This window comes from Oryza brachyantha, chromosome 4 (genome assembly GCF_000231095.2).
Source record: "Oryza brachyantha chromosome 4, ObraRS2, whole genome shotgun sequence".
Lineage (NCBI taxonomy): Eukaryota > Viridiplantae > Streptophyta > Magnoliopsida > Poales > Poaceae > Oryza > Oryza brachyantha.
In genome coordinates, this window is record NC_023166.2 from 6,666,113 (window position 1) to 6,735,949 (window position 69,837).

The window sequence follows — 69,837 nt, forward strand, 5'->3', positions numbered from 1 at the left end:
TTGAAATGTACCTCCGTCGGAAACAATAGAGCAATCACTGTACACAATCTGAGTTCAGTTATATCTTTGAAATGTATCAATCTCCTAGCAATAATGGCTCCAACAAGTTGACCGTGTATGATTGTGATTGGCATGTGTGCTTGCAAATGTGATGTGCATGTGTGATTCTAAAAATAAAAATGTTGCTTGCTATAGTATAGCAATAGTTAGAAAAACTATTGTGTGGTTTATAATTAATTAATTAATAACATCATGAAATAAATAACATATTAGTATTTACAACATGTACGCTAGGGTTATTGTCGATAGTACGGATGTGTTGTTGACATAAGCAAATTTCGAATAGTGAATATATAATTTTGTGTCCAAAGTAGCATAGTGAATTTTCTCTTTCTTTAGTTGTCTTGGTCGGTTGTTCTTATTTCGTGTGATGACTTGTTGATATGGCAGTCTCCTTGGTAGAAAGTGGTGGCTTCCCCGAGACTATCAGCATAAACCAATCCATCTTGTTGGCTTGGAGCTTAACGATTTCATTTTAATGTCACATCATTGTTGAAAAACAACGGCTTGGAAAATTAATGGTGTATCGTTGTTATATAACAATAGCTAGGTTAAACACGATATCATGATCACTTTGATCCGATGAGATACTTGGTGGCGTAGGTTAGCTTCGATGTAGTCGGCACGAACCGTCCATAAATTCCTGTGGTCCATAAATTTAAAATGATTTCTTTCATGGTAGTAATATCTTGGATCCATATGGATTATCTTGGACAGAGTTGATGAATATATTGATGTTCATCATTCTAATTTTGAGAAGGCTGAATGTTTACTTGGGTCATAACTCCTAATCCAAAGTTCTCGTAACATACCTTCATGAAAAATATCTCTCGATGACTTCTCGAAGAAAATCTTCAGAAACACTAGGGCTGCGTTCGCAAAGGCCTCACCAGCTAATGTCTATCTTAATTTCCGTGTGCACGTATTTCAAAATATTAAACAATACATAGTCAGCTAAAAAGTTTATATGAAAATTGTTTAAAAAAATTAGATTAATCATTTATAATAGTTAATACTTAATTAATTATATGCTAACCATATTTCTCGTTTCTGCGTGTGCGATTTGGCACCAATCCTACCATCGTCCTAGGTCCTTACCTGAGGAGCCAAATGGCGAGTATGGTGTTTAGAGGACGTAGGTTCGTTTGGAATCGCAGATATTCGATAAGAAAGAACTAACGACACAGAGAATATAATGAAATTTCAAAAACAGGCTGTGTTACGCCCTTATGCTGCGTGGAATGGCGGCTGGCGGTGGAGCAACGGCGGCGGGGGTGGCCGGCGCGCCTGCGCTGAGACCGACGGCCGCAGCAGCAAGAATGGCGTATCCTCGTGCGCCGGGCCTCCACATCCTCGTCCCCTACCCGGCGTCAAACCCCAGTCCCCACCCCGGCAAGAACCCTAGGTATAGCCAAAACCCCTCTCATTATTGGGCGCCGCCGCCGGCCGGCGGCCGTGAGATCCACCAACAGGTGCGCCTCCAGCCTCTCCTCTTTTACTACCTTACGAATTACGATGTTCTAGGGCATACCAAAGGAATCACCGAAAAAAATCCAACATATTTATTGATCAGAAAGTAGTAATTCTTCCGATGCATGATGAAATATATATATATACCAAAGAACAAATACGATAGATTGTAATTACAGATAGCAAAGTGCATGCGAAGGTGGATTTTCTTGTGCTCATTAGCCACCCAGTTTATCTTGGACCAGATAGTATCGATGGAGGAGGTGGAGCTGAATATGCGGGTGGGTTGTCCTGATCCTGACCAGACATTACTGAATTTGCATTGAAAAAGCTGTAATCTAGGCAATTCTCCACGCTCATTGCACCCTCCAATACCTTGACGACCATTGACATCGAAGGCCTTCGGCTGCTGTCGTTTTGCAAGCACCACATCGCGAGCTTCATCATCTGAATCACTTCCTCCTCATGGTGTGAGACCATGTCATCACTATGCTTATCGATTATATCTGTCAACTTATTATTTTGAGCCTTTTCTCGCAGTAAATTGATGAGCTGGACACTTTCCTCAGGCTGTGAGATATCGATGTTTTTCCTCCCACTTGTTATTTCCATGACAACAATTCCAAAGCTGTAGATATCGACCTTTTCAGTGATCTGTGATGTTAGCCATTCAGGTGCCAGATATCCCGGTGTGCCTCTCATCACAGTCACCACCTTGCTTTGATCCCTATCAATTAGCTTGGAAAGTCCAAAATCAGCCAATTTGGCATTGAAGTTCTCGTCTAAGAGAATATTTTGGGGTTTGATATCCAAATGAGCTATTTTTCTCCTGCATTCCTCATGGAGATAACATAAGCCCTTGGCAATATCCAGAATGATCCTACACCTGGTGTGCCAATCAAGAGGGGCATTGTTATGGTGGTAATAGATCCACCTATCAAGTGACCCTCTTGGCATATATTCATATACGAGAAGCCTGTTTGACTTCTCTGCGCAAAATCCAATCAGCCTGACTAGATTGATGTGCTCAATGCTGCCAATGGTCTCGACCTCTGCCAGGAATTCCTTCTTTCCTTGTTTTGCACTTTCCAGACGTTTAACTGCAACTCTCTCTTCGCCTATTTTCCCTTCAAAAACTGATCCAAATCCTCCTTCGCCGAGCTTTTTACTGAAATCTTTGGTGCATTCTCTCAACTTTTCAAATGAAAACCTCACTGGCATTCCAGGCAATAGCTCAAAATCTAATTCTTCATCTACCTCTTGATACTTCCTCCTTCGTACACAATATGCAGTGACAACTGTGACAACCAGTAAAAGAATAAGAATTGCAGAAATTGTTGCACCTAAAATTGTCTTCGTTTTGTTCTCCGTAGAAGCAGAAGCAGAGGGGCTAAGCTGCACCTTGATGTAAGCAGTGGAGTTGAAATGAAGAGCTTCAGGTTGTATCGTTTGCAATGAGAATACCTCCGACACTGAGAAACATGTGCCATCAGAATCGTTCTGGCCATACCTGAACATAACAGCCCTGCAGGAGCAATTCTTCAAGCAGGACTGCTTACAGTCATCTCTGTTTGTTGCATTCAAAACGGTGTGGCTGACATCAAAGTAAGAAACATCAGCAAAGAGCAAGAGCCGATGGCTTTGCATTTCTTGACAAGAGATTGGTGTCAATGGTGCACAACCCAGATTTGCCTTTCGCTCATCCACTGGTTTGAAGTAGCTTAAACTAGAATTGCCCTGAAGAGGGCAGCTGCACTGCCCACCAGTGCATATCCCGTACTTCCCGCACACCATCGGGAAAGCACAGTCATCAGGGACTACCTTGATTACATCAGACACCATGGTCCACTTTCCTTCTGAATTAGACCATTCATACAGCCTCAAGTGCCCATCAAACTCTAACCTCATATACTGAGCAGACTTGGCTAGTGGTAATGATATATTGCTTGGCTGTGTTGACTGCCCAAATATGCTGAGGCTCCCATTGGTGAAGGTAACCTTGGTTGGATCTTTTCTGCTCTTGTTCATGCTCACTGGATGAGAATAGTAGAGTTGTGGTGGTGTGGACTCAACATAAGCAAACAATCCATCTGGTCGAACTGTCATGTACACCTGATTCTCAGTCGAGTTTGTCAGAGAGCTGTTTGCTCTGAGCGCCATGCCATCCATCAGTGACTGCCCAGGAAGGAGTGTGTCAGTTGGATGATCAAATGACTGCCAAACTGTTGCATTCCTCTGATCAAACAGAACAAGATTACCAAGATCATTGATCTCCATGCCAGCTACAGATTGGCCGGAGCTGCTGCTTGACCAGACTAGGGTACCATCAGCATCACGGAGGACCAAGTTGCCATTGAATGTGAGCTCAAGGGTGGCATTCTCCCTGACAGGGAGATCCCGGTTGGCAGCCCAGACCACCTGTGCCATCCCGTTCTCTGTTAAGGTGATCCCGGCGCCACTGTTGGTCTGGACAATGAATACAGCAAAGAGGAACACTCGGCAGGGTGGAGCGCAGAAGAACCCTGCAGCGAAGGAGGGGCCATAGAAGGTTTCCGGCGAACGGAGGACGATGGCACGCACCGCTGACCCATCGGAGTAGCTGACGCTGTGCTGGAGCGTGGCAGCATTGTTCACCCACCGCGTCGAGAGGTTGGCAGTGGGATAGTCGAATCTCTCTGCAGAGATTGGCAATGCTATGGTTGCGAGTGCAATGAAAACGACGACGACGAAGAAGAAGAGGTTGGCCGGAAGCATGGTGGTGCTTGGATGTGAACTGGGATTGTAATGAAGAACCAGTTCAGCAAGAAACTGGGAGCATTATTTATGCTAAAGAAGATGTGATCACTTCTCACCTGATGGTATGGGGTTGATGGAGCTGATTTGATAACCAGGAAAAAAATGGCTTCACCATGGCTGGCACTTGGGAGTCTGCAGTGGTCACCTACTCGTCTTCTCCTGATCTCTCAGAAGTTCACACCAAGCCAGGCTTGATTATGGCTTTTGGTTTTTCTGTGCAGACAGATTGGCTTGACCAGTTCCCTTAGGGGGTCAATAATTAAGCCGTGCCGACAAATGATGGTTATTCTATGAACCAATTGCTGATATCACCAACATTAAAAATTCATTTCAGGGATTGTCCCTTTCAATAAAAACAACTCAGGGATTGTCCTTGCATTAGAAAAAAAATAAGGCAAATCAAGAATTGCCGGAGCAGGTATTGGTATGGTAATCAGAAAGCTTCGTAATTAGGCATTTCACTGTTTTCCATACTGCCATTTTGGTTCTTGGGGAGCATAGCAACGGCCAGAATAATCAGGTAAGTTTGGTAAGAAAACATGAGACTTTTATTGTTTTATTTCAAATTCATGCGGTCCAGATCTTCTGCATTCTTTATTAAAAAACGGTTTCAGAAGTATAACTTTAGTATACATAAGTATTAAGTAATCGTTAATGGTAGATTTGTTTTGAAAAAAATACAATTTAGCTCAACTGTTAAACTTGCTCTCTTGCTCAAGGAAATAATTTGCTGCATCTACAATGAAATAATTTGTCATACTATGATCACAAGGTTTACAAATCGTTTGAGGGTTGAAATGTGAGTCTAGTGAATTAACAAAATTCAAAATGTCAGAGCAGTATGCTGCAGAAATGGCAAAAATGTGTAAATCGAAAATTAAATCCGGGAGGTCAGTTTGAGCAAACTAAAAACGAATTTCAATAGTTTGACGTGTTTTCCTCTTGAGTAGACTTATCTTTTTCGTTTTTGTTTATGCTTATAAGAAAAAATTGAATTTTTAGCTTAAATTGGAGTTGTTTTTAGGTTTTTTTTAAACTTAGTTTATTTTTCAGCCTTATATTTTATTTTAGATCGATAAGAACACGCACATACAAGTTTTACTTGTAATTATTTTTGGGACTGTCTATGTGACTGCCTGCTGAAATTTTTTAAAATATCAGCCATTTTTTGTCCATAGGATACAACACTACCCCTATCAATGAAAGAACTCAGTTGTTGTGGTGGCAATAAATCTTGTTGCGGTGACTATGGCTGGCTGGTCTCTCTGCATTCTCAGGGGGCCACATGCTTGCCTTGGTGGCCGGTGCGATACCGGAGCTGCTAAGGAGTCATTCCCTCCAAAAATAGGTGACCAAAAAAGTACTGCATCAGCATTTTCCTACAAAACACAAAAAGAAAGTAAGTAATGTTTTAGTAGACAACGAAAATAACAGAACTAGATATGGTTAATGCCCAACAAAACTAAGTAATGATTATTAACTGACATAATTAGGCAAGAAGACAAACCTAACTAATGTTAGTGCACAACAAAACCAACAAAAGAATCTTGTCAAATTAATCTCAAGTCTTCAAGTATATGCGTACAGCAGACAAAACTACCAGCAACAGTTTCAAGTTTACACAACAGATGCTCCATGTGCGCAAACTTTGATGAAGAATGAAGATACCATGTCGACAAAAAAATTTTGTTACAAAACAAGCTCATCACTAGCATCCTTAATCATACCTTGCTGTAATAAAACAGCAACCTTAATCGCAAAAATAAAATGGACAAACCTACCACTTTACTTTGCACATTAATTGGCTAGCCAGATCTGGCATAGGCATCAGTCCTCAATCAACAAGAAGCAGGATCGTATAGGTTTCTACTGCAGAAAGCAAACTAGGTCACCCTGTGGATCAAATGGCATCCGTGTTTCTTGCCGGTTGAAGATTAGACAGTGAAGTATTGGCCGCGAGCCACACCCACTGGCATGCGAAGAGCCATGGTTCCATTGCCTCCAACCAGGGTGGATCACTTGCTGATAACCGTCGTAATCCACCCACCGGAGAAGACACCGCCGACGAGCACCGCTTATTCAAAACCCCACCCTTCTCTCTCTTCTCTGCATGAGGCGCCAGCACACGTACGTAGCGTGTGGGTTCTACTTCTATCTATTGGATATTTGGATTCAGATTTTATATAACAAAACTTGCTTCATCCCTGCTTCGCGGGGGCCGATGATATTGCACAAATCTTGATAAAGATCCGACGAGGGCTGCTAAAAACATTTTTTTCCAGCCGGCTGATATATAGCAAATCCCTTATTTTTTTATTTATAAATATATCGTTTTACCTTCTTTTTTTCTTTTCTAATTCACCCAAACGATCACCCTTGAGGTCTCACAAACCTGTTCAAGCATACGGAGTTCATCTTCCTCTTCCCTCTTGTGCCCATTTCCGTGTCGTCTTCAATGGCTTGTCATCGGTGACAAGGGAGAGGGCTCGGGCCATATCGTTCCTTGTAGATCTAATTGTGGCCTTTTCTCAAGTCTTTTCATGTTCTCCAAGTAGCTGCTAGAGCCAGCTTGGTCTCGTCCTAGCACATGCACGGTGTTGTTGTCGGTGGTTTCACCAGCATCGGCTCGTCATGTCTCTCCAATCCAAATTCTCTTACCTGATTAAGAAAAGTCACGAAAACCTGCAGTAAAAATAAAGTATTGCGCTACAGTATTCTGACTTAAACACCGTAGCTATAGTAAAATGTTTGGTGCATGTACTGTACATCGGTATTGTAACGATTAATCTAGGATGTTGCTTGTGGATCAAACGACTAAAAATACATTCAAAGTTATAGCACTGATCATCTCTAACTTTTCAGTAGGAAGTTAGAGAATCTCTTTGATGTCTCTCGGCTCTTCGTCATCATCATAAACTAGGTTATGGCTAGATCCGATCAAGTCTTGGTAGCACAAGAATGCAAGATCCATCGATGGTGGTGTGGTCTTATTCATCTTCTCCGGCGATGCTTATTTACCAAGCAACTAAGTTGGAATACCACGTTGATGAAGCTTGAACCTCTACCTTTTGGAGGCCCTATCTATGGTTCGGCTCTTGAGCTAATCCTAATATACTTCTCGGTTTCTATCGCAGTTTTTTGTGTTTTCTCTGACGATAAAGTATGATAACTTTTAGCCCATTCATACTTCTTTTCTTTAAAAAAAGAATTAATTTAATTAAAGTTCCAAAAATGACATAAATTTACCATTTTTTAAATACTATCTGAATGTCTGTGTTTTGCAAAGGATAAAAACATATTATGTTTTTCCTAGAATAAAAAGAAAAATATCCATATCAATTTGATTTTATGTGGATATCATTTTAAGTATTACGAAGTTAAGGGGGTTAATATATAAAAATGCAAAGGGAGCAGGTGATAGAGGCTTTTATAGTAGTATAGATAAGTCTGATACCACCTATATTACCATAATTATTTATAGACATATTTCGTAATTTTTAACTTAGGCTTGGAAAATTTCAATTTCTCCGATGCAACGTCGCTTTTGCTAACACTAATGTTGAAACAATAAGGAATACCAGGATTTAAAGGAGTTTTGCAAAAGTTCTACAGAGAACAGAAAATATCAGTTATTCAAAATTGGCGTCGACATTGCTTTTAGGATGATTTATATGGGAAACCGTACAAATGAGGAAATTACATAGATTTGAGAAGTTTTTTTTATTAGAAATGCACTTTGCACCGAATTTAGTACATACTACTGTGATGGACTGCAATATTTTAGCACTAGATTGTGTCATAAAATAGGAGAAAAACCTCATAGAATATGTGAAACTTGTAAAACTTTTTAAATTTAGACTATGTTTCATAAAGCTTCATTCAGGTGGTGTGAGATTCCATAGAATTTATATAGGTTTGATGATGTACACCGGTGTAAATCCGAGTAAAGTAAAATAGGTATGCTTTATACACTTTCGTTTTTTTAGCCATTGACTTTTAAATATATGATCTCTTATTCCATTTTTTTTACAAAATATTCGAAGTCACGCTTAAAATATCTTTAGTAATAAATTAAACCAAAATAAAAGACTATGTATTTTTTTTAATAACACGGATGTTTAAAAGTATAAAAAAAAGAGAGTAGAATTTCACAATTAAACACACATGGGCTGAGTGAGGGCTACGTGGAACACTTGGGCCCATCCTTCCCCCATCCGCTTCATCCCATTCTCCGCGGCGGCGCAACACCGGCGACCGGAGCCACCGCCGCCGCCACGATGATGGCCGCAGCAGCGAGAATGGCGTTCGCCTCCTGCGGCCGCCTCCAGGCTCTGTCAGTCCCCGCCCTGCCAAGAACCCGACGCACGGTCGCCAAGCCCATCCATTTCCTGGCGGCGAGATCCGCCTCCGTCCTCTGCTACTGCTCCTCCTCCTCCTCCTCCGACGCCGCCACCGCTGCGCCGCAGGCGGTGGGCGAGGAGGAGGAGGAGAAGAAGCTGGCGGCGTCGGAGGTCCCGGTGGAGGAGCTGGCGGCGCTGCTGGACATCCGGGTGGGGCGGGTGGTGAAGGCGTGGCGGCACCCGGAGGCGGACACGCTCTTCGTGGAGGAGGTCGACGTCGGCGAGGAGCAGCCGCGCACCATCTGCAGCGGCCTCGTCAACTACCTCCCCCTCGAGCAACTCCAAGTATAAAACCCTATCCATCCAAGATCTCTCTTTTTTTTTCCCAATTATGTTATTGCAGAAAATTCAGTTAAAAGAGTAAGCACGATTACATAACCATGTTTTAGCATTTGCATGGATCACATAATTGTGCATTTCAGAACAGCAATACTCATGGCTGCCTTTTATGTGATCATATATCTATGATATGACCAAGATTATATGCTGCAAAAGAAGTAGTAATATGCATTACAGAGCGAGGCTGCGAGAGCAAGATAATTGGTTGTACTTGCCCCTGAATTTATCAGGCAATGCTTGGATTAGACTAACCTGAGACAAACACTGGATCCCTCCATGCTTTAATTTACAGAATTTCATTATGTTCTGGTTAGTTGATACTAATTCTGACCATGCGGTCACGGCCCGTTCTTAACGGAGTTAAGAGGACTGGATACTCGGCTATTCCTATGATGCGTATATCCTTTCGGCTCTTTCTTTCTGTGGTATTGATGGCAACTGCTGTTGTTTGACATTTGCAGGACAGCAATGTGATTGTTCTTGCAAACCTCAAACCAAGGAACATGCGGGGGATAAAGTCAAATGGCATGCTCATGGCTGCATCTGATGCTTCTCATGAAAATGTCGAGTTGCTTACCCCTCCTGAAGGTTCTGTTCCAGGTGAAAGGATATGGTTTGGTGCCGAAGATGACAAGGATCGCCAATCAGAAGCCGCATCCCCAAATCAGGTGATGCTGTGGGTGGCTTAGAGCCTTAGACTTAGATTAACACAACTTTCTAACTTCTGCACTGTTTATTAACAATTGCATGAACACTGATTAAAATCAAGAAAGTTATCATAGTTTATGGTCCTTGCTGTCTCTTTTATCTATAGTGTTAAACTGTGCGATAGTTTTGCACCATATAGATCATGCCATAAATAGAGTATTTCTCAGCACTGCAGCTAATGGATATTGTGTGTTCTCAGGTCCAAAAGAAGAAGATCTGGGAATCTGTTCAGCCCCATCTTAGGACATCAGAAAACTGCACAGCATTTCTTGGCGAGCACCCGATGCGTACCTCTGCTGGTGTGGTTTTCTGCAGAACGCTGCAGGGGGCAAGAGTGTCATAACTCCTCGTTAAAGAGATGATTCTTTTCTTTGATATCCCATGTCATGCACCTCACTGAAAATAATCATAAGTTAGGAGTAAAAAATCTTGCAGCAAGATGGTTTTGAGGCTAATATTATCGAGGTCATTCACGGCTTTGTATTTTTGTGCTGTAAACACTGGGAAATCAAATACTATCCATATGATTTTCTTTTTCAATAGATGGAGATGCCCTTGCCAAATTACAAAAATTACTTTGTGCTGACCATGGTGGAAATAGTTTGAGCTGATAATTTGTGTAATAACGAAGTTATTATGTGCTGGATATTTTGGTCTGTTCATTCCATTGGCTATGCCCAAACTGAACCGAGCGGAACCAACTGGGTGGATATTTTTGGCTCGCCTTTGGTTAGTTCTTTCCAATGTTTACTACATTCTCGGTTGGCTAGCAAATTTCAAGCCCCATCGAGGGATCACTTTTCATAAATTCCAAATGAAATCTGATGGATTTTAAACGAAACTGTTCATTTCAAGCCACTCAAGATTGTTAACCGCGCTTCTTTCCACCAGTTATTTTGCATAAATTGTGCCACTTCTGAACATCTTTTGAGCATCTCTCAACATTACAGAAACTTACCATAACCAAACTGGCCAATTTATGATGATGAGAGTAGTCACAAATGGCCGTATAAACTGTTCGAAAGTTTAACACTATTCAATTCTGTCAGTTCGCTTCAAATAAATGCGACTTTATAGACAGTCATCACGTCAACATTTAGGCTTTGTACTCGGTTTTGACACGTCCTCCGTTTTTAAACCAGGTACATCGGTTGCCACTAATTATACACAAGATTCATCATAAATTATCATCGGTTGCCAGTAATTATACATAAGATTCATCATAAATTATCAGTTGGCCAGAAGTATCCAACAATCAAAAGATGTTTTTTTCGGTAAGGATGACATCACAATGATAATTCTTTTGTAAGGATGACATCACAAACACATGATCTGACTTGTTTCCAGCAAATGCACTAACCGTGGGCATATGGTGAATTGAGGATGCCCACGTCTACTCTACCAACATAGCTGCTACTTTGATTGCCGCGATTTGAATATGTTTTCCTTGTAGTATTGTAGCTCCTTAATACTTTCTCTAATGTCATCCATCGCCCTGTGGTTTTTCTCCTTCCTTGGAACTTGCTTTCTTTCTGTGAACAGTCAAACAAAACCATGCAAAGTTATGCTTTCTGGAGATTTTGCAACCTTTTTGGTGTGCAGGTAAAGGAAATGATAACTGCTATGGAGAAGGAAGGTTGGTTTTTGCCAAACAGTACCGCATAAGCACACGAGGTATATGGATTGATTATACATCAAATGTAGTCTTTTCCTCCACAAAATGCAATGTAGTTCCATAATAATGTATGGGCATTAGCTAGTTGTTAAAGAAAAGGTCAGCCTCCAGCTCGGGAAATTTTTTTATTTTAAATCTTTTTAAGAAATAATTTTATTACTAAACCTCCGGAAAAAATATTTCCAAATCTGAATCTTTTGGTCACACCACCAACATTGGCTTGGCAAGACAACGCTGCCACACAGCCTTTTCGGCGTCGCGTAGCGTGGCAGTCTTGTCACGCCACTGTCAGTGGTGCGGCAAAACAATGTTGCCACGCTACCGACAATGGCGTGACAAGCCGTTTGGCCACGCCAACATCGGTGGTGTGGATAAAAGGTTCATGTGGTGGAAATATTTTCTCCAAAGGTTTAGTAATAAAATTATTTCTTAAAAAGGTTTAAAAATTGTATAACAGTGCAATTGTATAACAATTTGGTAATTCTTGGAGGAAGAAACCACAAATCACATCACACCCAAAGTGTAGGGGTCAGATATTAATCTGCTGAAGCAAAAGGGTAAAACTGCAGCATAGACTGGAAACAAGAATTCTGTAGCACTGTATTTAAAATTTTGAGTAGGCTTTCAACCATTGTTGACTTTTAACTCTAGGGGGTTATTTGAACTGGTTTGAATAATTTAGTGGGAATACCCGGTTTCATACTTTAGGGGCTTAAGTGGACCAACCCCAATATTTCAGGGGGTTAAGCAGACATATTTTTTATAAATATCAGAGGGTAACTTTACCTTTTGGGAACCAGCGGTTGCACAAAGCTGATATACTGCTTACATCAACTATCACATGAGAAAATATTGCTGCAAGATGTGGCATATACTTCTATAAAACAAAACACAGAAAATTGTCAAGCAAAAGTGTTTCAAAAGTGAATTCATCATGCTAACTATCCTATGAACAAGAATATTGGAAGTATATATAATGCTAGCTATCCTATTCTCACATGGATATTTGAATACTGTTCACAATATTTCTTCTATTGGAGGGTACATAATTTATTTAAGAAATGCTGAAGGGCGAAATCATGTGGTTCCTATAAGGATGCCAGTTGGATAGGTGACATTTGCTTGCTACATACTAATCCTCAATTGAACACTTCTTAAATGATAAATTTTTTTATATAAATGTACACAAACTCAGATACAATTAATGATGGAAGGGAAATCGAATATTATATAAAAATACAATTCCAAATATACCAAAAGGAAAAACAAAGTTGCATATAGAAATTGACTTCAGGAATGTCCGCAACTTTTATTTGAAGAATAAAATTAGGAAATTGGTATTCAGAGCTGATAATATATATCCATTGCATGTAATGTGTGCTCCGCATAAGTAAGACCGCAGTGTAATTGGTATGCAGGTAAGTTTAAGTCCTAAGTGTACCATTAACTTGAGTTCTGCAATATTAAAGAAAAAATATGTTTCCAACTTTACATCACACATTGTTATATTCTGATCTTCTCGTTCCTTACCAAAAAAATATAATTCATTAAAACTACACACTGGCCTGCCTCACTCCAGATTTGCGAGTTCCAATAAGGCCCCATAAGGACAATAAAATATAACGGACAGGCACCCCACAAATTACAGCCTGCCCATTGCCTGAATCATATTGAACCATTTCAGTTTAAACAGAACGTTAAGGGTATTCTTTCTCTTGCTAACCTTCAAAAATAGTAAATCCATATAGACAGAATTCCCAGCTATCAGAGGAGTCGCCGAGCCTATATACTTCCTAATAAAATTTAGCACCTGAAAATAATTAACACAAGAAACCTACGTTAGGAAATTCTACATTGGAAAGAGACATTCAGAATATGAAAAATACATTGAACATATATCAGAAATGTACTATTTTGACTAAAAAAGAAATAGAAAAGAGGCTCGTAGCAGTAGTAACACCACACACACACGAAGGTAATTATTCACACAACTCGATAAGGTTTCCATAAAAAATGCAATCTAGCAGGAAAAAAAGGTAAAAACAGAGATGGCAAATGATGAAGGAATTACAGATAACAGAGTAACTATTATTGTTTTCAAGTAAAAAAATCACAACCAATGTCATAAATGTCCTTCACATACATATGCCGGTAAATACATTAACTATTAAAAGAGACCTATTTTACATTTAGAGCATCATAATACAATACAGCATGATTTATCTAAATATATCATAATGAAATATACACATGTACGCTGCATGTATACAGTATCCTTGCACCAAATTTGCAAAACATATGATTGTATGCCCAACAACAAAACAAAGTTCCACCTGGTCATCTTTATCAAAAATATGCGGTGAATAACATCAATGAACACTGCACTCTGGAGCAGGTGTCCAATACAACACATTGGCTAGTAGACACCTCTTTCTACCAGCTAATTTTCTTCTTAATTATATATATCACCTATGTATCCACATAACTAAGGTGCTACCACACCACACACAACAATCCACTAAAACTGAAGTTTATTAAATATTTTCAACAAAGCCGCCCTTGGATTTAGGACAGACATGACAAGCATATCACAATAATACTATTGAAACATCATCCATGAACAACTTCTAGGAAATAACCAAACAATAATGATAGATCAAATATGAGGTAAACTATTCTATTGTTATAACACTAAATTTAGTTTAAACATGTGCATAAGTGTGGATGTAAAGGGTGCTACTACCCACCCATGAATGACGATATCACTTGGTACCTAAAAATCAAATAAAGCACAAAACTGAAAAAATACGCAAGTATAATATGGAACTAGAAAACATACACACAACAATTATCAATAACAAGCGAAAATGATTTTTTTCATTGCCTTCCTTTGAAAATAAACACCAGACATCATGAGATCATGAAAAAGTAGTTTCCACCTTTTACATACATGAAATATCCTTTTAGCATTCCCGGCGTTGGGCATGCTACTTGGTTACTAGTAATGCTAAAAGGATATTTCATGTATGTAAAAGGTGGAAACTACTTTTTCATGATCTCATGATGTCTGGTGTTTCTTTTCAAAGAAAGGCAATGAAAAAAATCATTTTCGCTTGTTATTGCTACTTGGTTACTAGTAATGCTAAAAGGATATTTCATGTATGTAAAAGGTGGAAACTACTTTTTCATGATCTCATGATGTCTGGTGTTTCTTTTCAAAGGAAGGCAATGAAAAAAATCATTTTCGCTTGTTATTGATAATTGTTGTGTGTACTTTTTTAGTTTCATATTGTACTTGTTGAGTATTTTTAAACTCACCCTTGTGCTTTATTTAGTTTCTAGGTACCAAGTGACTTTGACATGCACGGGCATGTAGCAACTTTTACATCCACATTTATGCACACATTAGTATTATTGTTACTTGTTTATTGTGGATGCCATAAATCCAAGGGAGCCTTTGTCGAAATTTTCAATAAATTTCAGTTTCTCAGATTGCGTATAATGTGGTAGTACTCTAGGTATGTAGATACATGGGGAATTACTTTCCAATAAATTTCAGTTTATCGAAATTTCAACAAATCCAAGCTAGGCTTTGTCAAAACTTTCAATAATTTCATATCTACTAAAAGAGGAAGAGCATACCTGTTTCTCTGCGTCATTCTCAGAAATGTCACTCTGCAGTACTTTTTCCTTCAGCCCTGAATTGATTTCATGAGTAATATATTTGTGTTTATAAGTACATCATTTTGAGCATAAGATGTTTACCACTGGCGGTGTGATGAATTTGGCACCATTCATTCATGTCGTTTAAACATTCCTTGCTCTGTCTTATAACCAAGTCAGGACCCTGCAAAAGAAAGTAAGGTAATCAGATTGACTATGCCAGTGGTAGTAAAATTGCAGTACTGATGAAACGATCATGGATTAAAAACTTGGATTACAAGGGCATGAAAAATATGATTATCCAGGATTATATAAGGGGATTAATAGAATTGTGAAAATAAGATACCAACTAAACCCCAACTTATTGGAATCTTATATAGTTATATGTGCTTGTATATTCCCAATATCCTAGTCTTTGTAACAAAACAATATCTAGATTCAGAATATATTTGGTTTTTTTTTCTTCTTAGAGTTATATTGAAGGCATATCAAGCTAATTAGTCTAAAAACAAATTAATTCGGCATTATGATAGTCCTGATGGGAACTATAACCTAATTTAGAAGTTTTTAGCTTCTTTGTAGACCATGTGCTTGGATACACTAGTTTCAGTATATGCTTATAAGTAAACATTGCCTGGTGATTAAGAATCACAGATTGCACACTCATATAAACATAACCGTAAAAGGAGCAGATTAAGTACCATTGAAACATAATATTATAAGAAACTGTTCACTTTTAGAACTCAAAAGTCAAGAATGGTGCACTGCAAGGAATTTTTTAGCAAATAAAACTATTATATATAGCAACCAGACCAGAATTGCAGAATACTTAGTTTCAATAGCCACCTCTATTCGTTTGGTAAGTTTACCGTCTGTTATGATACATGCGATCTCCAGTATGCGATCCTTGCTGATATCCAAGCCTAAACAATTAAAAACCAGCACCCGTTAATGTGTAAAACTGATAGTTTTTCTTGAACATATCTACAGAAATCGCAGTTAAGAATGCAACACATGAATAAACATTGTTTAACAACAAGTTTTGCTTGGATGTATCTACAGAAACCGCAGTTAAGAATGCAACACTTGAATACTCATTGTTCACCAACAGTAGATAGCATAAGCAACAGTGAACATAATATCATGGTGTGCGTAACACCAGAATCCAGATCAATTTCAGAAACATATTGGTAGATGTGTCTTTACAAAAAGTGAAATATTGTAGAATAAAATCATCTCCTAGAGTCCCTAAACACAAAGGTGGTCCAGGTTCGATCATTGAGTCCCGTCGCACTTTTACCCAGTTAGGCAAGCTCCCAGAAATTTTGATCATCTCCCTCCCTACCTCCCTCTCTAGGGCCTCAATACAGTATAAGGGCAAACACTTAGTTGATGAGATGTCTAGATGCTTGTCAGGCACTGTAATCAGCTAGTCCTCTGATACTGACAATCATGGGATGAACAATGAGTTGATTCCAACTTAGAATTTGATGTTATATCCTTTCCTGTTCGGGGGCACAACGCAGTTACATTGGTAACCTACAAGAGCTAGACAGACTAATGAAGAAGAGATACATGACAGAACTTTATGCAAACATCAACTCGAGAACTTCGCAGATCACTCTTAAGACCATGTTGTTAGACTAAGAGTTGATACTACTCTAGCAATTGCTGTCAGGATGTGAGCACATTGCTCTCTACAATACTACAGATATCTACATCGTACAAAAGCTGCATCATGGAGCCACAAGAATATGAAATTTAATCCTGAATGTTTATTTGAATTTCAACTGTGCATATTTGTTTATTTCATCTGCACGCATAGAATGGTTCCTGAATGGCCCACCAGTAGTAAATGATGATCATAATTTATGGATAGAAATATAGAATAGGATGATATTTCATTGCAAACTCATAGGCTTAGTGACCAATTTGATCAATACTGTGTAGAAAACTGGAGATAAGACAGTTCATATCAAACAATGGAAATATAGCTCTCACAGTTGAGGAATAAATTGCACTAAGCATATTATAAGAGGACTCACCAGTCATTTCCAAGTCGATCCACACTAATGGCTTATTATAATCACTTGATGATGAAGCAAGGTTTTCCCCATCATAGTTTACAATCATCGTGCGGTTCAGCCTGCTTTTACCTGTGAAGTGAAATTAATTCTTAAATATCATCCTCAGGAAACAGCGATTAATGACTGGTGCTATGCCTACACAATAAAATAACTAAAAGAAAATATTTACCTTTTAAGTTTTAATCACTGCAGAAATCAAGATAACATGTTAACGCATTGATTTATTGTTAGAGGCAAGATTTGTATGGACTTCCATGATTCTATAACTAGCCAGGAGATTAAATTGAAATCTCCTAATACGATGTGTTGTTGCTTTCTGATACAGTTTACTCAAAAGAACTGGTTGTTCCTAAAGATTTAGCACTTTAGCCTATCCGAGAAGACATTCATTAAGGTTCCCACCACACAGAGAATAAAGCTGCAGGACTTTATTACAAACTTAGAAAATCAGCGAATTACAATAAGCCTCTGATTTTGTGCTTCAACGAATAATATTTCAGAATTTAGGACTATTAATCTATGACAGCTGAGATATTCATGGTACATTTTTTTCTCAATCCAATTTAAACATTTTCAGTATAAGACTGTTTCTTATTATTATGGTTCAGTATTATGAGAACCAGTATTGTATAAACATTCCTAATACAGATTATTATACTACAAAACATCCTGACTTCAGCATGAAGACAGCAGAAGTAAGCATAAATTCAGATGCACCAAGCGCAGGATCAACATTGGTGTTTGGTACAAACGCAGATACATAGAGCAGCAATTCAACAATGCAGAAAGTGCAACAATGACATGGCTCCATCCAGAAAGGAACAAAAAAAAGAGCAATCTTACCTGTCTCTGTGTTCGCAGCAGCTTCTGTCTTGCTGCTGGATGTTGGTTCCTCTACTTCCTCTCTATCGTCATCAGCATCCAGATCAAGAACAGCGAACATATTAGCGAGTTTACTCATCTTCTCCCCCGAATCGCCCCACGCAGTCAGACAAAGAACCTCCCAAAACCTGCGCCACCAATTTTGGCTGTTGGGTAAACTCGCAGCAAAACAGAAGCTGCTGCGACCACAGAGACCAGCAAGATCGCTCTTTTTTTATTTTCTCAGGATGGAACCGTGTCATCCACCCACTCACCCCATTCGTTTTTCAATACTAATGTAAACCATGGTCTGAAATATTGTGATCACGTATAGTGAACGGAGGCTAGCAATACTCACATATATGCTTAAAGAAATAAACAATAAACATGGAAACTCTGTTGAAGTGAAATGGACTTAACTCGTACGCTGTATGGATAACATCTCAAAGATTAGCTTATTTGAACTACATTCAAATATATTCTAGTGAAGCAAATTTCCATCGCTCGATCTACACACATAACTAATGGGCGGTAAAAGAGAAGAAACAATAAAAAAGTGTGCTCATACTAATCCAGATCTGAAATTGATTTTAGGGTTTGGGAGGCTAGGGCAGTACCCCGTGGATCTGACCGCCGCCCTGCAGCCGCCTGGCCGCTGCCCTCCCGCCGCCGCCCTGCGCACCGTCGGGCCGTCGCCCCACAGACGCCCGGCCGCCGCACGCGCGCCGCCCTCCCGCCGCGCCGCCTGTGAGGTGTGTGAGAGAGGGAGAGGGAAGTTCTGTGGCAGTTTCGCACTTTCGCTTTGGTGGAAGTTTCAGAAGTTTGATATGAACACCATATATTCATGCGTATTATATAAATTAAAATAAATTCTAAAAATAAGTTTAAGTATAAATTGTACGTCGAGTCATATATAATAAATTGTAGAGGTATACGTCGTATCGAAAATCTTATAATTAATAATTATGCTCAATATCTTAAACAAATAAAATAAGATAAGTTGTCATTAGACCCACGAAGGACCAAAACATGTTAAACCATGTTATGGCATTTTTAACCAAATTCTATAACTCTTACTTCCTTTGATTTTTTTAATAGCAAATATTCAATTTTAATGTGCAGTGACAGCGAACGGACCGTTTTAATCTTTACCCATCGAGTATGACCAGGTGTAGGTTTCCTGCTATCCAACCCAGTTTACCCATTGGTTCAAAATACACGTGTTGCTGTTTCCTATAGCTTAGTAATGCCTTAATGGGTTTTACACTATTTTAATTGTCATGTTATAATTATTGATTTTGTCATGTGGCTGCATTGCTTGTGTTGATTTTACCATGTGACTAAATGTGTGGCTAGGTGGTTTTATCTTGTAGCCTTATCTGTTTTCAAATCCTAAATTTTTAAATTCTAATCTATGGATTTTACTACAGTGTATACCTTATTGTTGTGCACAATTATAATGTATGAAACGGATATTGGTACCAACGGTACCCATCACCCGTGCGGGATGTGGGTATAGGAAAATTTTGTACCTGCGAGCAGGTATTGGTATTTTAGTAGGTGAATTTAGTTTCAACAGGTGTGAGTATGGGTGTAAAAACCCGTTAGGTACGTACCTATTGTCATCTCTGTTCGAAAGGCTTCTGGCATTCACAAGTTGTGTGGAAGGGTCAAAATTTCACGAAAAAAATCAAAGAGAAGAGAAGAGAAGAGGAAGAGATGATGCTTCTCATCTCTCGACTTGGCCTACTAACTAGTTGAGCCGTCAAGCCATGGGTGACTGTGTGAGGAGGAAACAATCACTTCAAAATAACATCACCTCAAGGGTAGGTGCAATAAGGGCATAAGGCTATACGTGTCTGCTATTAATCCGTCCATATCATCCAAAATCTACGTTGAAGAGAAAAGGTAAGAGAGAGAATGAAACTGACATCTATTTTAAGCGTAAGTTGTGCACATACGCCTAGGTGAATGCAATCTATCTAGCCAATGCATATTCACGTGATTGAAATAAAGACATTAGTTGTTTGGTGCTACGTAAATATTACTTGGTATCCTATTATTGTATCCCAAGTCTCTAAAGTTGATCACTAAATCAACCGGCTCAATCAGTAAACTTGCCCTAATAATAGCGAAATTGCTATACACACGAAAAAAACATACGATTCCCATACGACCCCAACATTCGTCGTCTACGACAACGTAACTCGTTGTGGGCTATAGCGTAGACTTCTAGTGTATAGCAGTGTTCTAATCTAAAACTATCCACGCCAACAATTTGCACTAATTTCCATTCTCACTGCAAACAAAACCCCATTTCTCGAGTGCTTGGAGGGCGTACACGGTGCAGCCTTCAGCCTATTTCATTGCACGGGTAGGTAGGTGACATACTGGAGGTTTCGCTTTCACTGAGAAATAGTATGCACTCGATTCAGATTTCAACGACCACTCAATTGGCTGGCTCCATGATGCAGATATACCCAACAAAAATCCTGCTATTTTAACATGCAACAATCTGTACACATATCTTGAATGAAAGTGTATGCTGCTTAATTGCTCATACCTATCTTTGATTCTTTTCGAAGGAAAAATACCAAAAAAGAAAAAGGCAGCCCGTATGCATGCACCACTAGCATCTCTAAGCTACATCATTTGGCGACACCAAGAGGAATAAAGAAGGATCATTCGCCCGGAAATCCGAGAAACTTGTTGATCAGTGTGACGACTGGCTTGGCATCCCCTGGCACATAAGGTTGGAGAGTAGTTAGATCCATTGCCTGGATTGTTTCTTGCAGTGTCTGTGGACGGGCACAGAAGAGGTGCTTCCTCTCTGCCAGTTCCTCTGCTAACTCGCTCTGGTGATTGTCCATAAGATCCTCGTTCACAACAACAATGAGAGGCTTGCTGAGTCTCAGCGTCTCAAATATACTTCCAGAACCTGTCAGCGATAAATCGTGTTAAACCTTTGGCCACAGACTATAGCTAGCTTGATCTGGTAAGACTAGCAAAGGGTGAATGGATGAATGAATGAATATAGCCAGACATTAGGTTAAAGTTACAGAATATCCACAAGGAAAATACATTAACACATAAAGTTTGTCAAGATGGGGCTGTGGCAGGTTATAAGACACCAAAAAAGATACAAATACAACAACAAAAAAAAGCTACTGTCGTTTTAGTTCAAACATTCATTGTCCCTTCCCAGCAATCTAGGCTAATTTCTGGCTATGCTTTAACAAATGATATCACACAACAGCATGTTTGGTTTTTTGACAAAAACAGACACCATCAAGCCTTACAAAAACTTGCCATCTTCTAAATTCTGGCCATCAATTTGCTTACTATTAGTAGCCAAATTTTGATAAGAAAATGAACATGCAGACACGTTGGCATTCCTGTGCATCAAACCAAACACCTTCCAGGCCCTTAGTCCATGCTTTTCCATTTAAGTCTTGCGTCATCCACCATAAATGTAAACTTCCCAAGTTTCTATTTAGAAACAAATAAGTCTCTTTCCTATGAAAATAAATAAGCATAATATTCTAGATTTAAAGCAGCCATGAAATGGGTACTGCAAAGGAAATAACATAACCATACAATGAGGGTATTTTCAGACAGGTCCTACATCATATACATCTATATAATTGATGTTTCAAAAATGCAACTACACATTGTTTCCATGTTTTTCTTGCTGCAAAACACAACATGTTCTCCAGCACCGAGAATCCAAAGGACATCATACAGGTGTGGATATTATACACAATTTTACCCTGAAAAGACTAGCAAGACAACTATTTTATGCAGATTATGTATTCACCATCAACAATGTATTCACCTGCATGACTGATGACCAAGGATGCTTCTCTGATGTAATCAGCAATGCTTGGTGAAAAAGTAAAGTAATCAACTTGAAGAGTTGAATTTCCTGTGACCTGTGCTCCAGAAGGATAAACAAAATTCATTGCATATTCCCGCAGTTATCTCTGAAAAATTAATTTAATGTCCCTCTTACATCAAGAAAACTGCATGAATACTTACGTCTTTCAACCTACGTGCATATGGATGGTACAAGCCTAGACGTGTCAAAAAAAAATATAAATGTATGCATTGTTCCAACATAAGATTACGAAAGGAAAAACAAATCTACAAGCTCATTTGGCCATTCTGCTAAAATAAAATGACAATTCAAGTTTAAGGGAAATGAGCATCATATAGACAATCATGCCCATTTAATAGCTAAACATGAATGCAACATAGTCACCATTCAGACAATGGGGGTAAAGGAATGGGTTGTGGGGACAACCTACCAAAAGAGTGGGACTATGCTAATTATACATCTTCAGAATGTTAATTCTGATTCAGGGTGTATCCCGTGAACCAAGCAACTTTGGATCAATGACTGAAGGTAATCCCATTGATTTTGGGTTGATAATCCTGGAACAAAGCTAAAGGTCATTAACCCATGGTACTTAGGTCCATTCATGGTGCATCTTTTATGTAAGTACAGAAATAACACCTATTTTGTAACTTATCACAATATGCAAAACAAACTAAGATATTGAAAGATTTGATTATTAAGTTCTACTATAAAATACTAAAATTCTAGTTACCGGAATAATGAAGTCCTCAAAGGCAGCATGAACCATAAGGTAGTGTTATATTCACTTCCTATTCTTGTTGACATACAATATACATATACATGATTAATAGAGTTTAGTTCTGAATTCAGTATGGAGATAGATAGATAGATAATAACATTCATCTTTTCAATTTCTCCAACCTCTGGACTTCCACTGATCATTACTGTGAGTTGGATAGAGATCTAGGTAACACCTCACTGCAGGTATTAAGATTCAAGCTCGAAGAGTTGTGCCAGAAGCACTTGGACCGATGCTCAAGAAGCATCACAAGCCAAAAGATCATCAAGGAAAGTGAGAGCTACCAAAAAACATAAGCGAATGATTGTATCTATTTCTATTGTTCTGCTATCTAAGAAGTGAACTTTGTCTTTATACTAGAACCGAATGAGAAATCATTTACATGTATGTCGTGTGCTTATAGGAGCATGATAGTACAAAGCCGAATGATTGTGGATCATGCTGCCCTCAAGGACTTAGTTGTTTATATTACAACTTAAAAGCAAGCATTGGTGCATGTTATTATAAACTTGCATGCAAAAATATAGCTGGGAACATAAGTTATCAAGTCACTTTCAATAGTTTGGGTTGATATACTTCTAGTTTTCTATATTTGTGGCAAAATAGAAACTTTTCTAGCTCATCTTCAGTATTTCTTTGTCTTTACTACTCCCTCCGTCGCACAATAAGTGCATTTTTGCATTGTTTATGTTCAATGCTTGATCGTTCATCTTATTTATAAAAATTATGATTAGTATTTTTATTGTTATTAGATGATAACACGTGGATATTACTTTATGTGTGACTATTTTAAAAAAATTTATAAAATTTTTAAATAAGACGAACGGTCAAACATTAGACATGGAAATCCACAAATACAGTTATATTGGGTCGGAGGTAGTATTTTATATTCCACGTGTTATAAGACTTTCTGGTCTTGCCTATATTCATATATGTCCTAATGAATTTAGATACATATACAAACATATACATTAATACATGGATGAATCTAGATAAATCTAAAAAGTTTTATAATATGAAACGGAGGGAATAGATGGAGAATACACTCTAAATGGGTTGTTGACCCAGGTAGCATGAACTATCTTTTCAAGTGAAGAATCTATAACACCTCCAAAAGTTGCCTATCATTTTTCAGTTCTTGGCAAAACGCCGTATTTCAAGTTACCCTATAAACAGTAAACACTCCCCCAACGATGAACTACATTATTTTCCCATGGTTTTTACTAGCTTTCTTTCTTCTAAAAACATATAAGCAGTAACTATTTGAGCGACTACTTAAGATGTGATCTATAATTGAGTAATCTCTACGCAGCATCTATAGACGCTAGTTGCTAGGCTGCTAGCTGACCAAATACCATGTCCATCTCAGAATTGACGAACATTATTTGCAAATCCAGTGCCCCACGGAGAAATATAACATGAGTGCACGATGGGTTGTGATTTTCGTGAGGGAATAGTGGAATAAAAGAAGCGATATTTAACTATTTGCCACTATTGTATTTGGCAACTCTCCAAATGCCACTCTTACAAATATGTTTACATATATACCATTGCTGAGAGAGGATGAACTAATAGTTTACCACTTTTGCACACTTGGAGCAACAACTCAGCATGCCAACATGGACCAATGACGCAAAATTACCAAACTACCCCTTTTTATTCTGATTAGGACAGATAGCAATATAGCACAGCACAACACATTTGTAATTATGGAAAAATGGTATAACACAGCACATTATCCAAATAAATAATAAGCACATAACAGTACATACTATCTCATTGGCAACACAAATATTTTTTAGCATTTGGCCTTTATAGTAGACCACATACTGCAATAAAAGTTCCCCCATTGAGGCCGATCCGGATGGGGCTGGCTGGATCTGGCTATTTTTGTTTTTTGACACAGGGGTAGTTCGGTAATTTCGTGTCATTTGTCCACGTCAGCATGCTGAGATGGCGCTCCATATGTGCAAAAGTGACAAATTATTAGTTCATCCTCTCTCAGCAATAGCATATATGTAACCACATTTGTAAGAGTGGCATTTAGAGAGTTGCCAAATGCAATAGTGGCAAATAGTTAAATATCCCATAAAAGAAAAGATATGAAACATAGATAATAATTAACACTATGTGAAAACAAAACAGAGATAGTGCTACCTTGGAAGGCGCATATGTCCCTCGGCCCATCTGAATCAAAAGATGAGTGTAACCCTTCTGCAGCAATGCTTCCTTCACTCGTTCAGAATCCACTGCCTGCACGAGCGCATCGAAGCATGTGGTTCCTACCGTCACAAACACCGTGCGTTTCTCTCCATCACCCATCGCCTCTCCTGAATTAGGCGTATACAAATATATCAGTTTAGCAGCAAGCAACAAAAGGACATCGATATAGCGTGTGCTTGGTTAGGTTAGCCCCATCAGGAAATCGAATTCAGGTGGAAGGTGACTTCCGGAGGTGGGAGGACTGGATTGGAGGAGTACCAGATCGAGGAGGAGCAGTAGGCGCCGGGGCGCCGTACCGATCCCGAGGGCCTGACGGCGGCGGCGCGGGGGGCGGGATCACGGGAGGGCGGTGAGGCGAATCACCCGGCGCCCCGGCGGTGGCGGCGTTGTGTCGCGTCGCGTGGTGCGGCAGCCGGCGGTAGGAGAAGACTCGAAGAGAGAGAGAGAGAGACGGCAGCTCTTCCCCTTTTTCTCCTCTTTTGATTCCAATACACCTAGGAGTACAATTTTAACTAATCTCTTTTGTATACCTCAATTTTGCTTACTTATATATATGCTTTTAAAATTTGATTTTGATTCCTTTCATATCCCTACCAATCAGTTGACCATCTAATTTCAATTAAAATGACCATTTTACCCTTTAGTTAAACATAAAAAATTATGAATTACATTATTGAAAATGTAAAAGTTTATCGCATGAGACTATTAATAGTGATGATATTGTCGTGCGATACATTATTTTATGATAAAATTTATCTTTAGATAATGAAATAAAAACATGTAGTTATTTTGTTTTGTAAAAAGTAAAATGAGAAGTATTCATATAATGATAGGACTACCAATGCTCATGATATTTTTTAAAAAAAATTCTCATGATAAAAAAATCTATTGTCCTATTAAATTTCAAATAAAAATTAATTTTTTATATTTTTTATTTAAAATTTATGTTAAAATTTTTCACACTAATTATTTAGTATCATTAATCACATAAAATGCACTACAAACAAAATTTTCAATCGTTTTTTAAGCTTATATTCAAACCTAAATCATTAAAGGCATTAAAGACATTTGACATGAACTTAACAGTGAAATGAAACAAAATGTAACCGCATGGGCATGAAGGGATCAAGTTAAAATCATCCCCCCCCCCCCAAAAAAATAAAGGATTAAGGCTGGAAGATTTGGGCTAATTTCTCCCCTTTTAGATTTTTTTGAATCTTTTTTAAATTTTAAACTAAACTCTGTAAAATTTAATTTTAGATCCGAACATTTTAGCCACCCTAATTACTCATAGTGTGACAGTAATATTATTTGCCACGCTACGGTCTAAAGGATGTGGATCCTCTCTGATATAATAGTCGCTGTCACGTGGATCTCATACTTCTACGGGGCCATGTTAGTGGTTCTACTATCAATGTCATAATGACAGAGGATTCGAATCCATAACTAAAATAGTTTAGATACAAAAATAAGTTTTTAAAGAATTTATTTTTAGAATTAAAAACCAAAAAAATGCTAAAATAGTAATTCCCCTGTTCGTAGGTAAAACGCATATGATGCCTGCTGTTAATTTCATTTTGGCCATGGTTTTCAGTTACTAGGATAATTTTGAAAAAAGAATAGAAGTTAATTTTTGAAATAATGACAGGCAGATATTTTAATGTGCTTACGCTGTCGTTCTAATTATATTTATACTCCTTTGCTTCATATTATATAAAAGTCCTTTTGGATTTGTTCTAAATTAAACCTCTTAGATTTTAAGTTTATATAAAAATGTACTAACATCTATAAACGTCAAAGTAGTTTCATTAAATCCACAATCGAATGTTGCTTCTGTTCTATATATGTAAGATATTTTAACTATGCTTAAATTTATCTATTAGTCAATATATAATATTTATATATGTCTAAATTCATTAGCATCCATATGTATAAACAATAGCAGAAAGTTTTATATTGTAAAACAGATGTAGTGGATATTTTTATAGTATAATTATTTTGTGTTAAAAATTGTGTTATATTTTTTCAACTTGGCCAAACTTAATGACGTTTGAATTATGATAAATCTAAATGAACTTATAATATAAAACAGAGGGTTGTACATGTATCGTGAGGGACACAGAAAACCAGAAGATTCAAAGTTTCTTCGACGCTATCACGTGGTTCTTTAACATTAATGGAATATTAGAAGGAAATATTTGATATGAATGGATAAATACACTTGTCTGATTTAGTTAGGGTGTGATAGCGTGCAACTTTTTCCCCTAGCAGACACGATCTAAATGCAGAAAACTTATTGCTTTTTAAAATATGACAAACTTATTTCTTATAAAGTAAAGATGATGACCCTTTGTAGCAGAAAACTAGCTAGTCTATTAAAGCCATGTGTGGTTTAAATTATGTAGTGACATATCTACTTTCATTTTATGGATAAATTGAATATTTTAATAAATCAACTTAAGAAATAACTTAACTAGATCAACAATGGCATTTTGGTCCATTCACGTCAAATTTTTTCTTCTCTATTCCCATGTTAGCATGAATGTACTTAAAAAAAAAAGAGGCGGTGTCCTACGGCTAATTTTTAACTTTAAGTAGCGTCTTCCTCACAACTTGATTGTTGCGATGTCCCCAGCTAGTTTCGCAAGGTCAAAATGTCCTATAGCTAAATCTCTCCTTTCTTGATCACTTAGCTTTCCTTATTTTTGGTGTCGCTAGGATTTGACACGAAAACATTTCGACGCCTAAGATGATTCCTTAATCATGACAATCATAGTCAAAATAATTTTAGAATTGATTTACCTGGGTTTTTTAATTGTAGATTTTTTCTCGCCTTTGCTTTTAAACTGCTAATCATATAAATAAAAATAGCCTAAATTATTTTTCGATACTTTGTTTATTTATTGACGACTAACCAGCTATACGCCTATAGCTCAACTGCTCAGAGTCTAGACCTTAATTTATTTGGTTGCTTTGAGCACGTTCCTTCGGCATGCAAGGCACAGCTCAAAAGTGCTCAAACAAGCAGGCCAGTGAGGTATACAGATATTTTATCTCATTTGGTAAAAGAAAATGACTGATTCGTATACACATCGAAAAGGCAGCATCGGTTCCGAATTCCATACCCTTTGTGCTTCAGAAGTACTCCGGCTTAGCAACCCTATTCTACCTATGTAACAATGACAAAACTGAAGCTAACTCAAGTGAAAATGTAACTTCTGTCCAGCTGAAATGCCTTTAAATGCCAGTCAGATATTGGTTAGTACGTTGCAGTCTCAAACTCTTGGTGTCAGCCTCAAAATTTCAGGGATGCAAAATGCCTGCAAATTGTTCTTGGACTCTTCCCTTCAGTTTCACCAGAGCAAAGTTCCCAGGACAACAGGAGAGAGCAACGCAGCATCTCAAAATTCTCGTATGGGGCTGAGGAGTCATAGACTGAAGGCGAGAGCATGAGTTGTCCAAACCAAAGCCGTGAGTTTTTGTGCATAAAAACTATCTGCATAACGATTTGATATAAAGCGTCATCAGCTTAGCATTCATTCTTTGAGTAAACAAGCATCCTCACAAATCATGTGAATTCATGTGTATACCTGTTGCTCCAAAAGACCCAACACAAATCGCAGAGTTTGTCAATGCATTCTGCGTCAGTTCTCATCTGTCCACGGCTATACCTCATGCTGCCTGTCAGTGTAGCATAATCAAGCATCACCGGATCTACATAATGCACACCATAATAACACAAAGCAATCAGTGTAAGACCCTAATTGTTTTCACTTAAGATTATTGTAATCTAGATTATTAAACCAAATTACTATAAGCTAAATTATTATAAACTGGAGTAGAATAATCCGTGAGCTGTTTGTTTCTTTGTATTGGAGGCATGGATTATTGGGTTTGCAAAGCAAAGTCTAAAATAACCTCAACTATTCTGGAGTGTAATGGATTGTAAGGTGTGTAATTATTTTAAAGTAACCAGGAGTAGTAGGTCTTTAGCCACCCAATAATCTGAAAAAAAACACCCTCAGAGAAGCCTATCATATTATATTAATCTAGACTTTAGATTATAATAAGCTGTCACAATAATCTATTTATTTGTTCTAGATTACTTATAATAATCTTAAGTGGGAACAAATATGGCCTAACACGTTTTTTTCATGGTGAAGATAATTAAGTACTGTTGATAGCGAACCACGTTTGTTACAAACAGTTTGCCATGACTAACTGAAAGAAATAGCAAGAGTTCATATCACTTTATGATCAACCTGGGGCAGACAAAGGCATGCTAACTTACTGGAGCTCAAGGTGGAAAGCTAAGGTGTAACATATAGAATGCCTGGAAAATGATAACAAATGCCTTCACACAGCGCAGAGGAGCTTCCTAAGCATAACATAGGACCACTACGAAGTTTATAAAGAAAAAAGTATTCCAGACCTTGTTCATGTTCAGAAAAATCAGGGTGAAAGGCCAGTTTTTCTTTCAACTATTTGAAGCAATCTTAAACAATTTTAAGTAAAATAACAAAGTGAAAATCTATCCAAATTAAGAAACAAGCAGCCTACGGATCCTAGATTCATTAATTTAATGGACAAATTAGATATAGTTCCCATTCCACACAAGGGAATATAATTTTGCAAGGTCATGGAATGATTATTTTGGTAAGTAAGTCACTATAGTATTAAAGATTAAATGGATCATAACAGAATTTTGGTTACTCATCTCAGAATTCAGAAAACGCAATGGTTTAAAACATTCCCTTGGATCATGACAACTTAGTATAATACCACAGGCATGACAAAAATATGGTAATTTGACATGCTCATGTATTTGAGGAGCTTACACATGAAATACAAGGAATAGAACAAATATGAAATGGGACAACAGAACAATTACCACATCATGGTATTTATTGTAGTGGCATGACTCATTGTAAAATGCATGATTTGAATCAGAAATCTTCATCCATAAAAAAACAGAAAGATAAAACCTCTTTTCAAGACTGAACAGGGATAAACTATAAAAAAACACATCATGATTTACCAAACTTGAATGATGATTCCAAAGAGGAAATCATATCGAGCTACCAGAAAAATATGACATCGCTAAATAAATATTTATAGTTTCCATGGCCTCATGCTATTGTGTCAGATTTAGCATGTGCTACTGTCACAAATGTAAGAAAAACTCAATTGAATAGACACCTTTGAGTACAAGGTCAATTAAAATATGCTAATATGTGGATTGTATTAAACAATGATAGCAATAAGATAGACTAACCTGGAGGATTCACCCAGATCAAATCTTTCGTCATTTGTGAATAACCCATGTGCCTTTTGGTTTGTTGAATGTCCCAATGCATTAGCATCATCAATACTATGCAGCTTTGCTTCCAGAAGGGTGAGAGATGAGTCTAGTTTCACTATTTTCCTGGAAATGTATAGTCCATAGTTTCATCACATAGGTACAAGATGTAATCCAGTGCAGTGTTAATGCAGACATATTTTGAGTAATAAGCAAGCAAGGAATAACTAAGTCAAGCATTAGATTTTCTACAGAAACGGAAAAGCCATTAACTTATCTAAAAACAGCATAATTGCATACTTTACATGTGCTAAATCTATGCTAATTGCCAAAGTCCCAACAATAGCTTCTCATATCCCTCTCACTGACTTCCAACCTGGTGATCAAATGGTGTAAGCCCATGAAAAAAAAAAGGAAAGAAGCACACATCTTCAAACTAATTCATACAAAATGATTTTCAAGAGATTTTCCCTAGTGTCGTACACAAATTCATAAGCTTAGAAGCATAGGTCGGGATCTCCTTAATGCTCATGAGTTGACATGTAAAAGTCTTAAAGAAGATTTATGGAATATAGTTAAGCATGTCCTCTAATACAAAATAGTTATTCATAAAACATGAAAAAAGATCCTCAACAGATAATATCAGATTTGCTCTTGTTTTTCGGTTCTGTAAAACCGCCGGAAGTTCCGGTGGTTCTGTAAAAGACTAATGACTTAGTTTTGGTGTGAATGCAAGCCTACACACCTTTTCAAAATAGTAGAGATCTCAATGTCAGCAGCCTTTGCGGTAAGCTCTGATGATTTGTCAGCAGGGGCGAAGCTAGAGCGAAATAGAGGGGGGTGCCACGGGTATCTGAATTTGAATCGGAGGAACGAATATATGGTGAAAATTCATAAACTTTAGTTAAAATTTTTTTCGAAGGGGGGTTCCTAGGAACCCCCTTGTTGAATGCAGCTTCGCCACTGTTTGTCAGGCTCACACCACCTCACCTCTAGAATTAATTCTCATAGGTATATTTAAGAAATAAGTTCTAAAAAGAACTAAAATGTCAAAATTTCAGTCCTTTGAGGTGGATAAACTAAGAATACTTCATCTAGTAATTTGTAATAGAATCACCTCCCCTCAAACTTTTTTGATAACCCTAGCCCTTTTAGAGAAAATTAGGTAAGCACCATCGCAAAGATGCAATTGTATTTTTCAACTTGCACATTTTTGTGATAGTACTAGCCACTCTAGAAAAAAAAAAAGATAAATGCCATTGCACAAATTTTCATGTTGGGAAATACCATTGCATATCTCTGTGATGCTACCAAGCAAAAAGATGCCCCGAGTTATTGTTCTCACAACATATGGATTGAACAATGTATCCCTTCTAGAGTCTTGTAGGTTAATAACTTTATAAAAGCCAACTCATCTGCATAACTATGGTGCGCTGTGACTTTCACACAATATTTGTTCGAAATAGCTTAGATCTTTTTCCTGACATGATTCGGAAGCAACACACATCTCTGGTGAGGAACAATTTGACATAATGTTATGAGACTGTGATCCCGAACCATTGAACTCTAGAGGAAACATTTTGCACAAACACAAGTAGATAAATTGATACCATAGACAACAGAAAAGGATTTGGTACTGTTTTCACCTATGCAGGAGGGAAAGCTTGTCGTTGCAGGTCGCAGCGAACGAGTTGAGGAACTCCACCGTGTTCGCTATGAACATGTTCACCTGCAACGCGGAAGAGAGATAACACAAGGTGCAGTCAGGGACGCCATGATACCAACCATTTCCATCCCATCCGAGGGGGGGAAGCGCCACCAGATCGACCGGGAGATCGGAGGAGAGGAGAGGAGGGAGAGGGGACGGGGGCGGACCAGGTAGATGGTCCTCTGGTCGGAGACGGCGATGGCCCTCGAGGTCTCCTCTTCCTCCTCCTCCTCGTCGAAACCGTCGTCCCTCGTCGTCAGCGCGGGGGGCGGCGAGCGGACGGGACTCCTCGCCGCGGCCGACCTCAGGTGCCGCAGCATGGCTGTCGGGCTCTTTCTCGATTCGGAGCCTGCCCTGGAGCTCGCCCTTGCCGCAAGCAGCACAAGAACGCGAGACGACGGTGGCCGGCGGTAGGAGTAGCTTCCCCGGCCGCGGCGGTGGAATCGGCGGCGAGCGAGCAGAGCAAATCTCACTATTCGTTGCAGGTGGGGGAATTTCGGCGATTTGCTTTAACTACTGGCAAACACGCTCACGATGTCCCCAGTACACCTTACTACACCGTCAAAAAAACAATTATGGGTGTCAAAAAAAATTATGGGTCTTATTTCAAAACTTTATTAAAAAATTGAAAAAAAATAGTCGCACGTGAAGTACTATTTATGTTTTATCATATAGCAACAATAAAAATATTAACGGAAAAACTAACGGACGGAATCCCGTCCGACGGGATGATTAAAATTAATCATGATTCCCCGCCTCAGTCACATATCCTCTCTGTTGACGCTCAAAATGATAATCAACGGTCATATATGTAGGCCTGAGAATCAATCTTAGACCATTCCAGTGCAGGACCTAATTCTTAAAATAATGGGCGTGTCAGTCAGTTTGATCATATAACTGACAAGATATAACATGGAAAACAGTTAACCCTGAAATCGTTATCGATTGGATAGCCGATACCGTCCTAGGACCCTAGACGATCGGCTTTACAGGAATTTCATGATAACAATTATAAATATACCTAATCAGCTAAGTCAGAAGCAGGATAAATATCAGATAAGCCAATCGATAAGTTGATCTTAAAAAGATCGGACCTAACCGAGACAGTCTGAAGATCAATCGGCCGATCAGACCGTTCTGATATTTATCATCCGCTAAATTATCAGCCGATATAGGACTAAACATGAAATTTGTATAGTAAACTGGAATGCTATACTAATTATTCGTATAAAACAATATTGCCCAACGGCATACGCGCCCAACCTAGACCTAGAAGATCGAACCTAATCGAGACAGTACAGACCTAAGCATCGCCACGCATGACATCAGATAAATATTATAGCATATGAATAATAAAATAGCAAAGCAGCGTAATCCACTAACTAATCTATTAAACTCAATCGATCGGACAAATTTCCATGGACAAATCACACCAAATATACATAGATCAGACCTAACCGAGACAATATGCAATCTAGCACGATATAACCATAGAAACATGAAGACCAATAAGATTAATAAACCGATCAATGAATTACTCAAGATAACGATACTAGAACTCCAGCAGAAAGCCCTCACAAACTCCCAATCTAACCCACTAACACGGTCCTAGCGAATCAGATTGATCGGACTAAACCGAGACAGAACCAAGTTCGCCAGCATTATGCTAACAAGGTAGACGAAAAAACTTGCGAGACCTTGATCGAGAACTACCACCACTTCAAGCCAGGATAGACCAAAGCAATAATAGAACTCAGCTCACCGATCAATCAAGCAGAAGATCGAACTTAATCGAGACAGTTCTGTCTTAGTTGATCGACGGGTTTTAACGAACTCGAACTTACATTGCGAAGTTGACAAACCCCGTGCCGAGAGCTCAAGCAAGTCGAAGATTTGAGACGATGCGCCAAGTTGAATTGATCTGAAGATAATTTACAAGGACCTCGGGCACCTATATTTATAGCCCCGTGAAATAACTAACCGGATAAGAATCCGCTACTATCTAACTTTACATTATTCGGACTCTAATTAAATAACAGAATCCTAAATAAACTTTAAGATAAATCATAACTAATTTACACGGACTCACAGATAAACACCGAACCTATCTCCATCTTTCGGGTTCAATCGGACTCCCATCCTTGTCCGATTTGGACCCTATTGGCTGCAATCCCCTTGCGTCTAGCTTCTTGTTTCCAGCCGATTCAAACCTCCTTGTTCGATTTGGTCTTTAACCATGTTTCAATCAATAACGCTCATTTGTCAAAATCTGGCGTTAACACTCTCACACTGCAGCACTGAATAGACCATGGATATTTAAATCATTAAACTATTCCGTTGCTTGAACGGTATTCCGTACCGTAGTCCTTCTCAAATATTAATCGTAAAAAATTTTTAAATAAGACGAAGAGTCCAAAATTCTATCAAAAACTCATAAATTTGTTTATTTTGGGACGGAGGTCGTAGAGTGCAACTATTTTTTCTGGATAAATCTTACGAATCCAGAGGAATATTTAACTATTTGTCATCCTTACATTTAATAATAGGCTCACATGTTACAGACACATCGAGTGACAAATACTTAAACGTGACACGTGGCAAAATTCAATGTCCCGAATCCAGAATTATTTGTGTCGATGTAACGATCTTACATTAAAAGAGTTTTGATAAAAAAACATAATTCCCAACATAGACTCTCTATATACTAGTATTAAATATTTTTTGTATATTAGAAATTATCAAACATTTTCTATATATACCTCAAAATTAAAGATATAAACTTTTCAATTTAAAACTTTGTATAAATAGCAACATATAACTTTACAATCAAAGTTCAACCATAATAGCATCTACGCGACTGGTACAGTAGCACAAGCCGGTGCAAAACTTCCTTATAGCATCAGCATGCCAAAACAATAAAATCCATGTTCATTGACGTGATCCAGTTACGCTCATTATCAAATCAATTAAGTGTCTAAGCTATCTTATCATTCATTCTGAAAATAGAGGATGGAAAGTATGTCATCCATATTAGGAGAGAGAAAAATTATATTTATATATTCTCTCTTCGTCCTCCAAAAAGATACAAAGAAAGTCATATATGGACGAACTGCTGGAGTATAAAAAGATATAAAGGATGAAGCTGTTTTAGATGATCATCTAATTAAAAATACGAATGACTAAATTTAGTTGAGTCGTTGGAGATGTTCTTATTGAACAGCTCGATGACCAAGTCACTATAGATAACATCAAATAAATTTAATAAAATGAATAAATATTTGGAGCTTTAGTAATATTGTGTTACACCATCTTTTAGATGAAATAAGAGAATGCCTTTATCTATCGAATGATGCATCACTGCGAAATATTTTTTGAATTATGAACGAGAAATGTTAAATATATTTTTACATAAAAAAGAGAATTTCTTTATCTATGAGATAATAATGAACAAGAAACACAACCCGTAGCAAAATCACATGTAATTTCACTTTGTTAAAAATGATATAGTATACATTTTTAAGAGAAAAGAGCTTACGTGATTAATATTTGCAAGAATCCTCGCAAAAAGGGGAAAAAGTACAAACATGCATTGTGAGTTCATTGAATTTTCTCATAATATCTGCATATACATTTAGCTTTATTGAAAAAAAAAGAACCTCAAAACTTTCTAAAATATATTATGAACACTGAACTACTTTATTGAATCATCGCCAAGAAAGAGTAGAAACTTTACAAGTATATGATCCTATTTATGTGAAGCACTAGCTCTTAATAAACCTATCCAAAAGAATAACCATGTACACGACTTTGATGCAGCTCTCACTGAACATTCAGGACAATGCTTCCGACCTTTTTATCGCTGCAGATGAAGTCTCTTATTACTATACAGGGAAAATAACTGCTCCTGTCTGATCTAGCCTGCACAAATTAATACTAATCAGTTTACCAAATCTCAGTAAACATAGGTAAAACATAACATCTACACAGAAAGAAAAAGACAAGAACAATTTCATGGAAAAATAATAGAGAGAGAGAGAGAGAGAGAGAAGGAGCACTTGTTCATGCGGTTGTGCAATAATTCCAGTGAATATGAGCACCTTGTTCTAAATAAAATGCTAACAAGCTCTTCCCCCTATTTGGACCACAACACTTTAAAGTTGCCTCACCTTAAAATGTGTCAAGATTTAAGGTAGCATCTTCGTCAGGCTTTGCTTTTGGTTGAGTTTCCTTGCCAATTAGTTTCAGTGGAACATCAAGTTCAGGGGGGCTCTGCGCAAATTGTTAATTTAGATAATTTGTGATGAACTAAAAAGAACTGCCTTTCAAAATGTTCTTGAGGCTCAAAAGTATCAAATTACCATGCAACGTATGAGCGGCCAATTGATGTCTTGGAAAAAGGGATGTTGCTTGATATCATTTGCACCAGCATTTGAACCTATACGATTTGAAGGATCTCTCTGAAGTAGTCCATGGATTAATTGCTTTGCGGCAAGACTAACCTGGATAATTGTAGTGATATTAATAAACACGAACAACTAAAAATTGAAATCAGTAACAGAGTCTAAGATAAACATCCACATTATCTTATCTAACACATGCTATAGAACACATCTACTTAACGTGCTATCTTGCATTCATGCTGGATAGATTGTAAACTGAACTCAAACTCTGCAGCTATAAATTGAATACAGTATGCAAAATATATTGACCTGCATGAGAGGAACTTTACTAGCCACTAAAAAAGAGGGAAGTTCTCACCGGAATGCTACTGGGAAATGTAAGGTCTTTGTGCAGGATGTTATAAAAAGTCTTCTTCCTGTTCTTTCCTCGAAAAGGTGTACGCCCATACAACATCTCATACAATAGAATTCCTATAGCATGAGAAATGATGTTAGTTGGGTTACTGGATATCATCTTATTAGTAGTATTATATAATGCATATCAAACAATAGAATGATACTATATCATAAAAATTCTCATGGTTAGGTATATCTGAGAACACATATCTAGTACTTTACATCTTATAATTATCTAGAGAAAGATTAGAGATGTACTGGTGTGGTAGATACATATACATATCTCATAAATAAACTCCCACGAAGGACACACCACGCATAAATAAACTCCCACGAAGGACACACCACGCAGTTGTGTGCCTACGGGTGCTTCTAGATATTTGACATAGAAGCAGTGTGGTTCAATTAGTCACACATGGAGAATTTAGATAGGCTGGGGTCAGCATATAAGCCCGAAAGTTCTACCCATAGCAGCTACATGTAACTTTTGGAAGCAAATCATCTGATGTAAAGTCATAGGATGTGGTCACTAACATGTGGGCCCCACCATCCATGGGCCCACATGTCAGTCCCTCTAATTTTAAGTCAGAGGATCTCATTCCATAACTTATGCATGGATCAACGATAAAAGTTTAAAAGTTTAAGTAAGATGTTATATGTATGGAGTGCACTTCCATGGAAGGGTGCATGCACGGATTATTAGAAGCTGGGATGCATGCTACGCTATCCAATTTTATGTTTATTATGTTCCGTGCTATCTAGTTAAACTAAGCTACTGAATAGAGTGTAAGAACAAGAGAGTGATATAGATCAGTTATTGCAGGCTAAATTTGTTGCAGTGTAACTTTGTGACAACATGATAGTTTTGTTTAGTTATGCATAGCAGTGTAGCACTAAACAATTAACTTAACCACTAATTATTTATAGTCAAAACGGTAATATGGACTATTCTCTGGTGTAAACCCATGTTCAAAATCTTATTTGCATAGCACATGGATTACTATGAATACTTTTTATGAAATTTTAATTGAAGCTCAAACTCAAACATGTTTTACTCAAAATTAATTCCTTTAAACCATTTAGTGCAACTCTGGTAATCAGCTAGTTCATATGATGACAGAAACAAATAATATTTACTAGTCTATTGCTTACCGAGAGCCCACCAATCGATTGCACTTGTATGCGCTGCACCTGTTATAACCTCCTAAAACAATACAAAAATTATCCATGTCAAAAACAATACAAAAATTAGACAATAACCATGCAGTACTGAGAAAGAATCAAAGAACAACATTGGCAAAAGGTGGTTTAGTAAGATGAACTGAAAATGGAAAGGCATACACATTACATTAACTGAAAGAAAAAAAAAAGATTACACCTGGGGTCCTATTATAATGTAGATCATTTTGGAACAAAAAATAACAATAATTCATATAATAAGCGTAAAAAATAAAAAACAAGGATCATATCTTACCGGAGCTATGTACTCTTCAGTTCCAACAAATGAATTTGATGGAGTGGAAGGTTCTGAGACAAATGTTGGGGGGAGAAACTCTTTGGACCTTCTTCGTTTTAATGATATGGAAGGTTTTATCACCTGCAGAAGATACTCCCAACATCAGGACAATATCCAAGTGTTTTAGGCATGATAACTTCTTATGAACAACAGAAACAAATGATGGAAACCACCAAAAAGTTTCAACATAAGCATGTTCTTGATACCAGCACTCCTTCATATTCACTTTGAATACCACGCAAGTGGAAAATTCAAAGCTCATTACTCAGGAATGAGTCATATTTTTGTTTTAAATTTCGGAATCACACATTCTATTAGCATACAGAGTAAAGTGACCAAAAAAAATCGAAGTCAATGGAATTAGCAAATATTCTATAAACTTCAGCAAGCCTCAAAGTTTAATCCCTCGACTTACATGGGGTTTTGAAGAAGTCAAAAATGAGAGATCAAAATCAGTAAGTACAACGTGTCCATCTTCTTGGATCAAAATGTTTTCTGGTTTCAGATCACGGTATATAATACCTACAGAAGAAATAATGCATGCAGATTAGCAATCTTAGATTTCCTAATAAGTTCAATGGGAAATCAGTCTCTTCAAAAAATATAGAAAGAGAGCACAGGTTATCAATAGATATTAATACTTGCTTTCACTCAAGGGATCTGTTCAATGAACATTAAATTATGTATACACATCCATACCTAAACAATGAAGGTACTCGAGACCAATTACAACCTCTGCAGCATAAAACCTACAAAAAAAGATCAAGGATTCAAGGAAATAATCTCAACCATCTTCTTTTTATATTTCAAAAAGAAGAGTGAAAAAAATGAACACTCTGCACTTCTGGTGGTATTCTGGTATATTTCATATTTTTGTCATCCATGTAGTCCTTGTATCCTACACTATAACCAATTTCATTGAGTTGAAATTGAATTCAATCGCTGTTTCAAAATGATAATACACAAGTCACCAAAAGCTTCAAATATTCCAAACCATGTAAACCCAGCTAATCCATTTAAAAGAAACGTCTTTGTTATGGGCTCATTATGGGAGCATAAACTTGGATGGTCTCCAGAACAGAACATAACTATTTGTATCAGATTTGGGGAGGGAATAGTCTGGCAGAAACAAGTTCAGTTTGAGTAGTTTAACATATTCTTGCTTGTCCCATCCATGGGGTTTACATGTTAGCAAAAATAAAGCAGTAGTTCCCAAAATCGCTTTTCATAGTTATTTTTATCATAAGCTAGTAAAATAGATTAAAATATGTAAGCTCTTTTGATGACACATCTTCAGGTGGCCAATCTAGGACAAGAACAAGAGATTAATTATAAAAAAAAAACTAGTTTGCATACTTAAGAAAAATATGTAAGAGCTCAAGAATGCAAGAAAAGATACATTTTGAAGACGTCATGATTTGAAAATAATGGTGTACCAGATGAAGGGAATTTGAACAGGTACCTTGCAGATTCTTCTCTAAAAATTTTCATGGGTTGCTTATCAAGAACTGCAAAGAGTTCTCCTCCCGGACAAAAGTCTGTTATGAGACAAACATGTGTTGGTGTCTGAAAACAGACAACATTAGTAATGAACCTTTTGATTTTTGAGTTAGCTGGATAATAAAGAAAAAACTAGTATGGAAATTAACAGTAAAACAACAACTAGCTGATGCTAGTGAAATGATGAACACCTTACAAAAGCCATATTTAACTGGAACAATGTGTAATCATTTTATCTAACTAGCTACATAAAATATCTGGGATAAAGCATTGGTCATAAGAATGTCAGACTAACCTGAAATGAAGTATACAATGTTGGGAGAAATGGATGATCCAATAGTGCATATATTTCTCTTTCGATACAGGCTCGATGAACCTGCAAGAGAGAGGGAGTTGAAGTAATTCTTGCACCTAGCCATACAAGCAGCAACAGGAAGAAAGTTGATCACATCCAGCATGTGTAGAAATACAATAGCAACATAACAGCATGCCCATGTTTATCATTCAAAATTACCTTGTTGCGATTCAACATCACTGACTTGTCCATTGCCTTCATTGCAAACAATTCACCACTTCCTTGTAGCTCAACCAAGTGCACACTGAATTCAAAAATAAAGATATGGTATAAAGGTACTAAAACAGGGTGATCAAGTTTGTTAAGAAGAAACACAGGTTCATGGCAGATGACCCAACCCATGATTTCCCATTATGCACACCATAAGTGATAACAACATAGAAATTAGTTGAAATTGCAGCGTCAAGTTTAACGAATGGTTCGACCATGTTCATAGCAACTATACACTGTTATGCGTGCAGGCTTGTATCAATATATACTAAATAGATGGAAACCCACTTCATGTAGTTATTGCTATAGAGCAGCCACCATACGAAACCACATCATCACCAATCTTTCGCACTGTTGGTTGGAAGGTGCATGATTCAAATTATCACCTAATATAACAACTGCATTATGTCCTACACTGCCGCCTCAACATGGAGGTGCCATCTAGTTTTTATAACAAGAGAACGAACCTACACTTTGTAAGGGTGAAATTATGAAATTAGCTCAGTCAATGTTTTACATACAAAATCGTTCTAAGACCTGTTAACCTACCTTGTAGTGCTATTGCAGAAAGTAGCCATTATAATGGCCTTGAAAGCAGTATAAATAACAATAAAAATAAAAATGGCGTGTGCAACATGTTAGCATGAATCATGAAGAAAATTACAGAGCTACAAATGGTGTTCCAAATATACCATATATTGTTTCATATCATTACAAGTTTGGGTTTTCAAGGATGATTAATTTAAGCAACTAAGCATAATATGCCTAGTAGACAACAACAAAAAACTGCAACATACATGGCTACACTTGTATCATACAAAAAGCATTATGTGCCTAAACCAATACAGAACCAAAAAAAAAAAATAATCAAAGCACTATAACCTAGACGAGCACCAGACAGAAAAGGAGCAAGGGAGGTCAGGTAAGCAGATAAACTCTAGACACAATCTAACATTAATATGGAACTAGTCGTCGTACCCAGTCCTGCTAACTTGTAACCACATAAGAGTATTTTTTGCTTTGTCCTGTTAAGGCCACTACAGCATTTCAGGTCCTATCAAGCCGTTCACCACTGCATTTAGTGTCAAGGTAGTCTATTTTTACTAAAGAGCATTTCAGTTAATTCAAATTAACCAAAATTATGACTGTGTTTAACTCTTTGTTATGACACGCTCAAAGTAAACATTGTTTTGATAGCATACTTTCAGAAGACATAACAACCATCTATCAGTTTAGAAACCAAATATAGAAGACTGTTCAGGAAATCTTTAGTACCTTCCAGTGTCACCACAGCCAAGAGGTTTTACAGGCTTGAAGTGCTTCAAGCCAATCTTCTCCCCTACTTTTATAGCCTGCATGCCAAACAATAAAAAATATTATGGTGTCATAGAATTCATTTAGGATTTACATTTAATGTTTTCCCCATTGATTTTAGAATGGTCATAAAATTTAGCATCCTATGTTCTTGTTGGGGTATCATATTTTTTCTAAAGTCAGAGGTGAAATATTAGATCTGCTATTTGGAGCCGAGGGTGCTACTAGCTTCTTGCCATTTACAATATAGGGGTACACATTTGCTACTTTGGAACATGCACATTTACAAGTTACTTTGCAGGGTGGATGTACTGATTCACTAGAATGTGTTTATACATGAGGACAGCACACTCAGTCTCAAACTACCCCCTGGGTATTTCGCGCTTCTGTGGATCATAAAAACAACACATAAACTGTATAAAAAACGTTTGCACATTGATATACATAATCTATCAATGTGCAGAAGTGCAAGCGTACATATCTAGTTATGATATACATGCTAAACACCCTTGCTATTCACATCTGGATTATCACAAAATATCACAAAGAATAAGAACATGTACACTTTCAGTGAGCTTAATCATGAATAAAATTACTGCCTGAAAGGGGGTGATGGAACATCATAGGTATATGTGCTCAATTACCTTCATCATGTTCTACGCTCGTCCTACTTTCAACATAATAGTAACGAACATGTAGGCACTGGGCAACACACCATCATGCCTTTTCTGCCTTGCTTTCTATTGAACAAATATTAAAACATTCTTTCTAGGAGATCTAGTTAAAAAGGATAACATGAGACACTATTGGGCTCAAGCTCCAAGTTCACTTAGCTAATCCAAGAATTGGAATTCTTTTAATTGCTAAATCTTTTCTATTACAGAGTATTATCTGAGTAGAATTTCTACTGCAGTCATAGAATTTGCTCATCACACAACAGAAATAGCATACCTTTTCTATAGCTATCCAAGAAGAGTTGTTCCGTTTGTGTGGTTTCGGAGAAACAGGCATCGAGTGAATTGCCCACAAGTCCTCTGGTCTCTGTGACAAAAAAAATAGATCATGTTATGCCCCCACATGACAGAAGAAAAGCCACAAAACTGCTTCTCTACAATATTCATATCAAATACATTACCATTTTTTCTCTTCTCTAATTTAGATATTATTTGTTCACAGTGTGCTTCACGGTGGTCAGGTGAAAACAAATACAAGGAGCAAACCAATTAATTATTCCAGTGTGAATGTCAGCATGTATCCATATGATTCAAAGTTCTATCTCTGTCAAACAATTTCATTTAGGGCTTTGCGTTATCATATCAATTTCTACATTTGAAACTTACAAAACATTTCTAAGGTTGACATTAGGCCCTGGTGGTTATTGTGCTCCCATTGGCATTTCTTAAATATTCCATCACTAAGATTGAATGAGGTTTCCATTTTGCCAAACAATTTCAGTTCTCTATAAAAATGGATGATAGTACAGATTATCTGCCTTTGTTAAGGATGTAATCCATATCACATAGTCTAGGATAGGCCATACTATTTTTTTCTGTCTTGTTTTGAGCTGAGCAATTAATCTTGGTCCCACATTTTGACAATGCTGACAACTTTCATCAAGAACTAATCACTAATACGGTGAAACAACAAAAAGCAGATGTACCTTACCAAGTTGGCATCAGGAAGCTCCCTGACTGCATCATCCACATTCTCTGCTGTTGCTTTGACCTAATTGGAATATTGGATACCATATGAAAACGAATTAGCATACCTCAAATCTCAAAGCAATGCTACAAGTCTGCTACTTTTATGCAGCCCAGATTATAGTACGGTGTTTCTAAGCTTCAGTACATGTTTACTCTAAAACAACAGGGATATACATGCAATTACACAATTTGCTGGTGTATGTGTGTGTATATAAATACATATGGATGCTACATCCGAAATATGAAATAGGGGGTGATTATTTGGCTTATTTGAGGAAAAAGCCAAACAACATATTTGGAAATGAAAAATAATTTTTGAATGAAGCTTTTATATACGTGTTCTTAGTGATCTAAAATCCAAGATTGAAAAATAAACTCCGATAAAAAAAACCCCAAATTGACTCTAAATTTAAGATTGAAAAATCCAAAAATACAACACGCTATGGACCTTAACTGACAAAATTGGTATCTAACTGATTGAGACGTGGATTGACAAGTTTGTAGATTCATCTTATCTTATTCCTAAACTAAAATATTAACACCAGCTTATGTTTGGTATCATCAAAAATGAAATTACTAGAGTAAGCTGACCTACCAATTTGGCACTCTGTATCTCAGTATTCTCCGAGAGACGGTTCCTGAGGGGCTCAACATGATCACTTCCATCAAGTTGCACACCGATGAAGTATTGAAGCTCCCCCTGCACTCATAGTACCCACACAGATGCGCTAATCACTACCATGTAGTAAACTATAAACCACTAGTCATAAAAATGAAATGCAAGCTCCCAAGCAAAAGGAGCATCTGGCATAGATTTTTTTTTTTCAGATACCTTCTGGTCTCGCATAGGTTGCAGGTGGAACAAGTTCCAGAACTTCTTCCCTGGACCATGAGAAGATCGTGCAAAATCAGATCAAATCACGGAAAGGCTAATGGACGAACGTTTGCATGCCTGTTAACCCGCGTGAGCACTTTATATACATAAATTTTGCATATATAAACTTTCTGTGTACATACTTTATACATACAAACTTTATATATACAACTTTTTTTATAATTTTTATATATACATGTTTTTAATATGATAATTTTCATATCGATAATTTTTACTATATAATTTATACTCTAAATTTGGTTTTATGTATACATTTTCTATACATAAAATTTCTAGTATAAAGGTGAAACTTTATATATACAAACACAAATATAAAAAAAATGTATGTATAAACTTTCTTGTATACAGACTGTTCGCGCGGGTTAACGGGTGCGGTTAGATCTCCAGAGGTTCTACATCTAACATCACATCATCTAAAATCTCAACATTTTATCCAGTTCAAGAGAGACTCCCCCGTATCCAGATGGAGTGAGTTTGCAGCATCATTACCGCTCTTGGTGTAGTTGATGAGCTGGACTGTGATCTCCTTCTGCTCTCTGATGGCCTCCCTGATCTTGTCCACCGTGCCCTGGTCGGTCTCTGGCCCTTGAAGAAATCTGCAACAATCAGGGGGATCACCATTATTACTTCATCCACCGTTCTCGCAAAACCCTATCGGGTGAAGCAACCATTCGAATCAATGACCATGGAGCAGAAACACACACACACAAACACAAAACAGAAATAAGGTCTAGAGTCACGTAACGCCATCCGCCCGCCATGGCAGAGGGATGGGCGGCGCCGGCGTCCGACGCTGCCCCCACGCGGCGGCGGAGATCACCATTCTTCCGCTGACCCGCGGTGCCCGGAGGGTGGCGGTGCTGGGCCTGGGCCTTGGGGGAGGAGGATGGGCTAAGGCCCAGTAGAGATTGACATGTGGGCCCAAATCCAATTGTCACGTGTTGTGCCTGCCTTGTTTGAGTTTAGTTACAGTGTCTATTTTGGAAATTTAGTCACCAGTAGCTACCGCAGAACTGGCGGGGTTGCGTTCGAAATTATGCTGCTTAATGATGTATTCTTTTATAAAAAATTATATATAAGTTGATCGTCTCATATTATCAAAACAGATTTTTTTTAACTTTATATTAATTAATTACGTCATTTATATTATAAAATAGCTATAATAAAAACAAATAATCTTTAACATCATCGTCTAATAAAAGAGCATAGCCTGGATATTTTGTCTTAAGTTTCATGGGGAAGGAAGAGACTTTTTTTCCGCGAATGGTGATGTGCCTCCCACGTCAATCCTAAATAAATTTAGTTTCGGTATCGGCACCATGCGAACTTTTGGAGTAATTTTCATTTAGAAAATTATGCTTTCGTAAAAGACTTGTAATCCTTATGTTTAAGATATCTATGGTCCAAAGTTCGTCTAATCTATGTATTGGCTACTCGTATAAAGTTCAGCTTCGTAATGGCGAAAACCAATTTCGGTTTATCAGCTCAACATGTCCTAAAAATCAGTATGAAAATTAAATTTACATATACATCTTATTCATACAATCAGACAATGTTTTCATACAAGGCAGGTTCACTGTCTGGCGGCCTCCCATCGGTGAGGTGAATATGCAGTGGAATTTAAAATTATGTTAGGGAATTAAACATTATTTTTTCACACCAAACAATTAATATAATTAGATTTACTTAGGCCTAAATTAATTTTAATACAGGGGATATTCCTACTTTGATCACTAAACAAACTAACCACTAATTGTTTGTTACTTAAATAAATAAAAAATCAGACCACTATATCTTTGTTACTACTCCATCTGTTATGTTTTAACCTAATTATATTTATTTATTAATTTATTTATATATTTTATAAATGTGTCTAAATTTATTAGCGCCTATATTAATATCAAGAGGGCCAAAATATTTTATAAATACGAAAAGAAGGTAATAAAAAATTACTCCAGCCATTTGATAATTTTTTTATCATTTTGAACAATAATACGATGATCTTCTAGCTATATCTTTTGACCCTGATTTTCTATTAAATATATAAAAAAGTAAATAAATGTTTACTTTTATTAAAGCGCTCTTTATATATAATCCATTGTCCTGGTCTTTTAAAACTAAATATAAGATTAATTAATAGTCAAAGTTTTAAAAGTTTTACGGCATACTTATTCAAAACAATACTACCTATGTCTCGTATTAAACTTATTTTTTAGCTTTTTATATACAATGTTTTGACTCTTCGCCTTATTTAAAATTTTTGTAATTAATATTTTTGTTGTTACTGGATGGTAAAACAGTATTTTATGCATGATTTTTTTTAAATTTTTTATAAATTTTTCAAATAAAACGAATGGTGAAATTTTAGTCACCTAAATTACGGTACGGAGACCGTAACAATAATAAAAAATTTCACGGCACTCTTATCCAAAACGACGACAACCGTAGAACCGAACAGTCAAGAAGAGAAATGCGCAAAAGGTCAGTTTTGGTTTGAGGTCCTGACCTGCAGTTCCTTCCCAGGATCTCCTCCCGCGTGTACTCCGTCAGCTCCAGGAAGCTATCCGACGCGAAGATCTGCACCCCCAACCCAACACACCCATTCCGTCAGTGTCCAGCGCGCTGCACAGCTCGACCACGCCGCCGGCGCCGGCGAGGGGGAGGGGGGGGTAGCGTAGCTTACGATGGGGTTGTCCGGGATCCTGGGGTCCGTGATGACGAAGTTCTTCTCGATGCGCTCCAGCGTGGTGGCCAGGTCGATCCCCTGCCTGATGTCCTTCTCCCTCTCCGCCCGCTCCCAGCTGTCCGTCCTCGCCACCTCCGCCGCCGGAGCCGGAGCCGCCTCCTCCGCCACCACCGCCGGCGCCTCCCTGCTCCCCACCGAGCTCCGCTTCCCGATCTTGAACCTGCACACACACACACAGACAGGCACGACTCCCGGCGTCAGTGCCGTTCCGGCAATCGGTCGAACAGGTGGGGCGCGATGCGAGCTCGGGCTGTGCTGTCTGACTCTCACCCCATGAGGGAGGTGCGGCCGGACTTGCGGCCGCTGGCCAGGCGGCTGAGGCGAGACTCTTCCTTCTTCAGGTCCCAGAGCGGCGACTTCAAGGCCGCCGCTGCTCCTCCTCCTCCGCCGGAGGGCGTGGAGGGGGCCACGAGCGGCGACATGGCGGCCGTCTTGTCCGCGTCGCTCATCTTCGGCGGCGTCGGCAGCGCCGCGTCGCCCTGCTGCTGGTTCGTCGCGCGCGCCCCCCGCGGCTGCTTCACCGTCTGCACCACCTCCGTCATCGACGACATCGCCTTGTCCTTCTGCCGCTCTGCGCTCCCCATGCCATTGGAGGCAGCATTGGTCAGAGAAAGAGAGAGAAGCAAAAAAAATTGGAAACAGAGGATTCCGCGACGGCGGTGCTCACCGTCGTAGCGGATGAGCGACACCGGCATCTCGTTCGGCCGCATCCGTTTGTCGCTCAGCCCCTCCGTGTACTTGCTCACCTCCACCTGCATCCTGCCCCGCAAGTTGCTCGCCGCCGGTCAGAATCGCAGCAAGACAACCAAGTAGCGAGCTCAGCAATGGCGGGACGGACTAGTTCCACTTACCCGATGAACTTGATGACCTTGCCGTTGTCGTCGCGGATGGGGGTGACGGTGAGGAGGTTCCAGAAGGGGGCGCCGTCCTTCCGGTAGTTGAGGAGGCGGCCGCAGAAGCTGCGGCCGTGCTTGACGGCGTCTCGGATCTTGGCCACCTCGGCCACGTCGGTGTCGGGGCCCTGCAGGAAGCGGCAGTTGCGGCCGACCACCTCCCTCGGGGAGTAGCCGGTCATGGCGAAGAACCCCTCGCTGGCGTAGATGATGGGGCAGTCCGGCCGCGTCGCGTCGGACACGACGAACGTCTGCTGCAGGCTCGACAGCGCGTCCTTCAGCTCCTGCGACACCCGCGGCAGCGAGTCGTGCGACCCGCGGCCGCGCTCCATCGACGCCGACGACGACTTGCCGCTCGCAGTCCCGCCGCTGTCCCGCCCTCCCCCCGCCGCGGCACGCCACCCCTGCTGCGGCGGCGGCTGGCCGCCGCTGGGCTCCTTCTCCTCCTCGGCGACGATCTCCATCCCGCCGCCCAGCTCCAGCGACGGCGGCGCGGCGTTCCCCCCGCCGGTGGGAAACGCCATCCACTTCTCCATCGCGTCCACTATCTCCTTCGAGCTCCCCGCCATGGATGCCGGCCGACGAGATTGCCCCCCCGCGATCAACCAAGCTACAATCTCACCCCTCAACCATCTGCCTCACCGATTCTTGCTGCCAAGAACAACAAACAAACAAACAAAAAACACAAAATTCAGCTCGAATCACAAACCATGATCAGAGCTACCAATCCTCCCACAAAATCTAGGACTCCACGAATACAAAAAAGCCAAAGAGAACTCAGCAGTGGATTCTTGCGCTTATCTACACGAAGCATAATTAAAAAAAAAGTTCCAACTTTTTGTTCCAGGTTCAGACTTCAGAAAGCCAAAGAACAGCAACCTGACAGAAGTACAGAACAGCGTGGCAGGCACAGCAATTAATCAAACACCAACCATGTCTTCACTGTTCCATTACACGCAATCCACTTCTTGATGAAAAAAAGGGAAGTCGTAGGCAATGAGATGGGGGACAAATTGGCAACCTTGAGATATATACGGCAGTGAGTGATTCAGGCTGCAGCGTCGATTCCGACAGGAGAGTAGACAAAAAAATCCAGTAGGCAGATCAGATAGGTGTGTGCTCCTACCTGATAGATAGCTGGGCAATCCAATCCAATCAGTCAGGTGGCGCCGGGGAGAGGAGGGAAGAGGAAGAGGAGGGGGAGGAGCAAGTAGACGACAGAAAGAATGGCGGGAGTAGCAGCGGCGGCCGCGGGGAGGGTGGGGGGGAGAGGATAATGCAATCCGGACCCGTGAGCGACTCACGGTCGTCTCGCCGGGATTCTGTGGCCGCGGGGAGGCCACCTCCCTCCCCGGCCGGTAACGGCATCTCCGCGGCCGTCCGTCCGCCCCGAAATTATTGCCGCCTGGTGGTGGTGGTGGTGAGAGGGTGACGGCGACGGGCGGAGACGACGATCTTTTTAGGGCGGGGCTGCGGCCACGGGGCCGCGCGTGGGGGAGAAGGCGACGCGTGCGTGCTGGGCTCCGCCGTCGCTGTCGCGCTTCGCGGTCGCGGGCGGTGGACTCTGGGCTCCGTCCGCTCGCCGGCCGGCCACCGGTGGCGGGGAGGTTAGCGTAACATAAATCAACGCGGTGCAGGTGGAGAAGATGACGGCAGATGACGTAGCTACCATCTCTTCTCTCGCTCTAGAGCTGCACGGCTGCACTGCACTGCATACATCGGTTGCGTGCCCGCGTACTGCACGTTTGATAATTTGTTTTATTCATATTTTTATAAAATATATAAATTTATATAGGTATAAAAGTATACTTAGTAATAAATAAATGATATAAAAATAATTAATAATTATATAAATTTTTAAATAAGACGAATAGTCAAATATATATTAAAAAGATAACGGCGTCAAGTATTTGATAGCATGTTGTAAGTTGTCCCACTAACAATCACAGGCAACATGTAAAGTTTCGCTCGTAGTAAAGTAGGCGTTTTCAAATTTTTTTCCAAAAACATTATATCGAATTTTTGGACACCTAAATAAAGCATTAAACATAGAAGATCCAAAAAACTAATTGCACAGTTACGGAAGAAATGTTGAGACGAATCTTTTGAGCCTAATTAGTTCATGATTAGCCATAAGTGCTACAGTAACCAGCATGTGCTAATGATGGATTAATTAAGCTCAAAAGATTCGTCTCGCGGCTTCTAGGCTAATACTTCTTCCAAAAATTTTCTCAATCTAAACACCCCTTAAGGTATCAGAGATTCAGGACTCGGGTGATTTATCTAGGGTACTTCTCACTTGCTTACGTGTGGATTGTACCGACTTTCGAGTCTACTGACTTCAATTCATCTATAGTTAACCTAATAGCCAATTCATTCATACAATAGTTACTTATAAAACATTAATACCTACTCCCACATGTCCTATACATTGTGTCTTGGAGTTCATGCTGTAGCGAGCTACAAATTAGTAGCTCATTGCTTTTCTCTTATTTATTATCTCTTTAAAATATGTTTATAGTTTAGCATATAGTCTACTATTGTACTGCTCTTAGAAAAAAAAGTAATGTTAGACAATCTAAGGCTAGTTCGCGAAAATTTTTGGACTAGGTGTCACATCAGATATTTGTCTGGACATCGGAAAAGACTATTTCGATGACTAAGTAAAAAACTAATTATATAGTAGGGTGTTAGGAAATCACGAGACAAAATTTTCAAGCCTAATTAATCTATCATTAGCACATGTGAGTTATTATAGCAGTTATCGCTAATCATGGACTAATTAGACTCAAAATGTATATCTCGTAAATTTCTTTTAAGCTGTACAATTAGTTATTTTTTAACTATATATAATACTCTATATATTCTATATATGTGTCAAAAAATTCAATGGGATGGATAAAGACGAAATTTTTTGGAAAAGCAGGGCCTAAATCCTTGAGGACAACCGAAAAATGAGTTATCTAGCTTGGTACGCTTGATAACGTAAACTGTAGCCAAAATTTTATTCTCTCTCTTCCGTGAAGTGAGATTTTTCCAATCCATTTTATCCCTCTCAGTTTTCATTTTGATTTATTATACACCCAATTCCTTAACTAGTAACAGAGTCCTTCTTGTTTTAAAATAATGATATTACCCTTCACATACACCCAAAGTGAGAAGTTTCACATAAAGTTTTTTTCAATGAAAACAAAAAATTTAAAAGTAATTTGAAAAGTAAATGATACACTACAAAATAACTTAGGGTGGACAATTCTAGCAATTTTGTTTTGAATTTGAAAAGTATTTTTTGAATCTATTTTCAATAAATTAAAAAGTGTGGATCTTCAGTAAGTATGGATTCAACTTTGTTGCCATTGTTTCGTTATGTAAAACATGTTAAATATTTGAAATTGGGCAAAATTCATCTGCATGGAAGGGATTGGCTAAAAAACTTGAGGGCACACCTGAAACTTTCTCTTATCTTCATTAGAGCAAGTTCAATAGTATAGCCAACTACTGGCTCCAATTTATCTATATTCAATCTAATAGTCAATTCATATAATAGTTACCTATAAAACATCAATACATGATCCCACATGCTATATACATATTTTATCTTAGAGCCCGTGTGCAGCTGGCTACAAATTAGTAGTCCACCTCCCTTCTCTCTACTCTCTTTTCTCTTTAAAATATGCTTATAGTTGGTTTATAGCCTACCATTATAACTGCTCTTATGCATATCTCTTCATTATGTGTATAATTCAGGAAAAGAATCCATGTTTCGAAATAACACATCTACAAAGGGATCATCTATTTGGCAATCGCCTGATTTTCCCCCTATATTTCAATCTCTTTTGAATAGTTAGATTACTCTAGAATTAATGTGTCATTAAAAAAATTAAATTATATTGATCCTCACGTGCACACGCTAAGTTGTCTTGATGAATAATTGAGCTCTACACCACCGCTACGCTGGGTGGCTCACCCTGCACACAGCTGCCCTCTCCTTGTTGGTGAGCCAAATGAAACATACCCTCCCTCCGTCATAACATTTCTTCTTTGTATGTGGTGAGTCTTCCTAGTTTATCTCTATATCCTTCTATGTTGGCTAACATCACTAGAGCGAATGAAGATGTAGTGTGAGCAAGTGGGAGAGATTTTTATATAGGTTCGGGTTCTTAGAGGTAATAGTGTTACTCTTGTTTGGGAGGAGGCCACGTATGTATAGGATTTATTTAGTATAAATTTTATATGTGGTAATGTACTGAGATAAGTGCACGTCTGTTGGATATCCTAGAAAGTACAATTAAGAACATACAATACCAAACTCCCCTCGCACCTCTTGCCCCAATTCCGATCTCACCTAACTTGGCATGATCGATGGAAGGCCTTTGGTGACATCACATCACCACCAGAGAAAGTCTCAACGCCCCATAAAGAAGTCATTGACGAGTCCTTTAAGCTACATCTCACTTCCTCCTCTCCCATGGTTGGAGGTTGAAGACAACATCCATGTTATTGCAGGGGCGGATCCAACATACCCCACTAATGTTATTGGAGCCCCCACGAAGACCCCCTAAAATTTTATAGCAAAGATTAGTAGAAACGGAGGTTGAAACTCTATCTAATTTGTTCATACCCTCCTAATCTCGTTGACTGGATCCGCCAATTATTGGGTTGATTGCCAGGGAGCAAGCAACCGAGATTTGGGGAAATCAAAGTCACCTGACTGATATCAAAACTGATGTAATAATTATCTTTTTTTCATGGAAAGAGAAGTTAATGATTAGTTTTTAATGAAATGAAAGGAGAAGTTGATGATTAGTTTTTAACGAATTGCTTCTAGTTTTGTTGGTATACCATTTTTGCTGTACAATGGCAAGATGTGACATCAATCGTTGTATATGATGGGCTTGTTTTTGGGAGAGTTTACAACTTAGACTCTTCTGTGGTCCATTCCTTTAGTGCAATTACTACCATATGACACTTTAAGACAGACACGATGTGCAAAGAAAAGCCATGCATTTTTGGAGCTGTACGCTCCGTTGATAGCATCACGCGTTCATTGGCAAGCCTCAATTTGTCTATGTGAAAACTGTTGTAATTTTTTTTAAATCTCCTTTTCGGATTTGACCACTAAAAGAGATTTGTCAGAAAATGAGTCCCTGGTTAACATGCAGCTCACTGGACGACATGGCCTAATTATTTAATTAACCTGAGCCAAAATCTAGCCAGAGCAATTTTATAATCTAGAGAAGCACATATGCATATATCCCTGTGGTCCTATGAAAAATATAAAAAACACATGCTAAAACTTGTATGATTAGGATACAAGTTTAAATGATGAGCAATTTTACTATGCTTTAGAAGGTACCACTGTTTTCTAGGTAAAACTTGGTATCAAATTTTATATAGAAAATAGTGTTACCTCATTGTACCTGCTCAAGGCTAGGAAAAATGCTCTTAAATGATTGACACGTAGAAAAACCAGGCGATCTACCGGAAAAAGAAAAAAAAAAGATTGATTTCCTTACAAACTTTGAATTGTTGATAATTGCCTTCGGGAGCTCCTTAAGAATTAGAACATTAAAACCCTTGCATGAATTTTTACGCGAAATATATTGTTTTACGTTAGGACGAAATATACTATTTTATATATGATGTGGTAATTAAATATTTTGTGTTTCAAAGGAGCCATATTATTTGTTTCCTCACAAGAACTAACTTTAATGATAATTTTCTTATGAAGTTATTAATTTGAAGTTAGCGTATTTCTAACCATGTAAAATACTGGCACCTATGTACGTACAATGGTAATGATGATGGACACGCTTTTGGGCGGTTTTGTCACTCACAGGCTCTTTTGCAGACCATACGTTTGTGTAAATTAATTATGGCACTTAGAATAGCCACAATGGAGAGCACTGTTCAGTGACAGGGGCTTATACTGGACTGGAGCTGTGCTCGTTCGGTTTGCATGCCTCAAAATTTTAAAATTTTGAAAATTATCTCCTTTGAAGTTGGTCCCTGACAGAAATTATTCAAGAATAATTTCTTTGTCAGGTCCCTGTTCATAACAAACCGACTCGATGGGATTAGGGGGTTCTTTGGCAAACGGAAAATAATTTCTGAATAAAGCATGTTCTTCTTGATCTATGTTAAGGCTAGAAAATAAACCATGATGATAAAAAACTCAAATAGACCAAAATCGATTTTAAATTTAAGGTTAAAAGTTTAAATTTTGGCTTATAAGCATAATTACATGTAAAAAGAGGAGGCTACGTGACTAGCTAGGCTTGCTTGCTAGGCCATAGTTGGGGGATTTTTTTCTAAAATCTTTTGTATATCAATGGAAAATTGGAAAATACTATTAGTTAACAAAACAATTAAGAACAGCCTGTCTACCGTTTGGTATTGAAAACTCATGTTTCCAAGTAGAAAGTGAGAGATTTTGAAGAAGTCTGGATATTCGAGTGTCATGTTTTGTGATTCGTGTTGAAGGTTCGTATATGATTTTGAAGTTGCAACATAGATTTGAGTTCATAGTTTCCGCAACTAAGAGTTTTTTGATAGTTTCAAAATGGTGGCCTCGGACATCCTACATTTAGTATTACCAAAATGATTAAAGTGGGAATGGGATGCGATTTTTATATAGATAAAGCTGGATATTGTAGCTAGCACAAATTTAGGTATATTTAGAAAGATGTCCCGTTCTCGAAACAGTGGGTTCTTTTTGTCTGAAGATCTTGACAAGCTGATTTAACTCCTACATAATCTAGCTATATGCCCTATAACAATGACTATGAAAGTCACTTAGGCGGCGCTTGACACCCCCTCCTATTTATATATAAAGATTCTCTCGTTTTTTACACGTATGCTTCTAGAACTATTAAACGGTGTTTGTTTTATGAAAATTTTCTATAGAAAAGTTTCTTTAAAAATCATGTTAATCTATTTTTTTAATTTTTTATAGTTAATAATTAATTATTCATGTACTAATCTATTATCATGTTTTCCATACCAGATAAGCTATCTTATACCGAATGCGGGCCTCGGAGGATTGAGCGGATCCTGATGGTCACTGATGATAACTTGGTGGCGGTGCCATCAAATCTATATTTTTGTGGTGCTTGATAGGGCTTGCCGAGCTGAATATGCTTGGATAGAAAAAAAAAACAGCTATATGTGTGCTTGGTTCATAGACAAAGTTGATTGCAAAAACTTATCATAATCCTCACTACTAATAACAGATTAACTGATTATACATAAAATATACTTCTGGTAATTAACATATGTTAAAAATGCCGCTAATGTGTACATGTGTACTTAAAAATATCAGATACTATTTGTTTAAATGTGAGGTTTCTTAAAATGTTAAGTATCATAACATAAGATTTTTTAAAGCAAATTACTATATAAGAGATTTTTACATTTCGCATATCTCTACACCTGGGTTTCGTGAAATTTACTTTATTTTCTTTAATGGGACAAGGGAGATAGGATGCAGGAGCCAGCTGAGCTGAAAATGAATGAACCGGAAGGGTGGTGGGAAGAAGGAACGAGAAGGTGAAATAGCAGGGACGATTATGCACGATGGGTCGTATGGGCACTCATGGAATGGGCCTCTGAGCCCATCGTATTACCCATTTTCCTTTAATTTTCCTTTCTTTTGTTGAAATTTTAGGTAAAAATCATAATATTATAGTTACTCCCTCTGTTTTATATTGTCCTTTTTAGATTCATCCACTGATTAATGCATATGATTTGTCTAGATTCATAGCATCTATATGAATTTAGAAAATATCATAAAAACTTATATTTTGGAATAAATGGAGTATATTCCAACAAGTGATATTCAATGGTGGCGATGAGGTTCGACCTAGAAGCTGAATCACTTTGCCGCTGACGACATTAGGCAGAAGCAGGAAGCTAAGGCTGTTAGCTTGGTCTATTCTATTATGAATTTTTAATGTGGAGACACAATTTGGTTGTAGTTAATTGGAATACCTCAGAAATGGAAGGAGATATTCACTCCAATTTTATGTTTGACACCATTTACTTTTACATTTATATTTGGCCATTCATTTTATTAAAAAACTATGTACCCCCATTTTACAATGTAAGACCTTCTAGCCTTGTCTAGATTCATATGGATGCTAATGAATCTAGACATATATATTATATACATTCATCAGTTAATGAATTTAGGCAATACTAGAAAGTCTTACAATATGAAACGGAGGTAGTAATTATTATTTATTTTGTTATGATTTTTTTTATCATTACATAAATTTTAAGCATGACTTATAATTTTTTATATTTGCACAAAACAATTTGAATAAGATGAGTGGTTAAACAAATGTTTAAAAATTAACTACGTCAAACATTAAAAATCAGAGAGAGTACAATGATGAAAAGGTGGTAATGTTATTGGGATCTTTAGATTTGGGTAATATATTTATTTTTAGGTTCGTTTTATAAAAACCCTCCTTACTATTAGCTTCCATTGGAACATAATCTAAAAAAAATAGCTTTTCTTATAATAAAAAGTTTAAAATTAGCTTCGATTGTTTACAGGATAATTCAGAGGATTGGAAGTTGATTCAATTATATTCGATGATGATCATACCTTTTTTCTTGAGAACTAATAGTTTTTATAAACATAAAGGAGTTTTTACAGCATAGTACATGAGATATTTTGAACCCCGGGAAGTCGGAGTGCAGCATATATGCGTCAAATTGTGACACTCCCTTCTTGTTGGCACCTCACACCTGAGATGGCTTTCTTCTAGATTCTCTGGACAATTGATTTGCAACTCAGTTTAGCCTTCTTGGCATCCATGTAACGTTGATCAACTATTCCTTCATAAATTGTTTAAATTTGAAGAGAGAAGCAGTCTTAAGCCTCCATGCCCCGGGTAATACACAGAGTCTTTGTCGATGGTCTCAACGAGAGTGGAGTTGAGACTACGATTGCATTGCCTATTTGCAACGCTCAGGTCATGAAAATTACTGCTAGCCCCACCTGCAAAGGAGATGACCAATCTGCACTACATGCTTGAATGTGAAGAAACTTGTGGTTGATTGGGCCATGGATGAAGATAACTATTCTAGGCTATGTTCGGTAGTGGTGTAAGAGCAAGTACAATAGCAGGCTATAAGCTAGCTATAAACATATTTTAAAGAGATAAGAGGAGAGAGAGAAGAGAGGTGTACTATTAATTTGTAGCCAGCTGCACATGGACTTCAAGACAAAATATGTGTATGACATGTGGGATCATGTATTGATGTTTTGTAAGTAACTATTGTATGAATTGACTATTAGATTGGCTATAAATGAATTGGAGCTAGTAGTTGGCTATACTATTGAACTTGCTCTAAGTTAGCCACACAGAAAATGTAGTAATAAATTAATACATGATTAATTATTAATTATTAAAAAATAGAAAGGATTAATTTGATTTTTAATGCAACTTTTGAATAGAAAATATTTACAAAAAATACACCGTTTAGCCATTCGAAAAACATGCACGTGGAAAAAGAGAGAATCTGGCTAACTTACCGTGACAGAACGAACGCAACCCTAGTTAGGTTATCTTTCCTAGAGGCATCTACTTAGCATCTTGTTCCTGCTGGCAACCTAAAATTGAGTTGATTGCCTATATTGTTTTGTTGGTTGCAAGTGGCCTGCCTCTCCTCCCCCATGTTCCACCACCTCTTGCTCCTCCTGACAGGATGTGTTTATCATGGCCTTTGCAGCATTGAGCACTTGCTCAGGTTCCCACCCTTTTGAGTTGAAGTCACAATCATTTTGCTCCTTCTAGATTTGCCAAAAAATCGGATCTTCTTATGCATTTGTTGTAGCTAAAATATAGGACATGATGTCCCTAATCTTTTATTCATATGTGAAAGCATCAATTTTGGATACTAAACTAGACAAGTTTACTAAAGTTACACTTAAAGAAGAGATGAATTTCTTTTTTCAGTTTATTGACATCTTGAGCAATAATCATAAATAGTTGGAGTTTTACGGTTAAGAGTGGTTAAGGTTGGGAAAACACATATGAGAAGTCTTTCAGCAAAAGTTTTGATTTGTGGAATATACCTTTTTGACCGTGCCAATGTTACTAGCGACGACATTGAATATGATGACGCCAATATCGTTGGCGTCGTCCTCCAAACGATACACATGCTATTAGGTTATGTTCACGTGGCCAAAGGACAACGCCAACCATATTAACATTGTCCTATTTAATGTCGGCGTCAGTAACGTTGACATGGTAAAAAAAATTCATTCGTATAATAAGTTTCTAGTGTTCTATTTATAAAATAAGTTTTTTTTAAAAAGCCAAAATATCAAAATTGCAGAGTATTTACTTTGTTCTGATTTAGATGCTTCGTTTTTTAGATCTATTTGTAGGCACTTTTTTGTCGTGCAAATTCTAGATGATGTGAATTTCTAGCACAATCTACATCTTCTTGTCATGTGATTTGTACCTGCAAAATAATCCGAGCTGCTTGGTCAGCAACGATTAGCCTTTCCTGGGGTACATCCCAGTTGTTGCTTTCATCCGATAACTCAATTCTTGCTAGCAATTGCGTTTACATTTCCAATGGGGTTAGGTGTTCATGAATTGTGTGCAGACGTTGCACCAAGCTTGATTCTATATTGAGACTACTTCTTTTGCTAGCTGCGATGCGACTGTTCCTTAATCTTGAGGAGAAAATTAACAATATATCACGACTTTCATAAAATATCACCTTTATAATACTGTTATAAAAACGACTTTCCAGTATTTGGTGGTGTATTTCTATTTTTTTTTGTCATTCAGATTCATAAAATATCAAAACTACCCTAGTCTATTCAGAATCTGAGTCTTTTAGCCCTATGCCACTAAAAAAATTGACGGTGACCTGCGTGTGTGACAGAAAAATTTATAGACACCTTTATACCATCACACAAACTTTTTTTTACCTATTTGCCATTCCATTCGCATTCTGTTAGAAAATAACGTCTGACATATGGGACCCACGCATGAAAATGACCTCCTACTACTGCCTGGCTCCCCCGTGCGCCCGGATCCTCCTCCCCCCTCCCGTGCGCCGCCTCCACCGGGCGCAGCGCCGCCGCCTCCCCCGGCCTCCGCCCCCACCGCCGCCGCCTCCCCCGGCCGCAGTCGCCTCCCCCCGCCGCCGCGGCCTCCTCCTGCCGCTGCCGTCTTCTCTTCTCCCCCGGCTCGCCGCCGCTGCCCCCCGCCGTGGGGGCTGTTGGGCACGACCCTGACCACGGCGCCATCCGGCGACAGCCGTCATCCTTCCGGTGCCTGGTCGACAGCCGGCGAGGTTGTTGTTCCGATGTCGGAGGCGGTTGCGAGGTGCCTCCGGGACGGGCGCCTCGACGGAGAGCACGCTCCGGCGCTGGCCGTGGGGAGTACTCTCCGGTGCAGCCCGCTCGCCGCTCGCGCCATGCTCCACCTCGCGGCCGCCGTCGCCTCCCACGCTGCCGCAGGGAAGGCGCAGGCGAGGTATCGTTGTTGGCCTCTTCACTGTTTTCCGCTTTAGATCGGCCTGGTACGGGCGATGACATGAGTTGGTTTGATTGCGATTTGTTGCGGCGCAGGGGATTGGTGATCGTGGCGTTTGATCGGAGCCCGGAGGTGTATCTCGACTTTATGCGGCGCCGCGGCCTTGACCAAAATGCTTTGAATCGATGGTAATGATCTTAAGCAGCTCTTTTTAGAAAAGAATTTAGAGCTTACAGAACCTAAATTTGACTAGAACTGGCACTTGATCTTAACTGCAAAACCAGGGTCATATTTGAAATATCTTCATAATGACTGAACCCACTATGCAAGTAATTACCAAAAATGATGATACATCCTTTCTGGCAAATATAAAGGTAGCTCACAGTCACCTGTATGAGAGGCTTGAGCCAACATTATTCACTCACATTGTAAACATGACTTGTTGATGGTAGAATCTACGTGAGTTCTAGTAAGTTGTAGAATATTTTACATTGTTCCAACAGTGTTCACATACTGGATTGCTATTCGGACCCAATTGGATGGAAGGAGAAGATTAGAAGTCAGCAGCAACATGAAAGTAGTGTGGATCTGTGCGCAACGAACAAAGCGAACGTCATAGTTTTCAGAAATGTGAAGGACGTTGATAAATTGCTATGCTCCAGTATTGATCTTGGAAGAGGTAGAAGTTTTTGACTTATTACTTGTCTCTTTTGTGATCGTGAAGCTTATGCTGTTGCTATGAATATCAGGGTTTGAAGGAACGGGGAAAATCTGTTTTTCAATTGCTGTTGATTCGGTAAGTACCTTCTTGGAAACTTCTCTATCTTTTAGATTTCACTTGGATGCTGCATTTTCCACAACAATCACTTCTTTTCGTATACATGTTACTTTTATAATTTTATAGTAGTTTGTGCTGTCAATGTTTAAGGTCCTGTTTTGATTTGGTTGCTGTGGCTGGTGAGTTGTCATGTACTACTGGTTATAAATGCCCATCTCAACAACAGAAAATTATTTATTGAACCTTATCTCGTTGAATAGAACGGATTCAATTTTGATTTGGATTTGCTTCATTTAGGTAGAAAGAATAAGTAAAAGCAAATGCCTTAATTTGACTTTGCAGGAAATGTGTTTTTTTCTTCAGTTTTTTCTTTCTTTTGGTATTAGAGTTGAAGAAATACGAGAATTCTGTATTGCTTAGATCTGGTAAATAAAATTAAGCTAACATTTTCCAGAAATAAAGTTCAGTGGTTTTTGTAGCCGTTGTTCAGGAGTCTGTCATTTCAGTACATTTGAATGATGTCCGAAACTATCAACCAAAGAACTATCTCACTTTTCATCCCATCTGTATAGCACCAAATATTTCATTCGCAAATTACAAATTTCCACCATTTGTGTCTTGCTATATGATAAATTGACAATGATCATTCTTTGAAGAAAAATCATTTTTACTTTAGTTTTAAGTTACTTGTACTTCCATGGTACTATTTAGTTCTTGTTGATGTTAACAGCAATATCATATGCGATATTTCAGATTAGCTCTATGTTAAGGCATGCTTCAGTGTCATCAATTTCAAGCTTCCTTAGTAATCTTCGAAGCCATGGTATTTATTTTCTTCCCTTCTATTTTGCCGTACAACCTTCATGGCAGTTCGAAGATGGAATTCAATGTCCATCATTTATATTGATGATATATTGCTAGTACATGATAGTGATGTGGCCTTGTTCACCTGATCCTGAAAAGTATAAACTTGCGTTCTCATATTGCAGATCAAATATCATCAATCTTCTGGCTTATACATTCAGACCTCCATGAACCAAAATTTTCGCGTGCTTTTGAATGTCTCACTACCATGGTTGCTTCATTAGAGCCAGCTGTGGTTGATTCCGTTCACGAGGAAGAAATTCCAGGGGATGTGTCTTTCCTCGAGGAAAATTATTCTAAAGCCAAGTTTTATGTACGCCTTAAACGACGGAATGGACGGGTGAAGCACCTTGTAAGGTTCTTGGTTGACTTCAATGTTCAAATTATTCTGAATTCCACATCACGATGCACATAAATAATTGATATTATACCTACCTTTCCAGTATGAGGAGTTGCATGTTGAGGGAAACGAGGTTAGATTTGTTTCTATGCCTTCTGTAAGTACAGAAGTGAACCAAAGTCTATTGCCTAAGGTTGGGCTATACAATTCTTCCTCAATTTAAATACTACTCAGTTTTCATCACCACCTAATCTAGTATTCTCAACATTTTTTGTGTTGTAATATGTGAATTTAACAGGTTCAGTTCAACCTTGAGCTATCAGAGAAGGAGCGCAGTGACAGGGCAAATGTTGTTCTTCCTTTTGAACATCAAGGTACTCTTACCTGAAGCTATCTACCAAGAGTTAGCAAATGTTTCAGCTATCTTTGTCACTTGCATTCTGATTGCATGAGCTGCATGAACGATATATCTTCAACTAAATTCTTAACATCCTAATCTCAGGAAAGGGTGAGCCTATCCGCATATATGATGGACGGCGATCTCTCCCAGAGGATCAAAGAGATCCCAATTTAACTGCATCTGCTCTCCTGGACGAAGTTCCAAAATCTGCCACTCCAAAGGGTGAAATTCATTACATTCGTGATTCTGATGATGAGCAACCTGACTCTGATGAAGACCCAGATGATGATTTGGATATTTGAGTTCTCGCATGGTTTGAGATCTTTACCTCAGCATGCAGAATGCCTGAAGCATTCGTAACACACAAGTTAACCTATAATCGTGAGTAGTTTTAGTATTTGTTACACATGTTAATTTTCTCTTATTTGTGCCGTTGTTAGTGTTTCTCTAACTAGTAGTCTAGTCCAATGACATTACTTCTTTTAGTGTAGATCGTGCTGCATACCTGTCTTGCACTGCAAATTGTATGCATCCAGTTATCCCCAAAATGTTTGAAATTGCTGGACCTAGGCAAACTGAGAAGAAACTATAGCGAAAGTAGCGTTTTTCCCCCTTATGAAAGGATGGTAGACAAGAATTGTTAGGAGAACTATGTATTGTCCTTGTTCTATCGTCACGGATCCTTACAAATTAAATGTAAACCCTATATCTACGTATCAAAAGGAATACCCAAAAAAAGGTTACTACAACAGTACATTCTTGTATAATAATTGAAAGGAAGTCAAGACAATGCAAAAAATTTAGGATATTCTAATTTAAGGGAACAATTGCTGGATCAGTGGGCTAGGGGGCCTTGATTTTGGCATCTGCCTTGGAATCGACGTCGACGGTCTGCACGTGGTGGTCCTTGAGCTTGTGATGCTTGACGGTGATGCTGTACTCGCCGTGGAAGAGCTCCGCCTCGAGGGCGCCCTTGGAGTCGGTCTTGCCGGAGTGGCCGACCTTCCATTCATGGAGGAGCTTGTCGATGGCGTCATCGACGGGGGGGAGGGGGGGGGGGGGTTCTTGAAGTTATTGTCGGTGAGGCATGACCTAGCAACCCTTGGCATGTCGCGCTGCCTAGAGCACGATGCCCTTGATGGTCGGGTGCGCGAAGCCCTCGCACATAACCTTCTCTAGGTGCTCCACCTGCTTAGGGGACTTGGTGACGTCTACCTCGGTGAGCCAGATAGGCACCTTGGCCTGTGCCAGCGTGTCGAGCAAGCCACACATGTGAGGGATGTTGGGCGTGGCGAAGTAGCTCTCGAGGCCAATGCTGTACTTGTGGCCGCCATTGCTGGGGTACTCGTGGATCTTGTTGAGCTTGGCCAGGTACTTAGTCAGTAGCGGCGTCGGGTCGTTGGGCTGCTCGATGGTGTTGAACTCGTTCATGAAGAGGATGGGCTTGCCGTCGAGCTTGGCCATGTCCTTGAAGATCTGCGCCAACGTGTCCTTGCCGAGCTTGCCCTTAAAGAAGCTGAAGTGGAGGTTCTCGTTGACGACGTCCCAGTGGATGACCATGCCTACGTAGCGGGTGACTAGGGCTGGGCAAATAGCTCGAGCTCGTGAGCTCGGCTCGGCTTGAATCCTAAATGAGTCGAGCTCGAGCCTATGTTTTAGCTCATTTATGAACCGAGTCGAGCCCGAGCTAGCTCGCGAGCAGCTCATGAGCTTAGTAGGCTCGATTTGAATAGATCGACTTCTGGCCCAAAACCAACAAAGTCCATCAATTTCTGGCCCATTCTTGTAAACTTCTAATTAGGGTTGTCTCGGTGTCTCCTGTAAGGCTGTAACTCTTGTTGTGCAGCTAGGGCGGCGGCACGACGTAGTACGGGTGCACGCCGTCGACACCAAGACTGCAGAATCTAGAGTCGCTGACGCTGCCCAATCCGAGAGTCGCCGACGCTAGAGACGCCGCGCCGCGCTAGACGCCCCACCTCTCCACCTACGCCAGCGCCGCCGCCAGGCCCTCCACGGCTCCACGTGCGCGGCTGTGCCTCGGCTGCCGCCCCGCCACCTGCACCTGCACCGCCGTCTGGCAAAGCTCATGAGTTGGCTCGAGCCTGACCACGAGGCGAGCCAAGCTTGATGTACAACTCGGTTGGAGTACCGAGCCAAGCCAAGCCTGGCATTTGGCGAGCTTCCACGAGCCGAGTTGAGGCTCACTTCCACCCCTTCAGGTGACCACGTTCGTGAGCCGCTTCGCCATGGCCTCCTTGAGTCGTGGCATGCTCAGCTTGCTCACCCACTCCATCTGCTCCGTCTGGTCGTCCCAGAACACATGCCCTCGTAGCGAGATGTTGTGCTTCTTGGCGAGCTCCACCATCTTGTCCACCACCCGATAGTCCTGGTTCCGGTGGAACTCAGTGCTATACCATTTCATCTTGTTCTCCAGCGTCGCGTACTGGAACCACGATGTGAACCACCTCTCATACTCCGACATGTCTAGGATCTCCTTCGTCATCTCGTTCCCCAGCAGGAACACCTTTGCCACCCGTTCCAACTTCACCTCCACCTCCGCTAGCACCTTCCCATCCGTGCCCTCCACTGTGATCTTCACCTTCATCTTCTCCTGCCATTTGTCATAACTGTTAATTCTTTAGCAACATATGATGCATCTGAGCTCGTTGCCATATGACCTTCTTGATGGACTCCGTGCGATGGTCCTTCCACTCGTCGAAGCTGAAGGGTTGCAGCGCCGCCTTCCGCCATCACATTCGCGGCCATGTTAGTCTGCATGCGAACGCAGTGTTCATGCCTCTTGTCTCACTTAAAACAGTTGTGCCGTGGGTGTATTGCGCATCCATCTGACTCGATCGTTCATGCGGTCGCGTAGCCGGTTACCTCGAAGATGTCACCGTTGCCGGCGGCATAGGAGGTGGCACCGCCCTTGAGCATGGTCCAGCAGTTGCACTGCGTCACGATCATGTCGGCGGTGTTGAACTTTCCATCGGGTGTCACTAGGATGGCCTTGACGTTGCTGGCCGCTTTGATGAATGGCCTTTGTCTCCGTGGGAAGCTAGATAAAGCATTGAAACTCTTTTGAATCATGGGTAGAGAAATGGAAGAAGGTTGATGTTATCACTTACAATACCCTAATTCAATCTATGTGCAAAGATGGAGATGTTGATACTGCTTTGCGCTTCTTTGCTGACATGGAGGTCAGAGGATTGCAGCCTGATGCATTTACTTATAATGTTGTGTTATCTGCACTGTCTGAGGCAGGAAGATCAGAAGAAGCTCAGAATATGCTACATAAGTTAGTTGATAGTGGAAAATTATCTCAAAGTTTTGCTTCTCCTGTGTTGAAGCCATCTTCTGTGGATGAAACAGATGTTGGGAAGGAACATGAGGGTAAACTTGAGGAAGAATCCAGTGGTAAGGCACAAGATAATGTTGTGGAGACATACACTGAATGCCTAAATGAACTATTGAAAGAAGCTAAGACTGTTTTAGATGAGATGCTGGAAAAGGGGATGTCTGTTGACAGTTCAACATATATAACTTTGATCAGTTGATGGAAGGGCTTATCAAGAGACAGAGAAGGCAAACCCATGCTGCTGTGCAATCCCCACTATAGATTTTTTGCTGCCCTGGGATGTGGGCATGTGGCATCATTAGGCTTTAGTCATAATTCTGGAAAACCAAGTGCTTGGCTACAACGATGAGCACCATGAACAAAAAAAAAAGAAGTCGGTATGTCCGTTACTTTCAACAGTCCAAAGTAAATGCATTTTTTTAACAGCAAGCTATGTTTAATGTAAAAAAGGATACCTGCAGTGATTTGCATCCTTTTTGCTCCCAAGTAAAATAGTGTAGCTTCTAAATTTCTTCCAACGTAATATAGTGGAGCTTCTACAGAAAAATATAAAATTATGGGGAAGTTCTTGACCATAACCTATTAAATTCTACCTACCACCCATCTTCAGCAGATAAAGTTGAAAATTATTGATGACTATACTTAGTAAAACAGAGTATCTTCTGCGATATTGCAAAGTACATCTTGACAATATGGTCCATCTTCAACTGATGTATATGTTTTAATCGACCTTGTAAAACATAATTTTGCATGATCAAGCACTTCTCTGCTTGAAATTTCCATTGCCTTTGCCTGTCGCATGTGCTTGTGTGATTCCATCAGCATGGTTGGGACTTCCATTAGTTTTAACGAGGTATATATTGGGTATTCATCTTTGGTTCATAGTAATGTAAGTTGGGCATTCATGATATCCAACGGATGATAGTTACTTTTGCAGTTGAAATACGAAAGTTAATTCCATCTATTAGCTATTGATGAGGTGATGAACCACAAATTCTTATTTGTGCTACAGTGTAATTCTTTTGTTCTTTTTTTGGAAGAAAAAACTATAGGTTCTTGCATGATGATGTGTTTTTTCTATTCAATTGTGTTTATTTAAAAATGTTTAAAGTGTTTTTTTTCCTTTCCCACTAGTGATGTTTTGCATTGTCTAAATGATATGTACCATGAATGTCTATACACACACATATAAAGTATGCCTGAAAAAATGTTAACACTTATGTAAATGAATTATTTTGAAGTTGTTCATACCATAATTTATGATGTACTTAAAATATATTTGGATTGTTTGGGTGTTTTTAATATTTTTCTTCTACATTTAGGTTTTATACACTGTCGCTCCTGAATGTTTTTTTTTTGTTATTTTACATGTTGACTTATTTTCTCATAAACAGTGTTAAGACTGAATCTCATGTTGCTGCAATTATTCTTGTTGATTAGGGAAGCAATGCGGTGATATGAATGAACTACGAACTAAGAAGCTTCGAACTGTTCTTTCCATTGCATATTGCCAAATCCGGAGTATTTTTATTTGCCATTGATCAATTATCGAATGAAGAGAATACATATGAACATGCTAGTACGTACCAGGAGCGAATTCTGAACTCGTCTGTTGTCGGCACAAGATTTATATGGGTCGCATTCTTCGTTCTTAAAATTTTCTTTGAATGATCTGTACAAGTATATGATTGCCAAGTAAAAGAAGGCTGGAATGGCAACAAATGGAAGAGGGAATTACACTCCTTTTTTCGCTCATCAAGGAACAGACAGCAACACGATGGGTTCAGTTTCTTCAATGGTGCTATCTCCTACCAACTCACCATGAGAGTTTTTGACCGTTTGTATACCCAGGCATTTCGATGCTGAATCACGAGAGAGCATCAGGGAAAACCAAGCCCCCAGCTGAACCTGACCCAGAGATTCACATGACAATCGACGAAGTACATTCGATTGCAAGTATTTTGGGCCGTGCACAGGCAAGGAAAGCTTGTGGGTCTCTACTTGGACCTTTGTGTACACCACACAGACAGCCATGGATGACACATTACTCCTACTTTCTGTTGCCAACACAAGCATATGGCCCTGTTTAGTATCTAAATTTTTTTTCCCAAAACCATCGCATCGAATCTTTAGATATCTAAATAGAGCATTAAATATAGATGAAATAAAAAACTAATTACACATTTATGTGAGAAATCGTGAGATGAATCTTTTGAGCTTGATTAGTCAATGATTAGCCAGAAGTACTGCAGTAACCCACATGTGCTAATAATGGATTAATTAGGCCTAAAAGATTCGTCTCGCAGTTTCCAGGCGAACTATGAAATTTGTTTTTTATTCGTCCAAAAACTCCTTTCAATATCCGGTCAAACGTTCGATATGACTAGCAAAAAAAAATATTTTGCCAACTAAACACCCCCATAGTTTCCTATTATTCTATAGCCAGCCAAGGACACTCGACTCTATAAACCATTCACCCATAGAGAAATTGGACATTATGCCACTTTTAAAAGTGGCGTCCGCCAAAATGCCACTTCGCATATTGACACATTTAAAATGCCACTCGCAAGCGTTTCCCCACATTTTTTTTGCTATTTTGGAGAATCTGGCCAAATTAATTGGGTTTACCGACGCGGTGAGACGAAAATACCCTAGGCAAGTTCGTCTTCTCCAAATTTCTCCCCCCAACGGTCTCTCCCCCCCTGCCATGACCGCCTCCCTAGCCATCGCTCCACGCCCCCACCGCCCTAGGAGCAGCGCTGCCCCACACCCGCCCTCTCTCGGCCGGCGGCCGCCCACCATCGACAGCAAGGATGACGAGGGGGGGAGGCAGTAGGGGGCCGAGGATGACGAGGGGAGGCCGCCGGACTAACTCCTCAGTCTTTCTCTAGCATCCACTGGTTTTCAAATTTGAAGCATCTTCTAGGTCTTCTGGTATTTGGTTGTAGCAATGTTATGATTGGAGCATGATCATTATAAATATTTTAGAAAGACAAAGCACCATTTGTATAAGCACATATATATTCTTTGAAGAACCAAATCAAGATTGCCTCTGTTGTTAGACCAAGTGTAAGCATGGCCACTGTACCCAAGATTAAGCAAGCCTAAATTTCTAATATGATGCATAAAAATGGATATGCGATGATGATTAGCAGAGTTCACACCATACTTTTCATTGTTATTCAAGATATCATTCAAGTTACTCATACAAAAGATGGAATGATGTCTGTGAGGTGAGAATTAGGGCCTCCCACTATATGACTCATGACGTTCTAAGGGGTATATGAGAAGGTTAAAGACCAATCGTATGAGATGACTGGAAGTCCGGTAGACAATACTAGTCGGGCTAAGCCAAGGGGGTCGGATTGTCTTGATACCTTCATGCGAGAAGTAGATGAGCGTCAGGTGTCGGGGCAACATGATGACCGACAACTGCCATCGTAGCCTACGTATGGAGGCATCTGCAGGACTTGTCGAGGGAAGGCTTTGAGGCGAAGGAACCCCTTACCTACCGCCTTTAATGCCACGTTTGGCTCCAAACATGTGTAGCATGCTAACATGCTTTGCCCCAAGCAATGGCGTTAATTTAGGATGAGAAAGACCCATGTCACTCCCTGGGCAAGTGTGGAAAACGGGGAGGTGGCCCGCTTCATCCCATCAATCTTGTCATCATCATCATTCCCAACACATGAGGCTAACGAGCGCCTACGACATGCCCCGCTGATGGACAAGTCCTCTAGGATGAGAGTCCCCCAACTGTCAATGACTCCGCCTACCTTATTAGTATATGGTCCATGTGGGGCCAACACTGTGGGTCATCCACCAACTTCCAGCATTGTCTATCCATCGCCATCTCGTAGCAGGAGTAGGGTGTGCCCATTAATGGCTACCACACAAGAAGCATTAAGGAGTCTTCTGTAGTCATGCTCTCTCTCCGTGACAGTAGGGTATCCTCTTAAGGCTATAAAAGGACGACCACGCCTAATGGACAGAGGGATTCAATTCAACTAAACCTGATTGGACTCAATTGAACCCAATCCTTAGCCAATGTACTGCACCAAATCATAAGAACATAGGAGTAGGGTATTATTTGTCCGCGCGACCCGAACTTGTATACTTGTTGTGTCTATGTTTTTCATTTGGGCATTCTACGCCACCTCTGATCCGACGATTTCTCACACACTACCTGGGCCAAGCACAAAAGGGGTGTCCCGCGACCTTCAGTTGGAGGAGTTCACTCTTCGACAGACGAAGCATATAATTTATATCAAAAGATGTGACATCATTCCAGATAGCAGTGGTGCCCTGGTGACTAGGATCACCATAGATACATAAAATGTTTAAATGACAGTAGTAGGACTATCCACACTATAGGCAAGAATATGCTTATAACTATGACTAATAATAATGAGGTCCATCTTGATGGTCCACATGAGCCAATGACCATAAGAGAGCGTGGATAGCTAGAACAACAAAAGAAGCGCTTGTGCTTATCGGTTTTGCTTAAAGTCATTTCCTTCGCACCCTTACTTAGAGCATCCCCAACAGCTCATCCATCCTATCCTCCATCCTAGAAATAAAGGATGAAGAGTAAAAGTTTAGCTCTAGCAGAACACCTATCTTATCATCTATTTTTGGATGTCATCCATATTAGGAGAGAGAAACTATATATTTAGATGTTCTCTCTCCAATCCTCTAAATAGATATAGAGGATA

The 69,837-nt window shown here is 39.2% G+C and overlaps 7 protein-coding genes across 12 annotated transcripts; 2 read left to right on the forward strand and 5 right to left on the reverse strand.

The window, feature by feature from the left end:
- Positions 1-1,610: 1,610 nt before the first annotated feature.
- LOC102719759 (G-type lectin S-receptor-like serine/threonine-protein kinase SD2-5) lies at positions 1,611-4,451 on the reverse strand. The gene has a single exon (XM_006652097.3). It carries the CDS (start codon positions 4,282-4,284, stop codon positions 1,762-1,764), a length of 2,523 nt encoding a protein of 840 aa, XP_006652160.1. The 5' UTR covers positions 4,285-4,451; the 3' UTR covers positions 1,611-1,761.
- Positions 4,452-8,479: 4,028 nt separating this feature from the next.
- Positions 8,480-10,467, forward strand: LOC102720038 (aminoacyl tRNA synthase complex-interacting multifunctional protein 1). The gene is made up of 3 exons (XM_006652098.3): positions 8,480-9,011; positions 9,527-9,733; positions 9,973-10,467. Exons 1-3 carry the CDS (start codon positions 8,604-8,606, stop codon positions 10,114-10,116), a joined length of 759 nt encoding a protein of 252 aa, XP_006652161.1. The 5' UTR covers positions 8,480-8,603; the 3' UTR covers positions 10,117-10,467.
- A 377-nt stretch (positions 10,468-10,844) lies between these two features.
- Positions 10,845-18,865, reverse strand: LOC102720318 (oligoribonuclease-like). Of its 2 annotated transcripts, XM_040523730.1 has the most exons (9): positions 18,677-18,865; positions 18,042-18,208; positions 17,157-17,267; positions 15,958-16,034; positions 15,214-15,295; positions 15,091-15,146; positions 13,172-13,258; positions 12,235-12,325; positions 10,845-11,305 (listed from the first exon to the last, which is right to left on the reverse strand). In XM_040523730.1, exons 2-9 carry the CDS (start codon positions 18,157-18,159, stop codon positions 11,187-11,189), a joined length of 741 nt encoding a protein of 246 aa, XP_040379664.1. In that variant the 5' UTR covers positions 18,160-18,208; positions 18,677-18,865; the 3' UTR covers positions 10,845-11,186. The 2 variants fall into 2 exon arrangements, 1 of the variants encoding a protein (XP_040379664.1); XR_001549990.2 differs by lacking the exon at positions 18,677-18,865 and having other exon boundaries at positions 10,846-11,305; positions 15,981-16,034; positions 18,042-18,169.
- Positions 18,866-20,587: 1,722 nt separating this feature from the next.
- Positions 20,588-25,429, reverse strand: LOC102720594 (UDP-N-acetylglucosamine transferase subunit ALG13 homolog). Its single transcript, XM_006652100.3, has 4 exons — positions 25,199-25,429; positions 24,875-25,047; positions 21,895-21,991; positions 20,588-20,997 (listed from the first exon to the last, which is right to left on the reverse strand). The coding sequence occupies exons 2-4, from the start codon at positions 25,037-25,039 to the stop codon at positions 20,741-20,743; spliced, it is 519 nt and encodes a 172-aa protein (XP_006652163.2). The 5' UTR covers positions 25,040-25,047; positions 25,199-25,429; the 3' UTR covers positions 20,588-20,740.
- Positions 25,430-27,878: 2,449 nt separating this feature from the next.
- On the reverse strand, positions 27,879-32,472 carry LOC102720870 (WASH complex subunit 3-like). Its single transcript, XM_006652101.3, has 5 exons — positions 32,115-32,472; positions 31,886-31,968; positions 30,216-30,365; positions 28,531-28,654; positions 27,879-28,436 (listed from the first exon to the last, which is right to left on the reverse strand). Exons 1-4 carry the CDS (start codon positions 32,265-32,267, stop codon positions 28,639-28,641), a joined length of 402 nt encoding a protein of 133 aa, XP_006652164.1. The 5' UTR covers positions 32,268-32,472; the 3' UTR covers positions 27,879-28,436; positions 28,531-28,638.
- Positions 32,473-35,607: 3,135 nt separating this feature from the next.
- On the reverse strand, positions 35,608-49,125 carry LOC102713461 (phototropin-2). Of its 4 annotated transcripts, XM_040523007.1 has the most exons (24): positions 49,002-49,125; positions 48,755-48,896; positions 47,834-48,526; positions 47,650-47,741; positions 47,253-47,553; positions 46,920-47,142; positions 46,743-46,813; positions 44,726-44,832; positions 44,174-44,223; positions 43,937-44,041; positions 43,304-43,363; positions 42,590-42,679; positions 41,600-41,676; positions 40,274-40,358; positions 40,055-40,135; positions 39,722-39,825; positions 38,959-39,008; positions 38,675-38,781; positions 38,218-38,340; positions 37,896-37,947; positions 36,706-36,818; positions 36,306-36,446; positions 36,114-36,216; positions 35,608-35,865 (listed from the first exon to the last, which is right to left on the reverse strand). In XM_040523007.1, the coding sequence occupies exons 3-23, from the start codon at positions 48,442-48,444 to the stop codon at positions 36,115-36,117; spliced, it is 2,745 nt and encodes a 914-aa protein (XP_040378941.1). In that variant the 5' UTR covers positions 48,445-48,526; positions 48,755-48,896; positions 49,002-49,125; the 3' UTR covers positions 35,608-35,865; position 36,114. The 4 variants fall into 4 exon arrangements, with proteins under 4 accessions (XP_040378941.1, XP_040378940.1, XP_040378942.1 ...); XM_040523006.1 differs by lacking the exon at positions 48,755-48,896; XM_040523008.1 differs by lacking the exons at positions 48,755-48,896; positions 49,002-49,125 and adding an exon at positions 48,897-48,991.
- Positions 49,126-59,090: 9,965 nt separating this feature from the next.
- LOC102713736 (elongator complex protein 5-like) lies at positions 59,091-67,278 on the forward strand. Of its 2 annotated transcripts, XR_001549992.2 has the most exons (10): positions 59,091-59,382; positions 59,478-59,570; positions 59,886-60,061; positions 60,132-60,178; positions 60,914-60,983; positions 61,150-61,376; positions 61,468-61,557; positions 61,663-61,738; positions 61,867-62,145; positions 66,563-67,278. XR_001549992.2 is itself a non-coding variant. In XM_006653195.3 (9 exons), exons 1-9 carry the CDS (start codon positions 59,213-59,215, stop codon positions 62,064-62,066), a joined length of 1,149 nt encoding a protein of 382 aa, XP_006653258.1. In that variant the 5' UTR covers positions 59,091-59,212; the 3' UTR covers positions 62,067-62,541. The 2 variants fall into 2 exon arrangements, 1 of the variants encoding a protein (XP_006653258.1); XM_006653195.3 differs by lacking the exon at positions 66,563-67,278 and having other exon boundaries at positions 61,867-62,541.
- Positions 67,279-69,837: the final 2,559 nt, after the last annotated feature.

Excerpts from the sequence above, each read along its gene's own strand:
- LOC102720594 (XM_006652100.3), bottom strand. The coding sequence starts at position 25,039 with ATGGGTGATGGAGAGAAACGCACGGTGTTTGTGACGGTAGGAACCACA. Across the intron at positions 21,992-24,874 it reads GGACATATGCGCCTTCCAAG|GTCACAGGAAATTCAACTCT; the intron begins GTAGCACTATCT and ends TCTGGAGCACAG. Across the intron at positions 20,998-21,894 it reads CTTGGTCATCAGTCATGCAG|GTTCTGGAAGTATATTTGAG; the intron begins GTGAATACATTG and ends TATCGCTGACAG.
- LOC102713461 (XM_040523006.1), bottom strand. The coding sequence starts at position 48,444 with ATGGCGGGGAGCTCGAAGGAGATAGTGGACGCGATGGAGAAGTGGATG. Across the intron at positions 41,677-42,589 it reads CTTGGATAGCTATAGAAAAG|GCTATAAAAGTAGGGGAGAA; the intron begins GTATGCTATTTC and ends TTTGGCATGCAG. Across the intron at positions 40,136-40,273 it reads TGATGTTGAATCGCAACAAG|GTTCATCGAGCCTGTATCGA; the intron begins GTAATTTTGAAT and ends TCTCTCTTGCAG.
- LOC102720318 (XM_040523730.1), bottom strand. The coding sequence starts at position 18,159 with ATGAGTAAACTCGCTAATATGTTCGCTGTTCTTGATCTGGATGCTGAT. Across the intron at positions 15,147-15,213 it reads AATTCATCACACCGCCAGTG|GGCTGAAGGAAAAAGTACTG; the intron begins GTAAACATCTTA and ends AAATCAATTCAG. Across the intron at positions 12,326-13,171 it reads TGGATTTACTATTTTTGAAG|AAGTATATGCCACATCTTGC; the intron begins GTTAGCAAGAGA and ends TTTGTTTTATAG.
- LOC102720870 (XM_006652101.3), bottom strand. The coding sequence starts at position 32,267 with ATGCTGCGGCACCTGAGGTCGGCCGCGGCGAGGAGTCCCGTCCGCTCG. Across the intron at positions 31,969-32,114 it reads ACCAGAGGACCATCTACCTG|GTGAACATGTTCATAGCGAA; the intron begins GTCCGCCCCCGT and ends TCCGCGTTGCAG. Across the intron at positions 30,366-31,885 it reads AAGCTTTCCCTCCTGCATAG|GAAAATAGTGAAACTAGACT; the intron begins GTGAAAACAGTA and ends ATACATTTCCAG.
- LOC102719759 (XM_006652097.3), bottom strand. The coding sequence starts at position 4,284 with ATGCTTCCGGCCAACCTCTTCTTCTTCGTCGTCGTCGTTTTCATTGCA.
- LOC102713736 (XM_006653195.3), top strand. The coding sequence starts at position 59,213 with ATGTCGGAGGCGGTTGCGAGGTGCCTCCGGGACGGGCGCCTCGACGGA. Across the intron at positions 59,383-59,477 it reads GCAGGGAAGGCGCAGGCGAG|GGGATTGGTGATCGTGGCGT; the intron begins GTATCGTTGTTG and ends GTTGCGGCGCAG. Across the intron at positions 60,179-60,913 it reads TTTCAATTGCTGTTGATTCG|ATTAGCTCTATGTTAAGGCA; the intron begins GTAAGTACCTTC and ends GCGATATTTCAG.
- LOC102720038 (XM_006652098.3), top strand. The coding sequence starts at position 8,604 with ATGATGGCCGCAGCAGCGAGAATGGCGTTCGCCTCCTGCGGCCGCCTC. Across the intron at positions 9,012-9,526 it reads TCCCCCTCGAGCAACTCCAA|GACAGCAATGTGATTGTTCT; the intron begins GTATAAAACCCT and ends TGACATTTGCAG. Across the intron at positions 9,734-9,972 it reads AAGCCGCATCCCCAAATCAG|GTCCAAAAGAAGAAGATCTG; the intron begins GTGATGCTGTGG and ends GTGTGTTCTCAG.